Source organism: Limanda limanda, chromosome 17, assembly GCF_963576545.1.
Source record: "Limanda limanda chromosome 17, fLimLim1.1, whole genome shotgun sequence".
NCBI lineage: Eukaryota > Metazoa > Chordata > Actinopteri > Pleuronectiformes > Pleuronectidae > Limanda > Limanda limanda.
In genome coordinates, this window is record NC_083652.1 from 22,922,505 (window position 1) to 22,994,593 (window position 72,089).

A 72,089-nucleotide genomic window follows, 5' to 3' on the forward strand; every position below is an offset into this window, starting at 1 on the left:
AGAGAGAGAGAGAGAGAGAGAGCTGCGCCAACCTCCGCTGCTCAAGTAACGAGCCAGTTTGAGAATGTAAGAAGTAGAAAGTACAGATATTGGTGCTCAAATGTAACGAGTAAAAGTAAAAAGTCGTCAGGAAAAGAAGTACTCAATTAAAGAACAGATATGTGAAAAATCTACTTAAGTACAGTAACAAAGTATTTCTACTTCGTTACTTCCCACCACTGCTTGTTTCCGACATGCAGCTGAGGCTCCTGCTGCCTCTTGGTTATTTACTCCTGGGCCTAAACGTGGCTCATCAGTGGTAAACTATAGATCCGCAGCGCTGCTCCAATCCTTGATGGAACCGCCGAGGGCTGAGCTCAGGAGAACACACCTCACATGTTCAGATCTGTACCTGAAGCTTACAAGGTGACATAACATGCGATAACAACATAAGATTAGGCCAAAGTTACACATGTAGAGATGTTATCAGCCTACATGTGGTGTTATACTCTTGTTTTGTTTTGTAAAACCACTCCTTGCTTCTCTAATGCTGTGAACAACAGGTACAATGTTCATAAAACATGTTGAAAATAATTTAATAGTTACATTTATAAACACTGTAGATCATAAATAGTAAGTTTTGCCATTACAGTGTTAACAGTTAAATATGTCAGGTCAAGAAAGACTGTCTTTATTTTATTTTAGAAAAACAAGAATTTATGTTAAGTGAAGTCAAGAAAGACTGTCTTTATTTTATTTTCATAAAAACATGTATTTTTTCAGGAAATAGTTTTTAAGTTCAAATTAAAATGTCAGGAGATACATTGTACATTGTTGTTGTGTACATTACTGTTAAAAATGCACTTCTATTAAAGTGAGTGTTGGTAAAACCGGTTGTCCTTTTTATGTTGAGGCGACGCGTCGTTGTCGGCAGCTTCTGAATGTAACTAATAAAGTAACTTGTAATCTAACTTAGTTACTTTTAAAATCAAGTAACTTGTAATCTAACTAAGTTACTTTTAAAATCAAGTCATCTGTAAAGTAACTAAGTGGCAACACTGGTGACGGGTGATATTTGCAGTAGGTTCAGTGTGTCACCTTCTATATGGCAGAAAAAAACAACTTAACACATTGTTTTCAAAGACAGGGGAGTGCAGAGAGTTTGCAGTTTCCCCAGCATCAAATTCAAAAGTCCCAAGCATCTGTTGAAATAATAATTCATATTTAAATGCTGCTTTAAATCTGAAGTCAGTTTTAAGCAATCCTTGTCTGTGCTCTTAATTTTAACAAGGCCTCAACCTCTTCCATATAATTCATTGGTTTTTACAATCATCATAAAATCGTAATCATAAAATAATGACAAGGACTCTTGTCTAATCTTTTTGCAACGAGCACTTCATGAAGGCCAAGTTATTAAATGGCATGGGCAATATGATTCAAAGAGACAAGTGACATCCTTCATGTTGAGTACAGTCAAATAGAAAGGAAGGTAAAACAATATATCAAGTAATTTGGGTAAATTCAGTGTTATTGCGTTAGTAGCATGATTTACAGCTTTCCTCTCGTGAGACTTCCATTCTCTGGCATTTCCCAGAGCTGAGCTCCAGGATCAGCTGGATGAAGAGCTCTTCTCATCGCTTTGCTCGGGCTGGTTAATCTCTGCACTGTGGAGAGACTGTAGATCAGCACTTTCCAAATGATTGTCGTGTTTGACAACTCAATTCTGAGGCTTGTGGGCTGCGAAAGAGAGAAGTGCGGTGTAGTTTTTATGATCTGTGAGAAATTGATTCTCTTTGTGCTGCACTTGTTCCAGAGGAAGTGCGTCCGAGTCAATTCCCGTCTCACTCAAAATGAGATTTTATTTGCTGATCAGTACAGTGCTCGGCCAGTACAGAGCTCCTATAGCTCCAGTTAGTCACGGTCTGTGTGTGTTAGTGCAGCATTAAGGTTTTAAGCTCTGAACAGAGATAATAGTTGGACATACTACACACGCACACTACACAGATGCTGTCTAACAATGGTGCAGCTCTCAGCGGCAGAAAAACAAGACTTTAGAGACACAATGTCACAGCGATGCTACGCAATGGAGGATGGAATGCAAGCAAGGAAAAGGCCTCGTGGAAATACCATGTTGACAATCACACTACTCCTCTGCTCTATCATTATTCTGAGGTAGCGGCAACAGATGACCTTTCCTGGTCAGGAGCTTAGTGTGGTTAAAATTCAATTGAGTGGAAGGGAACAGAGGAGGGAAAAAATACCGTGGTAACCTTTATTCGTCCATTGACGCTAACCTTGAACAATGGGCCCCAAAGGGGATGAGTGGCTTGTACTTCAACGTGTTCCAGAGAATAGGCTTTAGTGTGTGTGCGTGTGTGTGTGTGTGTCTGTGTGTGCGTGTGTGTGTGTGTGTCTGTGTGTGCGTGTGCGTGTATGACTGCACGAATGGAGCAATTGTGCAACAGAAATAACTACAGACAGAGAGGAAGATAACGATGAAATTGTATAAACGCAAAGTCAGACACTGGTTAAAAATAGCTGTTTCTTTGTGTCTGTCTCATATTTAACATACAGTTAACCAGCACAGCTTTTTTTGCGACCGACACCAAACAGAACACATCTCCCCAGCGGCTTCTTCCTCTTTCCTCTTCTCCTCGTTGTCGCCGATCCATCCTGCCATCCTTCCTTTTCCTCTGTCTCCTCCCCACCTTCCCTCCCGAGGACTGGAACAGAGCTAATTGAAATAAATGAACTGCGGAGCAAATCAGAGTTGATAACATCGGCTGTGTGGGGATCCTGATTGCAGGCTTGTTGAGCGAACGTTGCAGAGCTATAGTTGGTAATGAAGAGCCTTGTTTGCCTATAACACTCTGGGCGCTGCACACACCCACAGGCCAGCGTGGATATTGTTCTAACCCACCGTGAAGGGTCTGGAGAGGGAGAAGAAAACGGGATGGTCCTTTTTTTCTTTTTTATTCGCACATCAATTTTTAACACATACATTTGTTTTCCATTCAGGCAGCATGTTATTGCTCATAAAGTCCTCAGAATAACTGTACAGTATATAAAATTAGAACAATAAACACTATACACAGGAGGGGCTGCGCAGGATGGGCCAGAAGGAGAGGAGTTAATTACTGGAAAGTTTTAAATGGTTATGAAGCTAATTCAGCAGCGGGAGTGGGTTGAGAAATTAAATTAGCTGGATACGCGGTCTACTGTTTGAGTCAGAGGAGTTACGCAGAGCATTAAGAGATTTGAATTGTGGAGGGGAAATCCACTTTAAAGTAGAATTCACATAGATGTATAATTTATGTAATATTTCACAGCTCTAATTTGAAAGAAGACGTCTAATTCGCTAATGTCGGATAAAACAAATCATGATGTGGTCAGATCTAGTTCGCTACTGGAATTCCTATCCAACGTCACTGGGACAGCGCCGTGCGAATTCAGTTTACCAGTGGATTCTCCCTTTTATTTCCTCTGAACTGTCCATGTAATATCCTCTTTCCACGGGCCCTGAGAGATTGGTACAATCAGCCAGAAGATGTGCAAAAAAAAACAACAACCCCACAGTAGACCAGTCTCCAGCTTCTCGTGTTGTTTTGTGCTGCTGAAAGAGCAATAACCCGTTTCCCCTTCTAGTCCTATAATCCTGCCGCAGAGACACACAAACACAGTGACACAAAAAAACATCTTCTTTAGCACCACTGAGGAACGAATCATGTCAAATGAACGTATGCCGCTCAAATGTCGACATGTGAACAACCAGAGACACAAAAAAAAAGAAACGCTGAGCAGGGCAGGAGAAGTGAAGAGGCGTGAGATGTCTCCTTGTGTAAAGGACGGCCGTGAAGACGTGAGAGCGGTTTCATCAGATTGCTTCTTGCCCTGAAATATCACCAACCTGGAGGTTTGTCATAGCAACATTACATTCCAGTGGAAAGGGCGTTGATGTGACATATACAGTACTGTAGTCTGTGGGAACATGGAGGGCTCAAAAAGCTTATTATCAAACCCATGGAGGGAAGCAGTCCAATAAAGGAAACAACCTTATCCATTCAAGTAAGTGTCGGGTTCAGTAACTAGCTACACATATTGAATACTAATCAAGGTAATTCACTGGGAAAACTGCAGTTGAAGGGTAAAAAGGACAATTTATCATTCCTGCACACAGGAAATTAATTACGGTGCTTGTGTCGAATTAATATGCCAGGCCAGTGCACAACTGCTCTGCGATTGTAATTATGGTGAATCTGCACATGCAAATGAATCTGACAACGTCTCTGATTTATTCAGTCTGCGTCTTTGTTAAACATTAGGTAGCAACTATAGTTCATCCATGATCTGAAAAGTCCCACTTAGCGGAGTCGTACCACAACGTGACAGGCCGTCCCTGCACATGAGCAGATCTGTCCTGTTTCATAAGTGGTCATTGTGAAGTGGAGCAATCCTCGTTCCTTGAGGATCAATTGGAGCACACTCAAACAGTGAAAAAAACTAAAACGCATAGAATTAAATATGTTTAACTGGAATATTTCCCTTTGGTAAATGTGCTTTGTGCCCACTGTTGCTTGTCCTATTCCTCGCCATTCTTCTGATTGTTGTACAGCCACAGAATCGGCTGTTGAAGAATCTTAAATAGTATACCACAATCCCACCAGAAACATGAACATAATGTAATAAATATTGCTCGGGCGGCGGTAAAAGTCCAGTTTCTTTCACTGAAAACTTGCTGTTCAGGTCTTTTTGTTTGTTTGTCAGTGGCGAGGTGTTAACCGTTGAAGCAGACTCGTCCAACTTGGAATCCGAACTTCTGGCTGCTGCGGCCAAAATCGACCGGAGCCACATCTATGATGGGGAGGAGCTCTGCCGAGGGGGAGTCGATCTCCAGAACCGTCCTCTCCTGACCTTTGCGGGACTGAAAGAGAAAAATGAAAGTTGGCTGAAAGCTTCTGAATTTGCCTGATTTAATTCCAGTAACTAGCAACGTGCTCTCTAGCATTGATTTCACTAACGAAAACCATATGAGCTTTATTCACATGACTAAGATGGGATGTAACTGACGTCATTGAAACACTAACTGTGACTGTATCAACATATTAACAAAATGAGGGAGGTTGACTAAATATCGTTGACTCTATAAATCAAGACTGAGAATTAGGGTTGCAAAGGGGCTGAAAGTTTACGGTAAATTTCCGGACACTTTCCGGAAACTTTCCATGGAAAGTTAAACTCGGGAATTTTGGGAATTTTGAAAAAAAAAAAAAAAAATCGCAAATTCAACGCTGAGCAATACAAACATCATTAAAAATTATATTTTAAAGATGTATGGAACGTTGAGTTTCAAGCCTCCACTGTGCATTCTTCCATCACATGCACAGATAACTCCCAGCATCCTTCACTCTACAGCAGGGCTATTGAGGCCTGCTGTAGAGTGAAGGACTAGTCAGGTAAGTTTCCATGATATTACTGGGGAAATATATTAGCATGCTGATTGAGGATTGTTCATCTGTTCATCTAGCCTATTTCCATTCATTTATCCATCAATTGTAAAATATTTTCACAGACGATTCCAATTGTTTGGCTAACTATTTATATCTCTGGCATTGCATTAGTGTTTTTTTACAAACTTTTTTCTCATCTTATTCTACAGAACAATGCCACGTGCACTCTCTCATGTGTGGAGACATTTCACCCCATCCAATGTAGAAGGAAAGGCTGTGTACATTTGCAAATACTGTGCAAAGACCTATGTTAAGAATGACACAACGATGCAGAAGCATATAGTCAAGTGCCCAAAGTTTCCTCAGGGCTCAAATCAGCCTATGACACAACAAAATGTTTATATTTATGTCTGTATATGACAAGGTAAATACAGTTAGTATAAATTATCCACAACATTTCCAGTTTATTCCCGTTAATTCCCGTATATTCCTGTATATTCCCGTTAATTCCCATGGAAAGTTTCCAACTTTGAATATTCCTGGAATTTTGCAACCCTACTGAGAATAAGACTACAACTGTTGTCGCTGATTTCTCATGAAGGTGTGTTCTTCAGAGGCAGGATTGGGTCTGTTTATTTCAGCATCTGCACCAGTATTTATGTCCCTCCATCTGAGGCTTGTTGCCGGTGCTGACGTGGGCGCGGGCATGTTCTCCCGGAAGTCTTTTCCCAGAGTGTATGTGAAGTGCGTCTCAATCCTCACATTGTGTGTGTGCCTGTTTGCTTCCTGAAGCTCAAATCTCTCCAGCATGTTCTCATGTGTTCTGGTATGTTGTTTTGGATGTGTAGCGATGCAAGTGGGAGTTAGTTGTCACCATACTGCAGCCAAGTTTGGTCAAAACAAGTTATGCAACATTGTTCATTCAGAGGTCGAGTTGACCCCAGCACAACTAAAATTGACACCACTCTACTCTCACTTTTGCCTAAATCCCCATTAAAGTTATTTAACATCTGCCACTTATTGAATCATGCACCAGTTAACAAGAGCAACACAGCGGATAAACTGATCCAACATGTCCTGATAGTCCCTGTCCCGGCCGTGTCCTGCTACTGACCTGGCATCCGTCATGCACAGCGGTGATGAAGGGGCTTTTGGCCTGTGTCAGCTCCTCATCGTTGCTGCCCCTGAAGCGGACGGCGTGCTGGTAGGAGCGGGACGTGCTGTCCAACCAGCCCGCCGAGTTCTGGCACGTGTAGGTGAAGCTCTGCTTGGCCGTGGCACTCAGTAGTTTCAGGAAGGTCAGCTGAACTACATGCACAGGGTTCCCATCCCTGTCGGTGTAGGAGAACTGGATGACACAGATACACAGATGTTAGAGTGCTGCACAGGCCGAAGGGATTCATATGATCTACAGGCACAGATCCATAACAGCAAAAGCCAAATCTGAATCGAATGATTACTATGAAGCAACAGAGCACATCTGATCCTGTCAGAAACATAAGGGCGTCTCATTGTATTGAAGTTGGTCCTGAAGTGCAAACAACAACAACTAATTGTATAGTCAAATACTTATATTCATACCTCTACTATATATCATATATTGTATCATACTCTCATGTACATGTTATAATTATTATCATTATATTACTATTACTATTATATTTACTGTTGCTGCCATTATTACTATATACTGCTATATATACTGTACTATTTTTATATACTGTCTAACAATAACATTACCATCATATCATCAGTACTATTACCATCATCTTGCCACTGCACCTTATCTACCTATTTATCTTGTGTTTCTGTTTTTTATTCTTTCTACCTCAATATTTTTTATTTTATTGTATTGTATTGTATTTTATTGTTTTCAAATATACCGGCTGCTATGACGACTTAATTTCCCTTTGGGGATGAATAAAGTAATCTATCTATCTATCTATCTATCTATCTATCTATCTATCTATCTATCTATCTATCTATCTATCTATCTATCTATCTATCTATCTATCTATCTATCTATCTATCTATCTATCTATCTATCTATCTATCTATCTATCTATCTATCTATCTATCTATCTATCTATCTATCTATCTATCTATCTATCTATCTATCTATCTATCTATCTATCTATCTATCTATCTATCTATCTATCTATCTATCTATCTATCTATCTATCTATCTATCTATCTATCTATCTATCTATCTATCTATCTATCTATCTATCTATCTATCTATCTATCTATCTATCTATCTATCTATCTATCTATCTATCTATCTATCTATCTATCTATCTAAGAAAACCCAATGGCAAATAAATAAGAAAACTCAACTGGAAATGTTTTCTAAAAAAAACGGCAAATAAATAAGAAAACACAATCGCAAAAAATTAAACACAACAGCAAAGAAATAGGAAAACACAATGGCAAATAAATAAGAAAACACAATCGCAAAAAATTAAACACAATGGCAAAGAAATAAGAAAACACAATTGCAAATAACAAAACACAACATAGCACAAAACATGTGAGTGCATTCATCCAATCAGCAACAACCCTTGTCCATAGATGATACCTACATTAGCCATTACAAATTAATGCTTTTGTGTTTTGTGATCGATATTTGTGTTTTCTGAGTTATTTTTCATTATTTATTTTGATTTTTATTGTGTGTTTGTTTTGTGAATTGCTGTGGTGTTTTGTTACTGGCCATTGTGTTGCTTTAATCATTAGTTATATTTTTAGTTTATTTAGTTATATTTTTGTGTTGTGCTGTTGTGATTTGTGCTTCAGGGCCACTGTCGTATTTCCATTACAATTAAAATCATAAATCTCCCCAGCTTGTCTTAATGAGGGAGTTCTTCTAAGCAGAGAAAGAAGAAAAGTTCAGCAACTTTTATAGAATCAGAGAGTGAGAATAATAATGGAAGGAAAACAAGACAGCATATCCCAGCACTCTGTGTGAGAAATCCAGTGTGTTCCAATTGTGCTGGCAGCTCTGTGATTATCTGAGAGGGTTGTGAGACCTCTGATCAGGTGCACATGAAAAGCCAGCGCTGGAAGCGTGCTGCCCTGAATACAGATCAATGCCTATGACTCTGTGCAAATCTGACTCCTGAAACCTACTAATGACAATATCAGATCAACATTGTAATTGCATACAGACTAATGATTGAATGCCAAATTATGTAGTGAGGTCGTTTACTATTTCAAGCAAGAATACACGTCTACACATTCTTGGCATATATGCATGAATATCACTCCGGCACAAATGGGACGAGTAGTTTAGCTAAAAAGAAGAGCCTGGCATTTGGAGCGAGGATAATTTAATAGCAGGAGGTACGGTCTGATGTTTTTGTGTGCGTTTGTTTTATACCTGCTTTCCTTTCCTGTACTGGCTGTACCAGCTTCCTGGCGTCTCTTTGTTCCACGCCGCTAATTTCACCTAGACACACAGAGGGGGGGGAGCGGGAGGATGTTAGCAAAAAAAGATTTAGGCTCAAGGGATATAGGCAGTTGTTTGCACGCTGATGTAATATGATGAGGTCGGCTTTGTGGAGGCTGAGAGTAACACATCGGAGGCTTACCATCTCTGTCCTCTTGTCAGGGTAGAGACACGTCTCTCCGTCCGCTGTGAAGTTGCAGAAGACCTTGATGGAGTCGCGGTGGCAGCCCTGGTTAGGATCTATCCAGTATTCACCTACCAAGTGCACAAAAAAAAGACATCAGTCAAGGTCTGGATATTATTTTTTAAAACACAATAACAAGATGATAATGTGAAAATAACAAGCAGCTCTTCGACTTAGATGGGGTGTTTTGTAATCTAGATTTTCTTGGATACAACTTTTTAAGATGGTGCAAATTTGTCGGTGAACTCAGGGATTAAAGCAAAAAAAAATCATCTGACTGCTTACCGCCTCGATATTTGAACTTCACGTGGTCCATTATCACTTACTAGTTTAAAGCTAGGGCATAAAACCAATATTTTTTTGCAAGACTTCACCAGTCGTGTTAATGGGCTATAAATGACAAAACGTCTGCACAAGTTGTCAGAGCAAGCATTTATTTCCACAATGCTTTCAAGAACAATTATATGCCAACGCATGGATTTTTTTTTAAAATGCCGCGTCAACTTATCCATTCAAACATGAGAAAGACGCAAGGCATGGTTCACAAACAAAAGGTTAAAAAAATCACAGCTGATTGGTGAAGTTATTGCAAATCATATCAGTGTTACACCCCTCCCCCTATTTTTTTTTCTCTTCGGATCTGCATCGATCTCATTTTTAAGGCCGATTTATAGTCGTTTTTTACGCACGCACGCAGCTTCTACGGACTCGTTTTGGTTTATAGTTCCCCTACAGTGGCGCGTGTTGCAACGCAATTCACCGCCAGACCACTAGGCGGAGTAATGTTTGTTGTTGAAGTCGGCTCTTCTTCATGTGTGGCACACGTTTATATACATCGCCACGGCGGCTCCTCAGAGCCTTTTTCTGGCGAACAAATCCGCCGGTCAGTGACGGGTTATACTAGTGTTCATAGTTTCGTATCTTTTCTGCCAAGTGCTCTTCTAGTTTGGTCTATATTCGTTCTTCTAAATCTTCCGTGGTTTCCGCAGTTTCCGGGATTGAAACCGGAAATGCGACTCCGGAAGGCCGATTTATACTCGGCTTTTTACGCCTTATGCGAGCGGAGTTGACGGAAATCCGTCATAGCGACGGAAAACTTTAATCCATGTGAACTAAGCCTCAAGCAATGCCTTCACTCACCATCTTTGTAGTGAGGCTGAACCATCAGGAGCTCCTTGCAGGTCCGAGCCGGGCTCTCAAAGGTTCCCAGAGGCCTCCGCATCAACTCCACATCGTTTTTCATAGACGACAGGGTAGCAAAGACTTCTTCCATTCCCTCTGCGTCCTCGAGAGGCTGATCCCCCTGAAGGAACTCCTCCATGTCCCGATCCACATCCTCCTCCCTGGACGGGGCGGCCCCCCCTGCACGATCGGAGTTCCTCCGTTTTTTCCGCCTGCCCTCCCTGATGGGCAGGGGCTGAATCATTGTCGCTGGGGGTCCCTGGAAGTAGCAAAGAGAGGTGAGTAAGAGGTGACAGAGAAATACAGAAAGGGAATAAAGTTGGCACTGTTGAGGCCATGATGTGGATCATTGGATGTACTCACCGGGGAACCTGGTGGGCCGGCCGGGCCTGTATCCCCCCTGGGACCAACGAGACCCTGGAGAATAAAAACAGGACAAAACTTTGTGTCAATCACGTCTCACCTGGAGCCTCTCTCACACCACTTTGCTAAACCCTGGCTTTATCCAGGCAGATATGTCTGCTGCTTTATAGGATTATCCAGCTTTGTGCATCAGCACTCTGTGGTCAAAGCCTTGGCTCACAAGACACACTATAGTGGTTTTCAAAACATCACACACCCCAGAACCAAATCCTATTAAAAGGGCCCATTGGAAAAGGCAGAAGTGTCTGTACAGCAGGCTTTTAGTTCCAAAGACATGCGGTAAACACAGTAGAGAATTAAGATTATGAAGCATGGCACATTTAAGCCAACACACGTTTTTCCCCTCTTCTCCAACATATGCTCCCAGTAACAGCAAACCAAATCTGAGGCCAGATTACAGGGATTATAATGTAGAATTAAGACGTATTAATTGACTCACTGTGTCTCCCTTTGATCCTTTCTCACCTAAAGCACCCTAAAAGTGAAAAGGAAAAATAAGCAAACATTGAAATATCAATACAATCAATTTGAACTTTAAAAATTTTCTGATTACTCAAGTAAGCACAGCCAAGTAAAGATGTGCTCAGAAGTTGAACTCTGCTAACGTGTACAACTAGTCACAGGACTGTTTGCTGTCTGGATGGAATAGATGCTTTGCTCCTTGTTGATGGAATCATCAGCCGAGATCCAAATGTCTTTTTAATGAGTTTGCTCATTTGCTTTAACGGAGAGACAATATCCACAACCATTTACTGCCATTGTTACGCTCTTCACTTCGCAAATGTGGCGACAGGTACACAATGTTACATGGTGCAACTATTCCAATTTCACATTTATTTTTGATTCTCGAATTTGTAGTTTAGACACGAGTTCAGCACAGCACAACAATAATCGTATGTATGTAAGCAGTATTTATCGAAACATTTTAAATATATTCATACAAAGTATCGGTATATTGTTCTGTGCATGTTTTTGAATTGAACACTCATCTAAGCATCTATGGTAGCTGGAAAAAGAATCAATCATACAAACGGATCATAGAAAAACATTTAGTTACATCTATCACTTACTGATAGTCCGGGTGGACCTGGTGGGCCGGTGGGACCAGGTTGGCCGGACACTCCCTTAATATGAAGACAAATCAATATTTTTACTGAACTGAGTTTCCTTTGTACATACAAATATCATATACATCATGTTGCTGCCCTAAAGTATGTACCCCATCTCCTTTATGTCCATGTGTACCCTCCATCCCTGGCAGGCCTCTGTCTCCCTTCTCACCAAACTCTCCTGGGGGGCCGATTAGACCGATCAGCCCACCATGACCCTGCAGACAGAGATATGGTTCGTCAGCATGGTTTCCCACGGTTTAGAATGGTACACTGTTTTTTTATATTATGGCTGGACTAAACACTTACTTTATCTCCCTTGGTTCCAGGGTCTCCTCTTAATCCTAGAAGTCCAGGTGGCCCCTGTTGACAACACCAGATGTATTAGTTGACCACATCAATGCTCTGAACTCTGGTCAATGATATTTGGTTTGTTTGTGTTAATTTATAAAAATCCTAACATTTAAAATCTTAATTTATTGTCATTATTATCATGTCCCAACCCTTCTCTTATTTGATGGGCTCCATTATCAGGCAAACATAAGGATCTTACTAATGGTCCTGTTGGTCCAGTTTGTCCCGCTGGTCCATTTAACCCTTGTTCACCCTGGAAACAAAACAAAGGAATTGATGATAACGGTATGTGCACAAATCAATTAAACCTAAACACAAAGACATCATGTTGAGTGTTGTCAGTGTGAACTAACCCCAGGACCTGGGATGCCTCGAAGACCTTCTGGACCAGACCTCCCTGGATGGCCTTGGGGTCCCACAGGGCCTGTCTTACCTACTGGACCTGTGGTTCCTGTTGTCCCCTGCAGAGAAATGGGAGATTGACGGACAAGGAGGCATTAGCGCAAATTAAATTAGAACAGATATTTTGAAAGGCAACATTTAAACCCACAGAGTACCAGTCCTCATCCTTACCATGGTTCCCTTCATGCCTTGCTTCCCTTCTTTTCCTGCAGCCCCTATATGACCCTGAAGTAAAGAAAGACAATGTTGCTAAGATGATTACAAATTATTAAATCAAAGAAAACTACAAGGAAACACACACATATAGCTACAGACATATACATGCATACAAATATATACAATACACTAAGCTCACCCTCCGACCAGGAGGTCCTGAGGGACCTGGCTCTCCAGAGGCTCCAGGGGGTCCCTATAGATAGACAAACATAATTACCTTTTCATCGAATCACAAAACACTGATAAGAAAGCCCAACTACAGTAATGAAGACATAGAGTTTCACAAAGACTTAAGCTAAGCACACAAGAGATGCTAGTGTTGACAACTTATGTGGTGAATACAAAATAAAAACTGCTTACTGCTTTGCCAGGATCTCCATTGTCTCCCTTAGGCCCTGGTACACCATCCACCCCCTGATGGAAGAAATGTCATGAGGGACAAGTTATCAAAAATGACTAAAAAATATTTTTCTATCAAATTAAATATAATGATAATTCTCACATTGACGCCAGGTTCTCCGGTTGATCCTGAATCTCCAGGAAATCCGATAGGGCCCTGTGGGAAAAAACAGTTGTGAACCATCGTACGTGACATTAACAAAATGACTGATCTAACAATCAGAGCAAGAAAATGTCAATGAACCAGAGAGACAGACTCACAAGGACGCCTTTGGATCCGTCCTCGCCTGGTACTCCTCTGGGTCCCGGAGGCCCAGATGCACCCGGAGGACCAAAGTCACCCTTCTCCCCCACATCGCCTCTAGCACCCTGGGACAACAGAAGGATGAGTTTACGATCAGTGAAAGGGCAGAGAGAGAAAGCAAAGAAAGGATGACGTGGAGCGACCCAGGAAGTAGGGAGGGAGTTTGTGACTCACAGCAGTGCCAGGGTGTCCTGCTGACCCCGGGTTTCCAGCCTCACCGTCCTCACCCTAGTAGAGAGAGGACAATTAGCAAAAAAAACACACCACACACACACAGAGGCTCGCAAACTCACATACACAAACCACTACCATTTCACTTAATGTGCACAGACACACGCACTGTAGGGGATAATATTGATGCTGACCTTCTCTCCAACAAGTCCAGGCTGACCAACTCCACCCGGCGTTCCGTGTGGACCCTGGGGCAGGAGGAGAGAGAACAGCTAGAATCAGAATCCTATAAAACAGGGACGAGTTTGAAATATTCATATTGATTCTTGAAAATCAGGTTCCTGGTGCAGTATTTATTTATTTATCCATTTGGGTTTGGTTTGTCAGCAGTTCTGCTGAGCCGATGCGGAAACTGGAACAAAATTATCACAACACAGGGAAAAATACTGAGTGTCAGATTTGCTGTGTGGATGGTATCTGAGTCACACAAGAGGGTGGATGCTGTTTCCCTTCTCTCTCCCTCAGCTGGTTTGGTTTTTTCTGTGCATGTTCGTGTGCACACGTGCATGTCAGTTGTTGTGCTTTGTGTTTTGAGACAAACCCGTAAAAGCAACTCTTAGAGCAGGAGAGCCGAGCACAGCCGAGCACTGCCGCTGAGCTCCTGCTGTCAGCTTCTTTCCTCACACGCCAACCCAACTCCGTTTTCACTCTTTTCCACTATTCCTTTATCAGTCCATTAATGGATCCCACCATCTCTGCACCGCTGTTTTACCACGCTGCCTATGATGAAGCACTACCGCGGCTCACACGGCTTTCTGCAACACTGCTGAATAATTGACCGGTATGAGAGGCTGTGGAGAGACGGCCATTACTTGAGGTAAATATAACTGCATCTCAGAGATGATAGTCTAATACATCTTAATGATTCATAGAGTAGTAAATATAACTCCCTCCCAGGGATTATATACTAATACTGTTTAATAATTCAAGTTTTCAAAGGTCTGTGGCAGGACGTATTCAAACAAAGAGACAGTATATGTAGATATGAAGGGGCTGGAAACAAGTTACTGTTCAGTTTGAACTTCAGATAATACTGAGTCTCCTTGATTCCAAAGATGATTCACTGTCATGTTTTCTTTATGACTCGCAGAATATCTCAAATACAATATTCAGACAGTGTTTGTCATTTCAAAATTCTCTTTTTTAACGTCAGATTCATAATAACTTTTTGAAACACAAACAGGAAACTAAAATAAATAATGACTTGGCCTTAATGGTACCTTTAAAAAGAAACAAAAAAACATCTTGAACGAAGAATAAGAAGCGGGACTTGTGCGCCTAATGGAAATTCTACCTGCCTGTGCAGAGGTTCTTCTCCTCCCTCAGACTGTTCCCATTCAATTTGTTACTGCAGTCATGTCCATATCTAAATCCAAATATGTGGTTATAAACAAATAACATAACAAATTAAATCAAAGTTTACCTCTCCACCATTGGGCCCCTGAGGGCCTCGTGGGCCATGCTGTCCTGGGGGTCCCTGTGGAAAGAGAAATGAAATGTTTTTTAAATGGATGTCAGTAGAGACAACAAAGCAGTTTTCAGATACGAACTCCAGAGAATGTTCTCACAACTCGGTTCAGAGGTTTCCTTTCATACATGAACAGCACAGAAGGGGATTCTCATCTCAGGCGCATTCACAATAACGCGTAAATCTCCGGGGCGTTAAAGGTGAGGGGGGGTGCAGCAGGTGGTGGAAATACATAGAGTCTAAATTCTGCTCACGTGTTGTTTACAGCACATCGACTCCGACATTGGCCGTTATCACTACAAACTCTTGAGTTCTTTATCAGTGTCTTCTACGTGTGTGGCAACATCTCCTGCTGTTTTCTCTCATCAGCTGATTTCGGACACATTCTCCTGAGCTTTTACTTGGACGATGGCTGGAGAAACTGCGGAGAAGGTTCTCAGGCTCTTATGTGGAAATATGTGTCTGGAGATTCTAGAGAGTTCAGTGCATGTCTGAAAGCAGATTAACAATATGCTTCATTATTAAAATACACACAGAGATACAAACTGAATTTAAATTAGAGGTTGGCCTGTGCGTCTGAAATTAAATGGGAGTAAGAAGTCAGCCTATGGTGGATTGCTTATGCAGTGGCCCCAGTCTCTATGATCATTATCATTGTGACATGATGAAGACGTCCAGACAGGTCATTACCCTCGATATGACACAGGCTCTGATTCTTTCACATTTCCACCACCTACTCCCTCTCCCTTACTCTCGCTTATTAATAAGAAACCTCCAGCCTGTGATGTGCGAGAGCATATTCTCTCAACCACAGTGACGGCATGTGATTTGACTCTTCTGTGCCGCTCAAGAGAGCGCCGAGCAATTAATCCTAACTGTGCTCGGCTTCAATTTCAGTTGAGTAGATGTTGAGCTGTGCTCCGAATCCCTCTGAAGTCTTGTGCTGTAAAAACACTGAGACAGAGAAGACAGACGATCTGCCCAGAGAGGGGAAATACTCGAGCATTAGAGGGGAGAATTCTGTGATCCGCAGCGCTCACACATGTACGAAACTTATCCACTGAGTCCTCGGCATCTTTCCTCTCTCTCTCTCTCTCTCTCTCCTTCTCTCTCTCTCCATCTCTCGCTCTGTCACTCCTTCCCTCCTTTGTTTTGGTTCCATTTTGATGCGTTCCCTCCCTAATCTGGCTGTGGAGAAGAGGGGCTGTAGAGAATCTTGTTGAGCGTGTGTTCATGGTTGACAGCGTGGTGAGATGACTGTCACAAAGGAGGATGCTCATTAGACAGCCGAGGCTGAGGCTAATCTGATTAGCAGCTGTCACAGCGTCGTCCTGCTCACAATCAGCGCCCCGCCTCCTCCTTCCACTCGGCTGCTCCACTGCCTCCTTTCTGTCGCTGTCTCTCTCTTTCTATCTCTTCGTTTTTAAATCTTGTTCCTCCTTTACATGCAGGACCTTCCGTTGTCTATTTTGTCATTGACGCACGAGTTGAGATTGTTGAAAGGCTGAACAGGCTTTCTTTCTTTTCACCATCATTATTGTGGGTGTCAAAATATTGCAAAAACCAATGAAAAGACATAACACATGGTAACGGAGAGAGCAACAGGAGACCATGTGTTGTTGTTTTTTTACTTAAGGTTGTATTTTTTCATCACTAGCACAGTGACACACTATTTATAATGAGCAAGAGTGATATGATTGATAAGTTGCATCAAGTGAACTGCTAAGGACAGCTAGTTATGAGGGCTAATGGGGATGTTCACTTCCTGTTTGCAACATTAAAGCCCCAAAAAGAGCAGGCATCGCTCAGCTGTTGAACAGTGTCTTCATGTCATATGTCTGTATATACTGTTATCAATACCATTTATTGCACAGGTCACATCTACAATCAATTTAGAGTCTCTGACAAATAACCCCAATCTGCATCCCTTGGACCTTGTGAGGAAGCTGTCGTACCCTGAGAAAAAAACCCACAGACACGGGGAGAACATGTAAAGTGCACGCAGCCCATTACTGCTGCGAGTCACCGCGCTAACCCTGTATATGAAATATAATATTATCAACTGCATACAATGGAACTGTGCCATTTCCAGGGCCTTGATGTTCTGCACGCCTGCTCAGTAGCGTGACTTACGAGGATATTTATCTGGGTCAGAACCATCATTAACCTTTTTTTTGTTGAATCTCAGCATTTTCCTGATGTGAAAAGAAAAATTGTCTGCTTTTAAAGAAAAATGTCTATTCTTAGCCAACCTTAAAGTTCCCTCGGCTCCTAAACAGCTGGGAGTGTGAGTGTTGTCAAGGCTGCTGCGATGGAAATATACTGCTCTTCACTCTGGAATTTCTTTATCTGAATGAATTGATTCTCGTGTGTATAAGATTCATTGTGTTCAAGATCAAAACGATGGAAGGTTTTACTCTGAAGATCGGTGCGACTTATCAAGCACCAGAGCAAACTGAGCGCCACTCCCGAGGGTGGTAAACGTTAACGATTATCGGCGAAGGAAAAGGTTTTGTTCATGAGACGGAAACAAAGCAGCAGAATCAGCACAGACGGCGCTAACAAACTTAAATGTGGCTAATTAAAGTTTAATGAGCTGTGGTGGCTTGTCTGTGTCCCAGCTATAGTTCATAGGCTGCTGCTACCTTGGACCTGTACAATACTGTAATTACAGTGGCGTCGATCTGGGAACTGTGGGGAAAACCGGGTCAGAGAGAATCTCAGGAACATAATATTTTCTCTTCTTTGCTTTTAATTACAGCCGTTTGCTTCTATAATGGTCTATTCGAGTAATTCAATTCCCTCGTCTTGAGAAATAACAATTAAGCATGAAATTATTCTATTACAGTATGTGTCTCTAATATGAAGGCACTATGAGATGTATTCTCTAATACAGTGGAATCCAGTAATTATGTCATTATGTAGAACATCATATGTAATTGCAGAATAATATGATTATGTGTAATGTACTCCCATTTATATTAACATATTCGCTAATTGTTTTATTGGGGTATTGCCATTGTATTGGTGCCAGGGCTATTTTGTACAGTGAGTTATCCTTTTGACCTTGCCTGCGTTATACTGCATCTATTGCCTATTTAATCTGTGCATCACCTCCTTTGTCAAAATCAACTTCCACCTAATGATAACATTTAACATACACTAACACCTGGAACACCACACCCAAACCAGACTGGCATCCAGTAGAGCACATACCTCTGCAGAGGCCACTCATACATACCAGTCCCTTCCATAATAATAGAAGAAGAATCAAATAATAATTAAATAATTCAAATCAAGATCCAATAATTACTTTCTGGGAAATCAGTGAAAACGTTTTTTTCATTTTTTGAAAAGAAAGTGAAAAGAAATCCCTGTATCTGCCCCCTGATCCAGATCTGCATCAAAAGGAGTTCTTCGTTGGGTCATGCCCCATCGGTTCACAAAATTAGCTAACTCACAAACAAACAAACAAATGCAGATGAAAACATAACCTCCTTGGCCGAGGTAATATAAGACTAGCGCTGAAAAAACATATGCCACTATTACAAAATGTCTTGTCTAATTATCTCTGCACATTTGGTGACCTCACACCACAAGCCTGTGTATTCACAAACATAGCACAATGCCTCGGGAGTTTCCTACCCATAAACAAAACAGCATTTGCAACATATTCCAAATCTTTCTACAGAATAATCTATTGTTTTTCTACTGACTAATTCATAGATGTTTGATCCTGATCAAGGTCTTTGAATTTGTGGTAGAAATGTAGAAAAAGTAGAGGAAGAAGAGAAACATATTCAGAGAAAAGCTGAGACAAGTGATAATAAAGGAAAGTGCAAGATGTTGGAAAAGTGTTGTTGAGAACAGACTTTGACTCTGACACTGCACATCAGCAGTGGATTCGAGTTGAGTGTTGAATGTGCTGAGATAGCTGAGCGGTTCTCACCATCGAGCCAACGTGTCCGCTCTCCCCCTTCTCCCCTGGTAGTCCTGGCATTCCCTACAATTGCAGATATGTTGAGCAAGCAGTCTCAGGCATGGCATGGAAATAAATTGAGACTTAAGAATAAAGATACAGCCATTCTTGGAGTTGATAGTAATGTTCACCTGTAGTCCAGAAGGACCAGATGCCCCCTTAAAGCCTCTTTGTCCTTCATCTCCTTTCGCTCCGTTCATTCCCTGCTGCCCACGAGGACCTGGCTCACCATCTGCGCCCTGAGACATTCACAGACGGGTTAACACTCCACATACCAAGCTAACCTTTCATATGAAGAAATATCTTGATGCATTCTGAGTAATCACAACATACGGCTGGTCCTGACTGGCCGACAGGTCCTTGAATTCCAACAGGACCTGGGGGTCCCTGGAAAAGCACAGGAACAGTTAAATACACATAGACATGATTAAAACCATCTGCTAATTCCACCAGAGACTGCACTGGCCCAACAAAATTAATTACAAGTTATCTCAAACGGATTATCAGCCTCCTGGCGATGCAAAGTAACGATGTGATGTTGGAACAAAACGTTCATACTCACAGATTCTCCTTTGTCTCCTTTGCTGCCCTTCTGGCCTGGTCCTCCTGTTTCTCCCTATGGAGGAAAAAGCATGCACACATAAAGAAAGAGTCCAAAACAAGCATTTTACAGGAGTACTCCAGTTTATGCGGGTTGTCCAATGTAAACACCTTGTCTCCGTCTTCTCCTGGAGGTCCAGCAGGTCCTGCAGCTCCTGGCAGTCCTAGAGGTCCAACTTCCCCATCATGCCCAGCCGGGCCCACAGGCCCCTTTTCTCCCTGGGGAACAGATGGGAAAACAGAACACATTAAGCAAATGCTAAAATATTTATTATTCACATGTAACAGCATGACACATTGATTAATTGACATACCAGAGAGGAAAATCACATCCAAGCAAGCTGGCTTGATCACATTCATATTTTCTCTCTCTGTTTCTTTTACCTGCTGCTCCTTGTCTCATAATGAAATGTTCCCGAAGCCAGAGCACATGTTGTTTATATCCAATGGTGGCAGGTGCAGGTAGAGTACGTGTTAGTGGACATTGTTGTGGATAATTTGCAATGTTTCAAATCTTACCGGCTCGCCTTTCTCTCCCATCGGCCCAGCGGGACCCAGGCCACCGGACCGCCCCGGCTGCCCGATGGCGCCAGCCGACCCAGCGGGACCCCTCTCTCCAGTAGCACCCTGGAAATAAGAGGAGGCAGAGAGGTTAGGTGGCGATGTGACATGATTCACTTTTTGATTTAACGCCGTGGTCACGATCGCTGTTCACCATGGAAACAGCCTCCTGCTTCTTACGCCCTAGAATTCTACATCACATAAGCTGTGAGAGACCGAGGGATGTGATGTGAAGCAATTTCATAAAATCAGGCTTACAGTCGATCCAGCAATGCCAGGTAGACCCTCTCCTCCCTTCAGACCTGCAGGTCCCTGCAGAGACAGAGGCACAAACAGCCTTAACAATCAAGTGACAACCACATTCATTGTCACATTCAAGATAAACGATCAGTGACTTAATGTAGATCACAAATGCTGTAGGAAGCACAGCATCATCGCTGAGCCCATCATTTAAATACAATAGATACAATCAAGTAAAAACACTATAATATAGGGAATGAATGTGAGGATATGAGATGTATGGACTCTTGTGTTACCATGGCACCAGGTGTCCCTCTGCTCCCTCGGAAGCCTTGGAGCCCAGCAGGGCCACTTTTCCCGGCGGCTCCTGACGGTCCTGGGTCTCCCTGGAAACCACACATACACACTCATTTGATTAGATATAAGGCAAGTAGCCAGCAGACAGCAGGCTCCTTATGCAGTCATTAATCACATAAACCAGCAAGTCACACCAAAAAAGGAACATTTATCTTTTATGAGCCATAATACACTCAACACTGCAAGGTTCCCCCTGTTATTTATTAGCAAATTAGAGGATAGGATGAGACCCAGGAGATAAGATATTCAGACAGTGCTGAGAGTCCTTGGGCTTTATCTAGTATAACAGTAATAAGGTGATGCTGATAAGTGATTAGGATCCTGACATGACGTAAACCGCTCACCTTGGTACCCTCCTTTCCGGCAGCTCCCGGCAAACCATGCTCACCGGGCGGTCCTGGGGAACCTGGGTGGCCCCTGTCTCCAGTTGGCCCCGTCTCACCAGATTTGCCCTGACGACAAAAGAGTGCAACAGCCCTCACATCGCGGTTCATCAAAAACACGCTCTCTGAAATAAACAACTTCACAATCGACCCGTTTATCGTCGGCTGATCCTCCTACCTGTGGTCCGACGACACCGGGGGGGCCAGGGGGGCCGTTCTTGCCTTGGAAACCCTAAAGAACGAGAAAAAGTGACTCAGTCAAGTGTTGAATCAGAGGCAGGATGCAGTATCTCAGCACAGGGAGGGTGGTTTACTTGATTTAGTATCGACCGCTCTGACTTGAACTGAGGCGATTCAATGCTGGAGTCATAACTTTTGACTTGTTTACTGTGTCAACACATTCAGTAGATCATGTTTACTGTAGGTTAAAGCGCTGGTGTCCGACCTGAATGAGGAAAATGCCATAGACTAAAGATGTGTCTTTATTGGGAGTAAAGGTGACTCACTGGTTCGCCTCTCTGCCCTGGATGACCTGGTAATCCATCCTTTCCTGGTGGACCCTGTGAAGAAGGCAGTTTAATAGATCATTGTAATAATGTGAGCATGAATATAGGTGAGCATAAAATGTGGAATGAGGTCAAAATTAGCCACATTAAATCACAGGGTAAACACAACACGATGCATTAACTCACATTAGGGCCTTTAGTTCCTGTTTCGCCGTTTCTTCCCTGTGGTCCTTGGGGTCCCTGGAAGATAATAACACAGAAAACTCTGACCCAAACCCCAGATTGTGTTTTCTGGTGCTTGCCCTAAACTGATTTATGAGACTGTGACGCCAAGATTGCTTCTCAGGCTTGACATCTATAAGGTCTTACGTAGACACTGTGTGCACGCCATAATCGGAGAGTCCTAATGTTACCTGTTCTCCGGGGGATCCTGGAGTACCATCTTGCCCAGAAGAACCCTACCAGGTGGACAAGACAAATACAAACAGTTACTGTACGAACAACAGGAGCCACTCAAACAATTTTTAGCTTTCTGCCCGGACAGCAAATCTTCAGCTTCCCCAGGCTGGTCTTTCAGGGTGAGCGTGTGAACCGAAGCGTCCCCTGCCAAACAGAAGCTTCTCTCGACACCAGATGGCCTGTCATCTAGAAGGGAACAACAACCGGCTCTGGTACGCGGGCGGCGCATTCATTAATACTTTATGAGAAAGCCAGGTGTGTGTCTGTGTTTGTGCAACCGTATGTGAATATGTCTTTGTTTATGTTTGGATATATGTGTGTGTGTGTGTGTGTGTGCATGTGCATGTCAGCCTCAGCTCACCTTTTCTCCAGGCTTTCCAGTGGGTCCCTTTGCTCCTCTTCCCCCTCGGGCTCCCTGTTGGAAAACAAACAAGACTCTGATTAGCACATGCGTAACTCGTATGTCGGTGGAGGATAAATGATGTGAGAACAGTGATGCAACAGCGTGCCTCAGTCCCATGAGTGGTGGTGCAGCGATGGCAACTGATCAGAGCAAATACAGTTTTGTGGTGACTGCACTTTTTGTGTACTTACATTTGCACCCCTTTGGCCGCCAGAACCTGGCTCACCAGCTGGACCCTGCGTTATAGAGGTTAACGGTTATTTAGTCAACATACACTGCAGAAGTGAGAATATGATGTGCGTTCAAATGTCAGTATAGTCCTCACCCTTCGTCCTTTCTCTCCCAGGACCCCCGCCATACCAAGGAAGCCAAGTGATCCCTGAAGACACACGTAGAGGTTAATCGGCCTCAGCCTTCCATTCATCACGCATCACCCCCAACGTCTCATTAACGTATAATTAACCACTGTATCAAATTAAAGCAAATCTAATCCGCGAGCCCAACACAGCCTTAAACACACCATTCATCAACATGTAATGAATTGGTGTCACTAATGAACTATTAATAAAATAGCCTTTTTTTTTTTTAATAAGCCATTTATCATCCCTTATTTTTAATCAGACGGGAAACAGTCCAGTCAAAGCTCTGATAAAAGGAACCAGAGGACACATTAACTGATCATAACAGCCCATCAATGTTAAATCACCTTAGGACCTTGTCTCCCCGGGTATCCTGGCAATCCAGGCACGCCAAGTTTACCCTGCAAGGAGCAGCAGGAAAAGAGGGGGAGGAAGAAATAATCCAGAGAAATATTAAATGTTTATGACACACTGCTGACTATGCATGAACCAATACAGCAGGATATCACCAAATGAATGCTTATAGTAATGACAGAAAGATTAAATGCTTCAACATGCGCTCTGGTTCAGCGGAAGTTTTGCTTTTAAGAGTCGGCGGCAACCAGATGTAATGAATGTTGAGTGATTTTCAGTTAATAATAAGTGAATTAACCTGTACTACCTAATATTATAATGTCTGTAGCAGGATGATGCAGGTATATATAAGATATTCTATAACATGCAGCCTATTTGATCCCATAGGCTTCCTCATTTGTGTCCTCATTTGGTCTTGCAGTGTAATTAAAAATCACCTTTTCGCCAGCGATCCCCAGAGCCCCTGCTTCTCCCAAGAGCCCGGCTTGGCCCTTCAGCCCCTCCAGTCCGTCCTCTCCACGAGCACCCAGGGCGCCATTATCGCCCTAAAGTGAAGAATGAGCATAGCAGAGAAATTAATGTTTTATTTCCACTCTGATGGAGAATAACGGAGATGATTTGAGTCTGCTCTCACCCTGTCTCCCTTGAGCCCCATGTCACCCTTGAACCCAGGGAAGCCATCTTCACCCTGTGACACATCGAGGAGAGATGGTGTTTTATTAACGATCTTTAGGGATACGTAGCACCACTACTTTGTATTTCATCAAGTCTTAAGTAACAAACCACAGTTTGATGAGCAGTCGAGCCAAGCATTTTACTCACCTTCTCTCCTTTGCCTCCTTTAAGACCCCTAATTCCATCTGCTCCCTGTGAAACGTGGGGGAAAATAAGTCATTTAGCAACAATCCAATATCCCTGACAAGCCCACCAAGAAAAGACTCCGGACTCCGAAAAATCACTGGTTGCTTGTATTTCTAGGAGTAACCCATCTAGAATCACCAAAATGATTCATAAGTGTGTATTGATTTTCTCTTGACCTAACATTGCTCTGTTATTGAGCAGTTATTGAACTTACATCCTTGTCACACTAATGACTGCCGTCAAGGTCGGGGTTTCTCTGAAGGATGTCGAGCCCAAAAAAAACCCCGCTAAGCAGAATGCCATTTAAAAACTCCACTTTTATTCCTCAATGCCAAAAAGACCACTTAAGTCTGAATGCTTCACTCGTGTCTGACCATCTAATGTTCCTCAGCAGTCCCCTTGAGAAGCGGTGCTTTCCCTCCACCTGTCGCCCGTCAGTCATACACTCGAGCACGTGTCAGTCACAGGAAAGAAGGAACTATCTCAATGGGCTTTACTCCCGGGATCACGATGTGTTTATGTCTCACCTTGACTCCGCGGGTCCCCGGGTACCCGATAGGTCCGTGAGCGCCTATTAAACCCTGCATGAAAGAATGGCAGAACAGCAGGATTTTACAGCTTTAGCAACCAGCAGTGAACAAAAATGCATTTCTCTGTGCGCATATGAATGAGCGATGCACTCAGTGACTTGGCCCTATCATTTTTCTGTCAGAAAGAGATAAAAGAAATGTGATTATAATAAACAGGGTGAGCCTTGTTGTGGCCTAATGTGAGCGAGTGCACAGTTCCAGTCTCTTATAAGAATAACAGCATGATACTGTAGTTTTCATATATATTGTTATGACACTAATGTAGACCAGCCTCAGATAGTTAGTTACCCACTTGGATTCCTTTCTCTCCCGCGGGGCCTTCTCTTCCTGGGTGACCCTGAAGCAGGAAAACATGAATCAAATTTGACTTTGCTGCTGCAAATAAATCATTGTAGTATCACTCCTTGACTGAGATTTGTGAATGCACCGGAACGATGAAAGGAAACCCCAGTGGCAGTGAGAGCGAATAAAGATAAAATAAGAAATAAAGATATCATCGGGCATCAGTGCTCCCCTAGTGGCAAACAGCAGAAAGCTTCAGGTGGAACATTTTATCCTCTTGCTCCAGGGTTGTATATGTGTGTTTATAAACATGTGTGTACATACATGTGTGTAGTTATCGTGTGGTGTATTCAGTCTTTTACTTGTATAGTTATATATGTACATAAGTTTGAACCGTTTTCTCAAGAAACCTTCAATGAATGAGGAAGTACCCGTATCAAAATGCAGACAATTACATTCTCTATTTATAAGTACATAGATACTACATGCACTTTAATGTTTTTCCCTACTATTGTATGCATTCATGTAGTGTTTGTGTGTCTGTGTTTACTTACAGGAGGTCCATCAATGCCTGCCAGTCCCAGCATGCCTTGTTTCCCCTGGGGACCCTGCACAGGACAGAAGGATGCATGAATACCGTGATGAAGCCGAACAACTAGGTTCCTCCCTATGAGACCAAATTCCCCTCCTTGCTGCACCCCCACCAAGCATTGTATTTATGAGTAAGTCCATTTTGTTTATTTATTTCTGTGATCAGTGCAGCCGTGTGAAGTGCACCGGTCATCCCCGTCCCCGGTGTCTGTTATGCCTGAGTGTGTTTCTTGCGTATTGATTTCCTGTCTAGCCTTGTCTCGTCTGAATCGGAGCCAGAAGTGGCTGGTTTGTACTGTCCTGCTCACACAGCCCCCCCCCCCCCCGGGTATGTGATGACAGAGGTCACGGGGTCACAGCTCTAATTCTGAAATTAAGTGAGAGACACAGCTACCTACCTTCTCTCCTGGCAATCCGATGGGACCCTGAGGACCAGTCAAGCCCTGGACCAAAACAAAGCATCAATCAGGTTAAGTGTCACAAGACTCGGAGAAGGTCTGAGAGCTAAGGAGAGATGACATGTGTGGACGGAGGAGTCACGAGCGATGTGTGTGGACATGTGTCAGCTGGTGTTTGGCATTAGATGGTTGACATGCTGGGAAAGTGAAAATATGATTCAGTCTTTTTTGGATGACTGTAATGTAATGTCAACATTTTAAAAATTATATTTAGTTGCTACGGGATAAAAAACCTTGTTTCTTCGAAAACAAATAACAACAATTTTTGAAACCTTTGCTAGTCCTCTTTATAAAAGCCTTGTATGAGAGAGACCGGATGTGTTTATGCAACTGAATGTTTGCAAGTGGTTGTGCATTATATATAATAATATATATATTAGGGCTGGGCAAGTAAAACTCGTTTTCATCGAGTTAACTCAAGTGATGAGTTAACTCGATTGTTTATCCGCCAATTATTTTCTTTTTTCCTGTTCTGCAGCAGTCAGCAACAGACTTTCACAAAATAAAAGCCTGACTTTCACAATAAAACAATAAATAATCAAACCTGAGTTAATGCGAGATAAAATAATTAATCGAGTTAACTCATCACTTGACTTAACTCGATTAAAACGAGTTAACTTGCCCAGCCCTAATATATATACAATAAGAAGCGTAAATACTGTCATGGTGTTTTTCACTCAGCACTACCTGTACTCCTGGATTTCCCTGTTGACCTGGGGACCCTAAATCTCCAGGCGGACCCTGAGAAGAAGAAACACTTAATCACAGTCATGATTTTGGCCTCAGGTTGATCATCACATGACTGTTTGACAAGGTAATTACAAAGCCCGACTGATGAAGGTAACAGGACTCACCAGGTTGCCCTTAGAGCCTTGTACTCCATCAGTTCCACCAATACCCTAAAAAAAAAAAAAAGGAACACATACAAGATGTCAGAAAATACTGGAGCAAAAAACAAAAAGTTTGATGAAGAAAAGAGGCAGATCAGCCTTGTTTATCTTCAGTGGTGTATTGATGGTTGCATGCACCAGAGCACCCTTCATAGAGTTGAAGAGACTGAAGAGCTCTGATCCTGTTATCAAGGCGATGTTGACTTACTGGTTGGCCAGGTGGGCCAGGTGCCCCCCTCGGCCCAACAAGACCCCGAGGACCCTGGAGACAAAACACAGCAAATAGTCAGCAGCCAACCTGCATTCATGATGAGACGAGGTGAGTGTGGAATACTAAATCATAAATCATATAAAAGAGACGCAGAGAGAGAGAGAAAAACGGTGAGAGACAGAATGTGTGTGTGTGTCTTTGTGTGTTTGTGTGTGTACTCATCTGGTTTTGTATGTGCTAGCTACAGAGAGTGTGCTAGTTTGTGCTTGTGCGAGCGTGTATGTGTGCTCTGTTTTTGTCAGCCTCCCTCTTTGTAGGCTGGCCAAGCCACCTGTTCCAAAGCCACATCTGTGATCTCCTGGGATGTGATTGATATGGAAATATAATCATTCAGGCCAGGATTTTATCTCTTCCCTCTCCGAATCCATCTCTTCCCTCTTCCCTCTCTTATCTCGTTCGCCACCGACCAAATTTCTGTCTTGAGTCGGTCTTGCGCTTTCTCGCTTTTCCCATCGCTCCCTTTCTCGCATCGAAGCAGCCAACTCGTCTCCTTTCCCGTGTCTTTGTTGTTTAACGCAGCTTCCCTAACATGTCTGATGGAGTCCTGCTGAGCCAGAACCTCACCCACCAATAGAAAGAGAGTGATAACTACATAATTAACCAGTATCCTCCATAAAGACACATAGAAAAACCAGCTTTTTCTGAAATGTGCTGTTGAGATCTAGGTTTTCTCTAAATAATCCAAACTGCAAGTCTGCAAGTAAAATCTCTGTGACCGATTGTACATATACCTGGATGCTGTGCCATTTGTATAGAGGGAGCAGTGGAAGTATTGCATTAATGAGGTTGCGTCAAAGTTTTTCACTGCGGCTAAATGTGGATTTTGTATTTTGGGAAGTTTGTCTGTAAGATGCCGGATAAAACGCCTGCTTGAGCTTCAATCCAGTGATCTCCTACAATCCCCTGCTGCAGAAATCACTTGTTCCAGTGATTCTGCACTGTGGAAATAAGGCAAAGTTCTGACAAAGCGAACTTGATAAATGCATCTTTTAACATTAAATATTCTTAGTGTTGAGAAACGGTAGACGTGATATATTTCAATGTAGAGGTGCGTCAATATGTGTGTGTTTATTCTTCTGCATGTGGTTACTTACAGATTCGCCCGGTTGCCCTCCTGGCCCCACAGGTCCATTGGATCCCTAAAGCAACGAAGAAGGAAACGGATTCAACACATACATCTCATGCATGTCTCTGAGTAAACCCCAGGGAGGATACATTCATATCCCCACAGACGTAATCCGCGAAAATAGCTCATTAAAGAAATTCACTGCCTGACAGATAAGGCTCAACTATCTTCGAGCAAAGACTAATAGACTCGCTCTTTTAAACTTCACCCGCCCGCATGTGTAGAAAGATAACATCTTGACAGAGCTGCTATCTTTCATATTTTCAATTTGATGTCATGGATGCACCGCCTGGCTTTCATGTCTTTGCAAATGCAAACCTTGATACTGAATGAACTCGGGCCAGCATAGCAGAAATTAAAAATTCAGGAGTTTGTGACTCGATTTCAGCAAAAAACTGCTTTGATCTGTGCCGCTAAATTGTTTGCAGAATTGATTTGTTGATGTGGAAAGGATTTCCCTCTTAACCTTGTGATGAGGACAAAGCAGTGTTACGTCGTTGTTTGTTGCGAGTAAATATGAGAAGCGTCTGTGCACTCACCTTTTCTCCAGACTCCCCGGCAGGCCCGTGCAGACCCTGCTTTCCTCTGTCGCCCTACAAGAGAAAAGCATTAGCCACAGGCCTCAAGATATTTAGGTCTTTTCTGTTTATTGCAGCGCAACATCAAGCAGATGCTTTGTCGTGTGCACTGTCATCACAGAAATCACAACGATCATCACGATCATAATATGCAAATAAACATCTGCTATATGATGTGTAAGGTTTTCGTGCATGCCGCATTAGCGTGTTAGTGTCTGAATGACTATATAAATACGGTGACATGTCAAATTACCAAATCCAACTTACTCTGTGTCCCTTGTTTCCTGGGATACCTGGCAGGCCGTCAAAGCCCCTGTCACCCTGAGAAGTAATAGAGAAGCATTAAACCTTGAAACCCACACACGCATACGGTAATGTGTAAACATTAGCAGAATTGTACTGAAAGTCTTCCCTGGCAGAGCCTCCCATCTGCTGTGAGTGTGGGTCTGGGAGAGGGAGCTCTCAGATTAGCTGTAGGTCTGCTAAAATGCTGCTTTGACTGATAAAGACTCCGCTGTTCTGTCAGCGCGGCATCAGGGGAGTCTGATTTATTTACTAAGCTCTTCCTGCAGCTGTTAGGCATTGAGTTGCTTCATTGTCAATACTTATAATAAGCTGTGGGCTGCTGGATACCTCAAGGCTTACACATGCAAGTGCAGATAGTTTATCGGACAAGACCTTGCTGCCTACATACGTGTGATATTCAAAACTAACATCGGTTAAATAGTTTGACAACTGACACAAATATAAAGCAACTCTAGGGTCAAAATGTGAAATAAGGATGTCAATACTTTACTGGAGCAAAATTCTGTGAGTTCTTATTGCAGCTCATTTAGATGAGGCAAGATTTGGAAACCTGAATCTGGCTCAATGAACGTGGTCGGCTTGTCGGAGTGGCCAGCAAAGTTATAATTATTCTAACCTCTATGTCTCCGTCACAACTTGGGGAAGCTCCAAGCGAGTCCTTCATCCTTCATTTCCTACACTGGACTAAAAAATTCAAAATCTCCCATGTCTGTACAGCAGCTAATATGATTAATTTGCACAAATTGTGCTACTAGCGTTCTTTTTCTTGCACTTGACTTTGGCTGATCTCCCTCAGTGTACGTGTGTTTCTTGTCCCTGTCATCTGTCATGCATTTGTTTTTAATATTGGATTCATGACGGCTTGTATGAGTTTCTTAACGCCCTGCTGCAAACCAATTTCCCTCAGATGGGATGGTAAATTTGATTATATTCATTTCTACAAGGCAGTGCAGTGAGAAGTCACAAAGCTCACCTTAGAGCCGGTTTCACCTGGAGCACCGCGACCTCCATCCACTCCTGCACGGCCCTAAGAGATGCAAAATCCAGGTAAAAATAGTTTCTGCTTCTCAGTACATCGGGACACAGCCTTGTTTTACACAACATGCAGATACAGAGGTTTTTACAGCATGGACACCTGCAGTGCTCAAGAAATCTCTCACCCTTTTTCCAGGCTTTCCATTAATTCCAGTAGGGCCCGGTAACCCACGTGTTCCCTGTGTAAGGAGGCGAGAGAGCCGGACAAATCGAGAAAAAAAGGGTGTAAAAAGGAAAGCCAGAGGACAGAAGGAAATCAATAGTGTAAAAAACAGAGTGGTATGACTGAAGGTTGCAGTGAGGTGGAAATAACGTGTGGTCTTACAGAAGGGCCACTGTCTCCGAAGTCTCCTTTCAGCCCAGACGACCCTGGAAGACCCTACAAAAACAACAAGCCATTAAAGCACAACATGATGACTCTTCACTCACCAAAAAAGGAAAAATACAGATGAGCTAAGAAAATCCTAAAAATCGGTTCATTTTTTCAACCCTCCAGTGATTTTTCTTTTTTCTTTTCCATGAATGAGGGCAGATTCTATGAGACACTGAGCATGCATAATGATGAGGTTGGGCTGGGGAGAGAGTAGAGCATGTGCCTGGTCAGCCAGAATGGGAAGCTGAGGTTAAAGGTCGCAGGAGCCCTTGAGGTTTGATGCAAATTTGGTCGAGGACGGAGGAAAGCCTTACCTGTGGGCCCGACCGCCCTGCGAGACCCATTGCACCTGGAGGTCCCTTCAGTGACAGCTGGAGAAAATAAAAAGCACAACGGAATGTTCTCTACACTGCACAAGGGGCTTTTAATATGAATGAAATGGCAAAGTCACTCATGATATAACACAGCAAGATGACAACAAGGTTCAGATTTGTGTAGCATGTACCTGGGCCTGTTGCATGATGGCTTGTGCCTGAGCCTCCTGGGGAGACACCACTGGTCCCTTCTGAGAATCACCTCCATACTGGAACTGGAGGCATTGAAAAAGGACGAGTCAGTTCCCATTGCAGGATCTCCCAGTTGTAATGAAGTTCAATCACACAGCCCCCCCTTGTGGCCATGCCACTACACCACACCCGGGAAAAGGTGTGGTATGTGTGTGTTTGTACAGTGCATGAGCATGAGCATGCATGAGTGGGCTTTAAGGTCTCACTGGTAGCATCAGCAGGGTCCCTGGAGGACCTGGAATCCCATCAACCCCAGCAAGACCAGGACGTCCAGGGGGACCCTGAAGAGAGAGGACAGGGATAAGCATTGACAAACAGCTCTACTCACCTCTCCTGCAGCAGTGGGGAATACATGAAGGATTGAACGTGAATACAAACAATTCCTACAGATCTGTGTAAAGCCAGTGTTGGAGCAGACTGTGCAACGACACCCTCTGATACATTAGAGGATTGCCCTGTGCTACAAGAAGTAATCATAGATATATTACTAATAGAGTGAAGAGGAAACAGGGATTTACAAAGGAGAACAGACTGGTTGGTGAGGGGTTCATCTTACAGCAAGAGAATGACCCCAAATAGAAAAGAATAAGGTGGAAGCTTCAAACAATAGAAGATCAACACAGTCTCCAGATCCTCTACATGAGCTGGACATTTCCACTGAGGGAGATAAACTTCATTTCAATTATAATTTATATTACAGTTTACATTCAGTTCTCCTTTATTAATTTCTGCTATATTCACCATCGCTGCATCTTATTTAAAACATGTTATCTCTGGGAATAACTTGTGTTTGTTATGTGAACTGAATGCGTGTAAAGCATGAATATGATGAACTAGCACGGGGATCTGCAATCATAACCTCTGTAGTGTCCTCATTGGAGTGTGTTCCATTGTGATGACTCACACAAGCATCCCACACACACACACACACACACACACACACAAAATAAGAAAATGAGGTCAAACATGTGTGAGTCACTATGCGTCCCTGATGTCCAGCAGGTTCAGGTCAGTGAACCAGGGCAAAATGTCCGCAGTGATTCAGCTCTGTCCCTCGTACGGCTCTGTCCCTCGTACGGCTCTGTCCCTCGTACGGCTCTGTCCCTCGTACGGCTCTGTCCCTCGTACAGCTCGGTCCCTCGTACGGCTCTCTCCCTCGTACGGCTCTGTCCCTCGTACGGCTCTGTCCCTCGTACGGCTCTGTCCCTCGTACGGCTCTGTCCCTCGTACGGCTCTGTCCCTCGTACGGCTCTGTCCCTCGTACGGCTCTGTCCCTCGTACGGCTCGGTCCCTCGTACGGCTCTGTCCCTCGTACGGCTCTGTCCCTCGTACGGCTCTGTCCCTCGTGCAGCTCGGTCCCTCGTGCAGCTCGGTCCCTCGTACAGCTCGGTCCCTCATACAGCTCGATCCCTCATACAGGTTTGTCCCTCAGATCCAACAGCCCCACTGGATGGTCACGTTCAATGAGACCATATCTTAAGCCAAACTCACCAATTCGCCAGGATCTCCTCTTGGTCCTGGAGGTCCTGTTGGTCCAGCTGGGCCGGCCAGCCCCTGTGAAGGACACATTCAAACAAACATTAGCTTAGTTTCAAATTAAAATGATTACCTTCTTCTTATTCTAACCCTGCAAATGCTTGAAAATAATCCTCTTTAATTTGCTTAACTGTATCGGATCCACTACACTTAGTTGCCACTCCACGAAGGGTTAACAGTATTGATATAAAGTACAAAACACAAATATCATGAAGCGATTTCAAGTGTAATATTGCATTGTAGTATATTATTTATTTTTATATTATTTTCAGTCACATTCTGCCACATCCATAGCAACTACAGAGAAAATAGTCCCAGTTTCTCTTCCCTACTGTTCTCAGGTAGTGAATAAACGTACCTCTGGCCCTGGTAGACCTGGTGGTCCCTCCACGAGCATACCCTGGAAACAAGCACAAGAGAATGAAATGTACATTAGGAGAATGTTGACCTGTTCTCGTGCTCATAACTAATGCGTCGAGACTATTCATTAAGAGCTTCCAGCAGCTCACCGGTTCAATGATAGCTGGCTCTCCCTTCTGGCCTTTCTCCGCTCTGCGGCCAGCCTGAGGTGGAGAAACAGATAAATAGATGTGGAGCGTTAAAAAATCAATTGACACGGGCAATTGAAGATGTGACCACGTACTTCATACATGAGATTGCTAGAAGATTTACCTCTCCATCCCACGTCTCTGCCCTTCCCCGCTCTGCAAAGTCAAAGCCATCCTCGTATATTTCATACTCCTCATACTCCGGCTCTGTGGCGTTCTTGTCATTTTCATATTCGAGAATCTGTGAGGGAATGAAAACTCCTTCAGTCACAGGTGTAGCCAACACGAAAAAAGTAATAAGCGTTGTTGTGCTGAGGTGAAGACATGTCTTGTATTTGCATTTAACCTACCTCATAATCTGTAATGTTTGGGCCCTCTGTTACCGTGGAAACTGAGAGATCATCATACAGAGGATCCTCCTCATACTCTTCCACCACTGGCCTCTTCACTGGTTTGCTGTCCTGTGAACCAGCACACAGGCTTAAATTAGTTAGGCAACGGCATAAGGAAAAGGCACATTTTGCGATGTTCGATACAAACGTGAGAAAAATTGGTTGATTTTAAAAGCAATGGGCTGATTATCCAGAACACAGGTTGGCTGGTGTGCGGTTAATCGCATTGCTGGAGCGTGATTAGTTGATGGACGTCGCTGGATTAATGTGGAAACATGGCATAGGCAGCAAGAGCCACAGATACAGCAAATAATAAACACGAGGGAGACGTACAGGAACATTCTTGGCTTTTGATTCTGCAAAGTCCAAAATGTATCTTTTTAAAAATATGTGTATATATTCATAACAACAATTCCGAAAGGTCTCTGTGCTCAATTATCAGCCTGATGGAACTGTAAACCAAAAACCCTGTCGCCACGTTCACATACACACAGTATGTACCATGCATACCATGTTTTTCTGAAAACCAGTATGCATGAATTAGTTCACTTTCTACAGACACACACACTCATCATTTCTCATTCAGGATGCATTCTCCGTGTTTTCTGGTGCAGAGGTAAAGGAGGTGGTGATTAGCTTGGTGCTGGTTAGTGTTGGTGCTGGAAAGTGACTGAAGTGGGAGGAAGTGCTCACTACTGTTAGGAGGTATTAGGGGAGCGATGATTAGAACTGCAAATGGCGGGAGGGGTGAGGCAGGAGAGGGGGTGGGGGGGGCGTCTACAGGCAAACATGTCTACCTCCTCAGTAACCACTGATTCAGGCAATGCACTGGGCACCACGGTGGGGGCCTCGTGTGCGAAGTCCGGTTCGTGTGTTGGCATCTCCACGAGGTTCTGGTCGAAGACGTCGGTGGGAGTGGAAGTTTCTTGGGTGCTTTTACTTTCTGGCTCCTCATTGGGCTGAATGGGTTCCTGAGAGAGAGACTCCGGCAGGGCGGTGGACACCTGGAGGAAGCCGTCCTCGAGACCCTCCTCCTGGTGTTTCTTCTTCCTGGATCCCTTCTTGCCCTTACCCTTGCCTTTGCGTTTGCCTTTCGAGCCCTTGTCTCTCTTCTTTTTGTTCTTTTTGCCTTTCCTGTCCTTTTTGGAGACCTCCTTCGGTTCATCCGGCGTCAGGGCATCAGACCCAAGAGGGGACTTCTTTTATCAACGCAACATGAGGGCACAGGTGGAGGGTGGAGGAAACAAATAAACACTGTTGTGAATGAAAATACAAATAAGGAAACAGCCCTGACACAGGGAATGTAAAGTGTGGCATACAAATCCTCTGACCCCTACTGGGAATCCAGCCAGTAAAACCCTAAAGCAAACATGAAATGAGAAGGAACAAACAAAGGTTGGGGGTCAAGCAGGAGACTTGTTGGTTTGTGGGGTCAGGGGTCACACCGACTATGATACTATACTGAGGTGCTAATTCTTGCAAATACTTGTTCTGGCAAGTGAGCAAATATGGTTGTGTCAGCCTCCAGAGGGATGAAGCCCATTGCATGTCAGTGCTATGAATATTATGAATGGGCCCCTGACACTAAAGGCCCAATCTGTGAGGGCCACCAGTGATGTGATTTAGATCCACTTGTAAACAGGGTCAGCGTGTGAGGGAGGATGATGGGAAGTAGGTCAGTGGGCTGACTGATGTTGACATGTTCTGGATTCGGAGCTCATAGCTCAGCTGTGGTTCTGTAACCGCCAGCTGGATGACGGTGGAAATGGCCTCACACTCCCATTAATGGACCCCGCCTGGAGCATTATCAATGTTACACACACACACAAACACACGCTCACATAACACATTCCGTACGAGTGTGTGCATGTGGAATACACGGGAAAAATACATGCAATCAGTATTCTCTGTGTATTTTTCACACAGCCCATGGCCACACACACACACACACACACACACACACACACACACACACACACACACACACACACACACCGGCTCACTTCCTTTACATCTCTATCTTTCACACACCATGAAATGTTTGCACAGTAATTCATATCAGTGATTGATTTCAATTTACCTGCACACACCTTGAGGAGGGAAAGAATCCGTACATCATGTTAGAGTTATAGTCTCTTGGCTGTGTGTGTGTGTGTGTGTGTGTGTGTGTGTGTGTGTGTGTGTGTGTGTGTGTGTGTGTGTGTGTGTGTGTGTGTGTGTGTGCGTGTTTGTGTTCCACTGCTGGCATCGTTTGAAAGAATACATTCGTACTCTTACTCCTACTCTTCTTGGGTGGGCCTGATTGGTGCTCGTAAATGCTGTGATGGACAGTCTCTAGGATACACAGCTCTATTGATATGTCTGCTTGTGCTTCTTGCACTGGATGGCTGTTAGGGATCTGCTTCTGTTATCCCAGTTTTGACCAGAGTGTAAGAAGTGGATGTTCATCTCAAGGCTTCAAACATATTGTAAGAGAGAGTAGAGGCATTTCTGCACAAGTAATTCTTGGCAGTTAATAGAGATGATGTACAGCTATGCTTCACCTGTCAAAAGAACAGCACAACATATTTTCTGGGTGGGTTTATCCAGCAGGCATTGCCTCCTGCTGGTGGAACTCTACTAACCTCCTGCAGGTCGAGGGCTTGGATGTTGTAAGGCAAAGCAGAGTCACAGTCTGGTATGTAGTTGACACAGTAGTCGGCAGCGGCCTGGGCGTCCTCGTCAATCAGCAGTTGTTGAATAACTCCCTGAAATGAAGCAGAGAGCAGACGGAGAGGCAGACGAGTGTCATGTCATTAAGTCAGCTGGCAGCAGAAGCAGAACGATCCCATTGGAGCAGTGACAGAGACATTCAGTAGCTGCTACTGCACAAGGAAGCCAGAGGAGGCAAGAAGATGAACGTGCATCAATACATAACAAGACCTCAGACACTATGACAACCACAGAACTGGCTGCACACCTCCACAAAAGGCAAGATGATCCCCTACAGTGGCATCCTCAAACTGCCACTGCTGCTACCACCGCTATTGTGTCTGTGTTCCATAACTCAAAGAGGGGCCTGACTGTGTACACTAAACAGTCAAATAGCTCTTTCCCACCTCCTTGTCAGGACCTTTCACTTCCCATCCTGCCCTGCAGGCGTAGCCAGTGTGTATACACAAACACACACAGAGACGGCGCTGCTGGACCCGGCAGCTCTTGGCCCACAGCCTCTGTTGGTTTTAGTGGCCTCAACGTCCCTCTTGTCTTGTGTTCACATTATATTATTACATGATGCTCATTAGAGCTGAAAGGCATAGCTGATAAATTGATGTATTCCAAAGCTAATATGCTACAAAGCTTTACAAATGTTTTCTTGTTGTTATATCTCTATGACAATACAAATTAGAGCTAGTTTACCACAATAATCGTGGCCAAAAACAACTTTTTATGAGCATTTTCATATTTGTATTGAAATGCTATCGGTTGAATGTTGAATACAAAATGTGAAATATGTCCAAGACATTAATTGATGGTGAGAACAACTGTGAGCTGCGGCGCTAATTCTCTCCGAGACACGAGTCAGGAGGTAATTCAATATCAACAAAATGCCCTCAGCCCCATGGCTCCGTGTTTGACAAGGTTTAGATTCCATTAGCGATACAAATCTATGTAACTGACGGGCCACAGCAAACATATTGCCGGGTGAAATGTTGTCCAGGGACAGCTGGGCAGCGGTTTGTGATAAATTAAGCCAGATTAATTGCTTAATGTTGTGGTAATTATAGTCCCATTGTAATCTCTTTAATTAGAATTTAGCAGCCAGAGGTGAAATAACTCATAACATATCGCTTCTCCATTAACCCGCCGCCAGATTTATATCCTCTGATTCAGCTCAATCATGTCAACCCAAAGTCCGGATCACAGTGCGCACAACTGTAAACCTATAGAAACAGAATACTCCTTTATTCTACATCAAACAGAAAACAGTCATTATCCACTTATCTTTTTTCTTCCTGTTGTGGCACAAAGCCAGAGTCGAGCAAAGGAAACGATTGCACTCTGAGGTGAAGGAGAACAGGGAGTTAATCCAATCTAATCCAATCTCAATTCTAGATCAAAAGCAACACTCGCAGGGAGAAGTTTTCCTGTTTTTCTTGCCTGGCAGGGGCTCTCTGTTGAGTAAAGTGTTGCCCAAAAACCAATGTGTGCTTTGCCACTCTCCATTTAGGACGGAGCACAGACATCTGAAGAGGACGTGAGGATCCTGCGTGAGCTCAAATACAGCGACCTCTGTATTTTCGTACTGAAGCGTATTGAGTAAAAAAAACATCTTCTCTGTTTTTCTGAATCAATGACATCGCTCTAAACCTTTGTCCTCTCTATCAGAACAATCTCTAAATCCTGAGGCGCCTGTACGAAGCAGACAAACTAATAATAGTGTCATCTATCTAATAATTCCAGAAATCTGTCTGACTGAACATGTCTTTTACGTCCCCAGACAACAGGAACCAGTGTTTTCCCAGTTTACAGTAAGTATATAACAACACCAGTTCCACTCAAATGCTAGACTCTGTATCGGCAGTTGTTATATCAAACTCCATCGACTTATCTGGACTTTGGATGCCCTACACAAACATGGATGTGTACTTTCCTCTGAACCACAATGTGTTTCACAAATGTTTCTGACCGCGAGAGGCCAGGACTTTAGCGATACCACAAGACAAAGAAGTTGACCCGATCCAAACAGGCAAGTTTCGAACAGGCAACAACAAGTATCTCCAAATGTATATATTATACTGCATTACATTGCATATTGCAATCTGACACTGTTCACTGTTTTGCATTTAGCATTTCACTTTTTACTTCACTTTTTATATCTTTTATCTTTTATATATTTTTATTCAGAAATGTTTATGTCAAAATAAATGTTACTTTGTATTAGGGCTGGGCAAGTTAACTCGTTTTAATCGAGTTAACTCAAGTGATGAGTTAACTCGATTGTTTATCCGCCAATTATTTTCTTTTTTCCTGTTCTGTAGCAGTCAGCAACAGACTTTCACAAAATAAAAGCCTGACTTTCACAATAAAACAATAAATAATCAAACCTGAGTTAATGCGAGATAAAATAATTAATCGAGTTAAATCATCACTTGAGTTAACTCGATTAAACGAGTTAACTTGCCCAGCCCTACTTTGTATACATATTGGTAAAAAGTGACTATACTACTACTAGACTATACTGGTTTCCTATTCTTTATTGCACTCCTATGTATGTTGTATTTATTGCGTTATTATGTTTCTATGTTCATTGTTTGCACCAATAACCAGAGCAAATTCCTTGTATGTGTAAACGTACTTGGCAATAAAATACTTCTGATTCTGATTCTGATTCTGATGTCTCAGACCCAAGACAAACTAAAACTGGATCTAGCTTCGCTGGCAGGACACGTTTGATGTGATGCTCTCCCATGTTAGCCAAATGAGGTTCTGAGGTCATCTGTCATGTCTTGTGTGAGTCACACATTCATGTGGCGGAAGGAGCAGACGGAAATTTCCAGCAAACAAACTTTACTGTACTTGAATGACCCATTGACACTCCCCAAAGTGCGACTCCCACAACCGAAAACACATGACTGCCACCAGATATAGATCATTACCAGGACTAAACATGACTTAAACAGACCAGGACTGATGTGATGTGTTTCTCTGCTTTGTGTGATAAAGCCATGGGGGTTTGCTGAGCGTTACAATAAAGCAGCTCTTTAATGATATGCTTGACAAGTCATGGTTTCAACATGCCCCCGAAAGTGAGCCAAAAATCATTTCTCATTTCCAACACTAATCGAGACAGAGTTTCCTAACAAATAAACGCTGGGCTGGATCTTATCGAAGCCGTCTGTGTGTCGGAGGCACATGCACGGGTGGGGGGGTGGGGGGGGGGGGCACTGGCAGCCAAGAAGGAGCGCGACCAGACTTGTGGACAGTTTAATGTTTGCTTTACTGCGAATGCAAGCAGATTGTTGTGTTTGAACACCAAAACTCCTGTAGCCATCCGTAGGCAAATCTGGAAGCAATAAAGACATTAGTGGCTTGACCACAGTCCCGAGCTCCCACGCCGAGCTCCCACGCTGGGAGAACTGGGCCGGAACACTGGCCTCCTCCCCGAGAACCAGGGCCTGGGAACAGGGGCCCGGAGGTCAGCCTGCTGTCTCACTCGTCCCCTGGTACCAACCTCACCCCATGCATACCAGACTGATGCTGATGCATACTCGCTGCTATGAATAGATATATGAACACATTGAAATTCATCGCATGTATCAAAGAGAAATCTAAAACAGAAGATTTCATTTGAGTCATTTGAAATGATATGTTAAGTCTCTATTCTAGTTTCATTTGAAGGCAAACTTTTCCACATTAAGTGCACGGACTAAAGGATGGATCTGATCAACAGGGAGTCTCAAGGGTCTTAGTCATCACACTAAACACTGTATCATCATCATCATCATCATCATCATCATCATCATAACTCTCCACATACAATGATGTATAAGGGCATGGGAGTGTGTCTGGAGTTTGGCCAAAGAATGAATGTTCTCCGTTGCTTCTGAAGAGGGGAATTCATAGATCCCACAAGGAGACACATTTCTATAAAAATAAATTAATCCGAAAACTGAAAAGCCTGTCAGTGTCCGACACACAACATGGGAGTGGCAACTGGGGGTTAAGTTAGGCCACAGGGAGGGTAAAATTAATATGTGGGCTGGGTTTGGGGTTACTTATTCACAAAATAGGTAGTAGGTGTTCACCTGTCAGGGCCAAGGACATCTGGTTCTCTACAGGGGAAAGTGAACCGGGCTGTGGGCGTGATAACAACCCTCCCTCTGCTCTTTGTTCAACCTTAACTAAAGCATGTTCCCTTCTTTCAGGCGGTGGAATATTCTTGGGACATTGAGGGGAAAGGGTGCAGGGAAGGTTTTATTTCTCTCAACTTGCCTTTACACCTTTTATACCTGGATCTATATTCCATTCTCTCTCTTGCCTCAGTGCCTGAGGAAGGGGCTCGAGCGGATTCAGAGTGGAGCCTCATTGGGAATGACAATGGAGCAGGGGTTGCATATTGTCATGGGAAGCCCAGCGAATGACTTTTGACTATAAAGGTTATGCACTGAAAAAAAAAAAAAAAACGAGGCACTGGCATCACTCCCAGAGTTTGGATGAAATCTTGGTCTCCTGTGTTTTCGCTGCATATTGATATGTGTGTCTACACAGACACCCGGGCTTTAAAGGAATCCAATGATCAAAGTGTTTCAGGTAGAATGCAATTTGGAATGAGCAAAACTAGAATTGTATCTGTCCCTTGCAACTGCTATTGATTTGAAAAAGCTCAATGTTTGCCGCAACAAGAAGCAAGTATTCCTCCTGCAGGAGCGTTGACCATCACAAGACGAGACAGAACCAAACGGGTGTTTAACCCCAAATGCACAGATGGACGTTCTGACTTGTATCAACACATCCGCAGCCAACAGATTAAAAAATGTCAAAGAGAAAGTGTCATTTCTCAGCTTTGCCTTGTCAATGAAAGGTGACAAGGCCGAGCGTGTCTGGTCATGAACAACAAGCCCCCTCCCCCCCCCCCACTGCCTGTCCAACACCTTATTTCCTCTCCTCCGCTTTATTCCTGATTGACAGAAGACCCCCGGTCACCTCATGGCCTCCTGAACTGTGCTTTAAATATTTCGCTAAGTGGCTTTAAAGATAGAGGAGGGAAATTCCACAGCGTCAAATCCAATGCACAAAATACATCCCACCATTTGATTGACACAACTACTCTAGATTATAATCAATTTAACGCAAACAGGGAAGTTGAATTTCCTGTGTGTTTTTAAGCACATTTCTCCAAAATGAGGCCTTATAATCTGTGTCTGGTGCATTTTAGATTTGATAGGAATTTGAATCAAAGTGGATATGAACAAGCCTTAACAAGCGGTGCTGCATGAAGAGGTTTTCCAATCTGTCTGATCAAAATACTCATCTCTTTACTCAACTGGCTGTAGAAATGTTTAAGTCAGCAGCAGCACAGATAAGATCCACTTACTTTGGTTATGGCGAAGTCTGTATAGAGACTGAAAAATAATAATAAGAGGAGGAGGAAAAGTCACACAAATAAAACAAGGTCAGTAAGACGTCCCCGATAAAGATCCCGGTCAGGGCTTTGGTCCACTGTTTGCATCTGATGTGGTCAGTTTTGGTTTCATATTGTAATATACGGAGACTTTTGTAAGACATACGTACGTCCTGTCGTCCTCACCTACATGAGCTGAATCTACCTACACTCGAGATCTGAGACGGACGAGCAGTTTGGTTCATGTAATCACTTCAAAATCACATTTTTGAATAAGGTGCCTCGAGAAAAAGTAGTAGTTTTTCGGTTTGAATGGAGAAATTGAATCAACTGATAAGTACCAGCAGGACGAATGTCCCCATCATTCAAACATTACATAATCGGAAGCGAAGACTACAGGCAATCCAGCAAGCTCCTCCCTCTTCTTTTTGTTCCAATGTTTAATTCTGCTTTGAACTTCTGCATCAGTCCAAATGTCCCAACGTCCAGAAAAGGGTTTTCACAAAGAAAACCACGGCTCATTTGATCCGCGTGTAAAAGAACCCTCAAATGATTCTGCCTTACCCAAGGGAAAGTCTGCCATGGTCTAAAATTCATACGAGATCCACACTTTTACATAATACTCTCCTTCAGATTCATTTGTTTTACTCAACACAGACATGCACAAAAAACAAATGTTGATGAGCTCCAGCCACATATGACCACAGGACATGACTCATTCATTGTTATTCTTATCAACAGTCCGAGTGGACCTGCTGAAACTCAAATGAAACACAGTGAAGAACCTCCGATAGCAGACACCTGATTCTGTGTTCTCAGGAGCTCCTGCACTTTGACGATGTCGTACCTCGAATACGCCTTCGTCCAGCAGCCGTGTTCCGAACACCGTGACGCCCTCTGTGCTGACGACAGCATCGTCCCCTCGCAGCAGATCCAGGGTCTCCACCTCCTGGCAGTCCAGGTAGAGGGTCACAGACCTGCCCTGCACGCTGTAGGCGATCCTGTGCCATCTGAGCGGGAAACACAGAGCAAGGACGTGAAGTTAAGAAAACATAGTTGTGTCTGAATATAGGGTTGCAAAGGGGTGGAAAGTTTCCGGTGAATTTCCGGAAACTTTCTGGAAATTTTCCATGGGAAGTTAAGCTCGGGAATTTTGGGAATTTTGAAAAAAAAAAAAAATACGCAAATTAAACGCTGAGCAATAAAAACATCACTCAAAACTCTATTTTAAAGATGTATGGAACGTTGAGTTTCAACCCTCCACTGTGCATTCTTCCATCACATGCACAGATAACTCCCTGCATGCTTCACTCTACAGCAGGGCTACTGAGGCCTGCTGTAGTGTGCAGGACTAGTCAGGTAAGTTTCCATGATATTACTGGGGAAATATATTAGCATGCTGATTGAGGATTGTTCATCTGTTCATCTAGACTATTTCCATTCATTTATCCATCAATTGTAAAATATGTTTACAGACGATTCCAATTGTTTGGCTAACTATTTATATCTCTGGCATTGTATTAGTGTTTTTTTACAAACTTTTTTCTCATCTTATTCTACAGAACAATGCCACGTGCACTCTCTCATGTGTGGAGACATTTCACCTCATCCAATGTAGAAGGAAAGGCTGTGTACATTAGCAAATACTGTGCAAAGACCTATGTTAAGAATGACACAACGATGCAGAAGCATATAGTCAAGTGCCCAAAGTTTCCTCAGGGCTCAAATCAGCCTATGACAAAACAAAATGTTTATATTTATGTCTGTATATGACAAGGTAAATACAGTTAGTATAAATTACCAACAACATTTCCAGTTTATTCCCGTTAATCCCCGTTAATTCCCGTGAATTCCCGTTAATTCCCATGGAAAGTTTCCAACTTTGAATATTCCCGGAATTTTGCAACCCTATCTGAATATAGGTCTGCATCAGGGAGTCGTTTTGATCTCTGGTATCCTCCTGTCAACATACTGAAATGTCCTTGGGCAAAATACTGACCCCCAAATACCCCCCGAAGGTTTGTATCATCTGTGTGTGTGTGTGTGTGTGTGTGCGTGTGTGTGTGTGTGTTTGTGTTAATGGGATGTAGTTCTAAAGCCCGATAAGACTTGACACATGTTATATCAGTTACCATTTACCAGCAGAATCAGTAATGCAAAGAAAGAGCTGTTTCATGCTCCTTGCAAGTGCAGCAAATCAGGAGAGGCTTTGAGTCCGAGACTGTGAAGCACTGATTTCCATAACTCCCCCGATCAGGTCAAATCTCTGCAGCTAGCACTTCACAACCATCTTACTCCCTTGAAGGTCACTAAAGTTCAAGCACACGCTGTGAGCCGTATGAATCCCACTGCAGACGGGAGGCCTGCCTTAATATTTCAAGACACGGGAAAGTTATAAATGCACAGAGCAGCAGAATCTGATCCAGTGTGTTGTCGAAATCAGCCGAAGGGTCAGATGCTGGATTAATAACGGGTTTAATGTAGATAGAGGCCCTCAGACTATACCCACTTTCCATCGGCGAGGTTGATCTTCTTGAAGATGGGGTACATCTCCGGCCGGGGCTGCCCACGTTGATCCTCGTAAAGGAAGACGGGCGAACGGCCCACCTCCAGCCCCAGCTGCTGCACCCCCTGGTCATCATACACCGAGAGCAGGAAGAACTGGGAGCCCTTTGTAGCTCGCACCGTGGCCATCAGGGAGAAGGCCTCGGGGAACTGGGAATCTGGAAGGAAAGTAGAGGAGGAAAGGGGAAGGTGTTGTTAAGTCAGACGGGAGAGAGAGCCCAGCAGGGGGGCGGCCATTTTTGTGTTGTAATTGGTCTAGCAGGGGAAGAAAATGTCTACTACCAGGGAAGAGCTGTTTGGTGGGAGCGCTGAGCTGGATCTTTTTCTCGATCTTGTAGGCCAGGTCCGTCTCCTCCGTGCCCCTCCTGCTGGTGCACAGACCGGCCTCCAGCGACACCCCCTCCATGTTCTCTGACAGCTCCAGCACTCGCAGAACATCAATGGGATCAGCTGGGAATGGAAACAAAAAGCAAAGAGGAAAAGAATTAACCATCTGCACGTGGATAGAGAGCAGATCAGAGAACTGTGGCGTTTCTACTTTGGTGCTCACAGGATAGATAAATAGATAGATAGATAAATAGATAGATAGATAGATAGATAGATAGATAGATAGATAGATAGATAGATAGATAGATAGATAGATAGATAGATAGATAGATAGATAGATAGATAGATAGATAGATAGATAGATTGATAGATAGATAGATAGATAGATAGATAGATAGATAGATAGATAGATAGATAGATAGATAGATAGATAGATAGATAGATAGATAGATAGATAGATAGATAGATAGATAGATAGATAGATAGATAGATAGATAGATAGATAGATAGATAGATAGATAGATAGATAGATAGATAGATAGATAGATAGATAGATAGATAGATAGATAGATAGATAGATAGATAGATAGATAGATAGATAGATAGATAGATAGATAGATAGATAGATAGATAGATAGATAGATAGATAGATAGATAGATAGATAGATAGATAGATAGATAGATAGATAGATAGATAGATAGATAGATAGATTACTTTATTCATCCCCGAAGGGAAATTAAGTCATCATAGCAGCCGGTATATTTGAATACAATAAAATACAATACAATAGAATAAAATAAAAAATATTGAGGTAGAAAGAATAAAAACAGAAACACAAGATAAATAGGTAGATAAGGTGCAGTGGCAAGATGATGGTAATAGTACTGATGATATGATGGTAATGTTATTGTTAGACAGTATATTAAAATAGTACAGTATATATAGTATATAATATAACATAATATATATTTATATATGATAGTAATTATACCAATATAATAGCAGTATATAGTAATAATGGCAGCAACAGCATATATAATAATAATAGTAAATATAATAATAATAATAATAACATGTACACATGTATAAATATGTGTATATAGACTTATATATATAAAGAATATACAGAGAGTATGATATAATATATGATATATAGTAGAGGTATAAACATAAGTATTTGACTATACAATAGGTAATATAATAAACTATGAGTGTAAGAATATGTAGACAGAGTGTGCAAAAGACAATATTATTGTATAAAATGATATATAATATCAATATGGTTTATATGAACACATATCACATATGCTGTGAAGTAAGTGTATATGGAGCGGAGTGTTGTACAGGTACACAGTGCAAGGAGACAGGTTTATTTAGTGCAGTTCTGTGATGGTGGCTCTGACAGAGGGGGAGGAGTTGTAAAGTCTTAAACCTTTAACCTTTATGGAATAAGATGATATCCTGTTTTCTGTTTGTTCATTTTTCTCGCGTTGTGTGAAAAACTGTGACAGCATGGAGATTGTGGCAGATGGCCGCGGCACACTTTTAGTCATCTCAGACTCGCAGTTAAATTCTGCCAGAGTGACAGCCCTTGTTTGTCTGGCTCAGTTAAGTGCTGGTTGTTACCGAGCTGAAGAGCAGGGTTTAGCGCGGCTCAAAGCGTGCTCTTAAAGCGAGGGAGGCTTCCTGCTTCCTCGGGGTCGGAAGAGACCAGCTCCTCTGAGATGTGGCGGCAGGTGGCCAGACTTCTGTGGGTGTTATTAGAGGACAGTGGTGTAGGGGCCCAACCCATAATCCTGCAGCAGCACACCTGACAGCTGACACCTGCACACTGCTCAGCCTGCGCCAGGGATCGGCAGCATGTCTGCATCGCATTTATCACAGTTTAATTACTTCACGGGCAAAAATATGCACATTCGCGCTGCAAAAACAAGTCCAACTAATTTGTAGTGAACTTTCAAAACTGAGGGTCTGGTCGTTGTATTTGTTGCCCATGCAGCTCACTTTGTTTCAGCTTTACAAATATCTGCAAACAAGACAAAAACAATTGCTGCAGCGCTGTCAGGATATTTGTATTTTTTATGCAAACAGGGAAACCAAAATCAAGTTTTTGTTGTAGAGATACATTGTCATTGTCGATTTATCTTCATTTGCAATGAGCCCAGCAATTGTTATTGTTAGATGTGATGTTTCTTCCAGTGGCGGGTCTCTCTCATTACCCTGGGTTTTATTAGCAGTCTGCCAGTCATGTTATTAGATGTTCTGGTGATAAAGCGCTGCCAGGAGCATTGGGCAAGATGGGAGCTTTGTGTGCAGCCGGTCTCCCAGCAGCTGCTACAGAGATTCTGTTTGGAGCAACTCAGCACTTAGCATTCCAGGCATCTGAAATGAGGATCCGAAACCCAAATTACTGGAGCTCTCGCCGCTCATATAGAGCTTCGCCTTTTATTCTCCTCGTTAATTAAACATGTGGAGGCAGTTTACCGTCGCCCGCATGTTGACGGCAAACACCATGTTACATTTTATGCCGTTATTCACTTGCATGGCAGAGGCCGTTTGTTCCGAGCAGCTTTGGAGAGCTTGGCCTCTCAGTAACCGAGCATGGCAATGGGGCTGTAAATAGGTTAATCTGTGAATTACAGTCAGGCTCCAACAATGGAAAACATTAGGTGCAGATCTAAAGGTATTTAAGAACTCAGGGTTTGAGTTTTGAATTTATACAGAACCATAAACAAACAGCGTCAGTTGAATAATTGCAGAGGCTGCGGGCTTCCAACAACTAAAACCTCCGACTGTGCACAAATGGCACCAATAAAAGTTCACCCACACACGTTCATTTAAGAAAACTATAATAATAACTTTCAAATCTGCCATCATGACAGTGAATTGAAAACTAAATAGGAAAGGATAAGAAATCTCGATTGACTTTAACAGTCCACTGACCCACACTGAGAATAAGAATAAAGCCTCTAACATTGTTTTAGATTATAGTAGGGCTGTACCAGATCAAAAAAATGGCTCTTGCTGTGTACTTTGTTCTGCTATTTATTTCATTGGGCTGCAAATTAATCTTTTTTATCATCTGGTTGGCTCTTTTCCACACGGAACAGCTGCAGGAGGGTAATGTGCAAGAAGGTAGAAACAAACAGGGAGGAGAGGGAACGTGACACAGGAGAAGGGCTCTGACCAGCCTAGACAAAACAAGAAGTTCATACCTAGAGGAGGGGCTGCTTCTGTCTCATGGACGTGGTTTAAGTCTGACAAACACAGAACTGTACTTCATTATATTCAATGTTATAATATTGCCCTGTTTGTACCTCGTGTCTGTACGAAAGATCAGGAATGGTTCTTTCTCGTTGTAACATGGCTAATGAGCCTGTTTCACAAGTAAATTATTTTCAAGAGTCTCTTTTCATCCCTTTGTCTGATGGGGCTGATGAATGAAAATAATTTGACAGTGCTGGTGCACTTGGTCAATAATCGGGAGTGGGTCGCAACAAACACACCTTCATGACCATAGACATATATAAAGACTAGATGTCTCGTCTGCGTTGCCGGCCAACGGAGCCGGACGTCACCACATGGCGGCCATCTTGCTAGGGGACAGCTCGCTCACCCATAACAATGTGTTGGTAGTGGTAAATAACCATAACTTGCTCAATTTCCCACCGATTTTGAAACGGTCTGGTTTGTTATAAACGTCAGAGATGTAGTTACGACACTGCATAAATTATTAAAAAAATTACAAAATAACATAATTATTCATAAGTATGCAGTGTCATATCTACATCTCTGACGTTTATAACAAACCAGACCGTTTCAAAATCGGTTGAAAGTTGAGCAAGTTATGGTTATTTACCACCACCAACACAATGTTATGGGTGAGCGAGCTGCCCCCTAGCAAGATGGCCGCCATGTGGTGACGTCCGGCTCCGTCGAACGAGACATCTAGTCTTTATAAATGTCTATGTTCATGACTTGCTGAAGTCATGAAGTTGAGAGCTGCATCCTTGAACGCCCCCATCAGGCTCCCGCTTCAAAAGCAGAATAAACAAAGACACGTCGGGCCTGTCTTCTGAGAGTTCACTTTGCTTTTCACATCATGTCTGGGTCCTAATCCTTAAATTTTGTACTTAATTTAATTGAAGTGTCTCGGTTTTTATCTGATCCCATGTGAGCTCTTTGTGGCTTTGTTGTGGCCTCGTTTCGATTCCCAACTGATATCACTCAAACTCAATTTCCTTTGGGATAAAAAAGTTTCTCTCTCTCTCTCTCTCTCCCTCCCTCTCTCCATCGATCTACTGTATCTACCTTGTTCTTGCTCTATCCCTCACTCACTGAGGAAGGCAGGTCACAGAGCAGTTATGTCTGGAACCGTCTGAATATTTTTTTCTAAATTAAAGCAACATCGGTCTAATAACACAGGATTCTGTCAACCCATCCAGAGCAGCACCTGCCAAAAATTGCCCTTGAAAAAAAAAGAACTCAATTAACTGTTCAACTTCATTGTTTAATTTCAACTAATCCAGAGATCCACATAAAATCAATGTCTGCCTGAGCCACCACTTGTTTCAAAGATAATTGTGTACATAGTGCAGCTTTGTCCTCGCAGGAGACTTTCGACCTCTGACACTTTCAAGACAACAGAAATCAGAGTCAAAATGTGCATCAATGACCTCCGGGGAGAAACCCGAGACAAGCAGCAGAAGATTCTCCCAAAAAAAGAAACAGCTTTCACAATAATCTGTCAGTTAAACGTGCAGGGAAAGAAGAGGAATCCCACACCCATGTGTGTAAAATAAACTGTTGAGGGACATGTTTGGCAAGTGGATTCACAGAAATGTGGGAAAACCCTGTAATGGACCTAAAGAAGGTTTTCAACCCTCATAGCTGCTGCAGCATAACAAACTACTGGGAAACAAGAATGACCCAAATAAAATGCAAACAACTTTCTATGGAATATCCCCTTTAGGACAAAACCCCCCCGTTTCTAGCGTCAAGAGGACAACCCCGGGCTAGTGGCAGGCTGCCTTGTGCAGGCCGGATCAATGCAGCATTCAATAAAAGAAAGTTATCTATTCCCTGCTTTGGATTCATTTCTCTCACCTTGAGCTGTGCCAGTTCTCGCAGTTTCTTTACCTGCAGCACTGACTGTTGGAGCAGGCTTCGCTTGCATTTCATTAGGCTCCGCGGTGTCCTCACCTCACCTCGAAATTATGTTACAGCTGAGGAAACTTTGGAAAAACAAGATGGGTTCGGGTAGCGATAGAACAAATGTTCAAAGTAGCATCGTACAATCTCCAAGAACTGATTTTCCCGATCGTCGTCAAAATGTCAGAGTGGAGCAATTTTACAGACATCCGGCAATTTTTGGAGGAGAGTTGTAGATAATTCACACTATACAGCATTTGATCACAGTGCAGATACATAATAACACACAAAACACATGCACATTCTCAATAGATGACATTTCGAACTTGTTCTCTTGTCCCTGTGCTCTTCCCTGTGAGACGGCCACATCTGCCCGGCAACAATGTTGTAGTGTCCACAGTTTCCCTGACAATGGAGAGCAGAGCTCCCCGCCGCACAGATCTCGCTCTGTGCCCTGGAAACGCCAGCACACAGTCTGCGTCTGTGGATGTTCCCCGGCTGCGTGACACTTGACACAGTCTCTCCGTGCCCTGCGGTTACACAACTCAGCACCACTTCAGTCATACATGCCCAAAAATGTGTTCTTTCCAAACCAAATGGCCGTGAAGACATTGTGTATGACTCACACCACCTACACTCCCAGCTCAGCCTGAAAGTACCCCTCGCACGCACACACACACACACACACACACACACACACACACACACACACACACACACACACACAATACTACACTGTCTAAAACTATTGCGCCTGGGAACTGGGGAATTCTAACAAATAAGGAGCCAAAATGAATCTGGGCAATGAGAATTTCCCATGATATCTGAGACAACGCCTGAGATAAGTGGAAGAAAATAACTGATGTTTAAAATGTCTGTACGGACATGTGCATTCATCTCATATTCCAGAAATGTATGGATGTTTCATTTTGCTCTTAAGACTTTTGTTTCAATTCCCACTCTCCATTAACAACTGCTATGAACGCATTTCTTCAGGCAAGATTTAAATTGTGACGAGCCGGAGAACAGATGGTGATTAATTATTAAAGATGGAAATGAAAATCGGCGACAGATCCCAGCGGAAGTGATCGAATGAATCCCGACACTTTTTCTCCCGGGCTCCTCGAAGAATAGCCTTAATCTAATTAGCAGTGGGTGTGACCTTTAGTCTGGGTCACCGCTGTGTGTGTGGGATGGAAACACTCTGAGGAGAGATAATACATCCTCTGAAGAGATGAGGATTTGCCAACACCGTTTATATGTAGCCTCATTATATAACCTGCATCTCTATTATAACTTGTGAACAAAGGTTATTAAACCAAACAAGTACACAAATAATCAAAAACAAAAAACCCCAGATCCATTGCATCATTGAGACTGAGGTATTTGTGGGTCTGGGTGAATGCGAAGTGGGAGGCAGCGATGTTTATCTCTGTGACTGTAGCTTGTGGTGAAGTCTGCTTCCACTCAGAGCTGAGGAGCAAGTCAAGTCAGCGGTGGTGCAGATGATTGCTGGGAATGTTTCATAACCTATTCTGAGTGGTTATCTGAGTGGTTATGATTCATAAAGTCATCAATATTGTTCAGACACAGTGAGGATGAAAGCAACTAGTCCTCCCACAGATAAGTATTGTAACCGTTAAGCAAGTAGCCTGCAAAACCGAATGATTCACGTGATTAATATTTATACGGTCGTGCTCTCAGGCCTGTTTGGCACGAGAAGATACAAGACAACAAACGACGATATAGAGAAAATGATTTGGGAAGAAAAGGGTTTCAATACTGAACTGTACAGAGAGGGCGGAGGAGGGGGTGGGGCCTGACCCGACCCCCGACAGGAAATATTCAAGATGCAAACAACACAGCGGAATCCATCCCGTACGAGCATTCACAGCACTGTCATTGGATCTGAACAAGTACCGTGGTGGAACAAAGCACAACACGTGTTGGCCATGTTTTCCCTCTTCTTATTAGTACAACATGCATGCTCTATAAATACGATGAATGAGAATATCATGCAGACACAGCGAGCAGTTGACACAATGTGCAAAACACTTGGCGACAGTGGAGAGCGGGAAAAAATAAATCCCAGATTCGGCTGGAATGCGTTTCCTTCACGTTTTCCTTCCAATTCACACCAGCAACACATTCTTCAATTCTTCTGTGCTCATGTTTGTTCACAGCAGGCGTGACGGACAGGCCAAGAAGCTGCTCGGCCCGTGGAGAAAACACCTGGCCCTCAAGGCCTCTCGACTGGGCAGGCGCTACACACACAAACACACACATTTTCTACTTCCATACTTACGAGGACGTGCAGAAATCCTGCTTCCCAACTAGGGATGGGGGGAAAAATCGATTCAGTTACAAATCGCGATTCTTGTGAATGACGATTTCAAATCGCCATGCTGCCTCCCAAATCGATTTAAAAAAAAAAAAAAACCCTAACCCTTTTGCATAAGAATCTAAACATACCCAAGCACTAGCTTTGCATCGCCTACATGCAAACAACAATAGCCTACTTTTTGTTTATTTCAAAGTTTATATTTTAAGTAAACTTTTATTTATTCTATTTAATTTACCTTTTATTTATTGTTTAAAAGTAGCCTAAGTGGCTTACATATCTTAATCTGTCAGTCTGTGTGCAGTTGACAGGGGCTATACAATAATAGGGAACATTTTTATTTATTTTCTCTATTGGCTGCCCGGCAGTCATTAAGTTAATGTTAATATTTGAAATAAAACTGGTAAAGCTCTAAGTGAATTTGACTGTGTTGTATTTGTAGGTATGATTCAACATTTTTCCATGGTCAAGTATTTAAAAAAAAAAATAACCAAAAGAAATCCCAGGAAATCGTAATATCGAATCGCAATACTTACAGAATCGCAATACATATCGTATCGCCACCTAAGTATCGTGATAGTATCGTATCGGGAGGTACCTGCCGATTCCCGTCCCTATTACTAACAGTAATCTCCACACGCATGCCTAACACTGGCCATTGACCTTGCCTGACCCAATTTGTTCTAATCACTAAACTCCCCTTGAAGAGGTGGAGGAGGTTGCACAATGTCCCCGACGCTGGGGGATACAGTCTCATCTCTTCGTCCTTCTGAGGACACCAGCTCCACGCACACATGTACCACCACAGTGTACACAAACACAGGTGCACGGATGCAGTTTTCCTTAAGTACATGCGCGTTTCCCCCCCCCTCAGGCATGCAGGGTTACACAAATAGAACAATGCCAGCGTCCACATGACCGATTCCCATTCACGTTTCAACCCAAAGCCACCACTTACTCTCTGAGATATCATGTAGGGCTGGGCAAGTTAACTCGTTTTAATCGAGTTAACTCAAGTGATGAGTTAACTCGATTAATTATTTTATCTCCCATTAACTCAGGTTTGATTATTTATTGTTTTATTGTGAAAGTCAGGCTTTTATTTTGTGAAAGTCTGTTGCTGACTGCTGCAGAACAGGAAAAAAGAAAATAATTGGCGGATAAACAATCGAGTTAACTCATCACTTGAGTTAACTCGATTAAAACGAGTTAACTTGCCCAGCCCTAATATCATTAGATTAGATTCAACTTTATTGTCATTAGCACAGTACAAGTACATATGCAACGAAATGCAGTTTAGCGTCTAACCAGAAGTGCAAAAAAAAAGGCAGTAAAGTGCAGAGTATCGTGCATATTAAAGTGAAAATGTAATAAATAAGATCTGTACAGTAGAAATATATATGGAATATAACAGTATTAACAGGAATTGTAAGATATAAGGACTATGAATACACTATGAGCAGGCTAAAAAATATAAATATATATAAATATGAATACACTATAGGCAGGATAATACAGTATAAAAAAACAAAGTAACAGTCAGTGCAATGTACGAATGTTCAGATGTTCAGTGGTTGGAGGAGGGGGGTGTGGCAGTCCAAGCCAGGGTAATAACCTATCATAACACTAAAGCAGCTGTTACGGAATATTAACACAAGAGCTGCCAAAAAATCAAACACTACATATCACACACAAGCGCCATGGGAAGCAAAGTTACACACGCAAGGAGATATTTTTTGTGGGCTTCGTTCCTCTCTCACACCGGATCAGTGAAGTAGAAATATGAGCGGGGTCACCAAGGGTCAGCCAAAATTGCTTTGCTATAGGAACGCAAGCTAACGTGACCTCCACCGAGGTGTGAATGAGTGATAAAACTTAAGTGAGGCTCATAAACTGGGATAAAGAGGCATATGACATATAGGAGGACACTGCAAAGAAGCCAAGCCCCCTCTGATGTCGGCTCATTGCCATTCTACAGGAAGCTTCTCCAGCTCGTCCCACAGAAGGCTGCTCGGAGCATCCAGCGATCAGAAGCACCGAGCCGTAGACGCCCGAGGGCAAGGGAGTGAGCCAGTTTCTGGTTGCCAGATGTGGGCTGAATACTATAGATTGCTGTTCAGGCCCCGTGAAGTGTTTAAGCATTATTTTTACATATTAAAGACTTTGGGGAATTCCAAACAGTTTGCCTCATCACGACGTCTGACAAGCGGTTTGATGTGACACTCGCAGCCTCAGCAGCCGGGGACAGACTCCAGGCTCGTATGATGTTTTTAACGTTTTCCATCAGGAGAAAACACAAACTCACACAACAGAGGAAGCCGCTGGAGCTGTAACGGGCATTCAACTCCGTTCTATTTCCCCTGCTCAATCCAGCTGCCTTTCTTCATTTGCCACTAATTTGTTGCAGGATCAAAAGCAAGCAAGGCGTGTCGTCCTCCTTGGGGAGGCGGGTGCAGGATTGGCAAGGAAGCCGGATCAAACGGGACGCAGTCAGGGGGCTGTGTGCACGATTTCTCCTCTGTCATAGAACCAGTGAAGGATTCAGGCACCAGCAGGAGGAGGGAGATGATCTCAATGAAGAGATAAGGCATTTAATGTAAAAACAAACACTCCTTATTCCCCCGACTTTGAATTGAACAGGAAAAAAAAGCAAAGAAAGACAAAGAAAAGCGAACACAAATGTGTTGAGGCAAAAGAACAGAGGATTGGAAATGAATCTAACTGTGGACGAGTATGTCTCACTTCCTGTCAGCAAACATGACTACAAAGTGTTCTCACATCTCTCTCAAACACACACAGAAAGCATATGGGAAAACATTCTTTCACTGTAATACACACACACACACACACACACACATGCACACAAATAGTCAGACTCAGAGGCCCAAACACATTATCAGCCCCATGCACATGTCTGCCATATCACCACCACCACATGTCCCATGCAATTTTAAATCATCCCAGCCCCTCACTTCACAGGCCGTCATTAGAGATCACTGGACACCAGCGCCGCCGTCTGCTCCACTTGAATATACGTGTGTGTCAGGTCGGCTCACTTCCTCCTGACTCACGGATTTCAATAATTCCTGCCAGTCGGGAAGTGGGTGCACGTGGGTGTAGTTGCAAAATGAAAAAGGGACATCTTAACCACTTCTAAAGAGAATCTAAACTGCAGCACCTGCAGGGAAACAGTCTGCGTCCAGTGGGAGACACTCAGGACACGCCCACAGGGCCTGGAGGCCTGAGTGGGCGACTGATAGCATGTGAAGCCTAATGACAGATACGTTATATTCACAAGCTGAGTATCAAGGGAACGGCTGAACTTTCAGAATGAGCCTGGAAGTGCAGCCAATGTGGACACATGTATATACTATTATTATTATTATCATATATACTGTTGCTGCCATTATTACTATATACTGCTATTATATTGGTATAATTACTATCATATATTATGTTATATTATATACTATATATACTGTACTATTTTTATATACTGTCTAACAATAACATTACCATCATATCATCAGTACTATTACCATCATCTTGCCACTGCACCTTATCTACCTGTTTATCTTGTGTTTCTGTTTTTATTCTTTCTACCTGGATATTTTTTATTTTATTCTATTGTATTTTATTGTATTCAAATATACCGGCTGCTATGACGACTTAATTTCCCTTCGGGGATGAATAAAGTAATCTATCTATCTATCTATCTATCTATCTATCTATCTATCTATCTATCTATCTATCTATCTATCTATCTATCTATCTATCTATCTATCTATCTATCTATCTATCTATCTATCTATCTATCTATCTATCTATCTATCTATCTATCTATCCATCCATCCATCCATCCATCCATCCATCCATCCATCCATCCATCTATCTATCTATCTATCTATCTATCTATCTATCTATCTATCTATCTATCTATCTATCTATCTATGCAGGATATTGTGACTGATAGTTGACGACAGATAATTGAAAAATGTGTCACGTCTGTCCCACTAACGCACACTAACACCGGGTCAAGTAAGTTACAACATCCTAAAGTCTGACCCCGGACCCTGCAACAAAGCATGTGAAATATTTCAGTGTGCCAGAGTAATCATAACTAAGCACCTTCGCTCGAGGCCCTATGTGTGCAGAGGGCACATTAAACAGATCCATGACAGGAATTTTAATCTACTCAGTTCCCTCAGTGTTTGGCCGCTCGCCTCTTTCTCAAGCCAACGCTAAACCTCTTCACAGCAAACCGACGCCGGTCACAAGCAAACTCCAAACATGACATCATGCATCTCCTGAGGTGGCTGAGATTCCCCCTGCACACCTGACCCCTGCACAGAGACATCCAGCCACTGCACAGGTTTTATTCCAATTAAAATCCATCCCATAATCGATATGCATGCATGTTTGAGGGAATGTGCTGATACATGAAGTGCAAATCGTCTGCAAACCTTTGACACTTTTTGGAAAACTTGTGAAAGACAGTTAGAGCCCGAGGTGGAGCGACTCTGTGGAGCCAGGTCAGGCTCCAGCAGCATCACCTCCACATCCACATAATGAGCCATCCACACACACACACACACACACACACACACACACACACACACACACACACACACACACACACACACACACACACACACACACACTCACCCTAACCTAAACCATACTAAACCTTATTCCTCAATCCATAAGGTCTGTGCTCAGAGTGGTTCTCACAAAGATAAAAGTTCACACACGCACACACACACACACACACACACACACACACACACACACACACACACACACACACACACACACACACACACCACGATCCACAGTGAAGCATGAAAGACAGAGTATAGATTTTTTTTTTTTGTTCTAATAACTTCATCTGCTCGGGGGCCAAAGTGATTCTGAGCGTCTGAACCAAACTTTATAAACCTCAGGGAAAGATTGATTCACACAGAATTCACTGCAGGGACTTAATGAAACATAATTAAAGTTATTTCACTGCAGTTTTTCATCGAGATACTTTACCGGCTTGTGTCGCTGTGACATGGAGCAGGAGGAAAACAAATAGCGATATCCTCCTGCGCGACCTGGTCCTTATTAAATGTTCCATCCTTGCAGCTCTATCTGCGGGGAACTACGCGTCCATAAGCGCAGAGGGCAGAACAGGAGTGAAGCCAGGCTGTAGTTCCACTCGCTGGGTTGTTGGAGAAGTTTTGTGTGTTGTTGTGGTGGCTCCTCTCAGTATCGCTCTGTCCCCTCTCATTCAATTTCTGCCTCTCCCCATCACTCCCTCCCTCTCTCTCCACCTCCTCCGCCTCTCCCCTCCCATTTGTCCCGGGACGCATGGATGAGCGCGCAGGAGTCTCCGTCATAAATCAAACTTTTTATTACGCGCGTTTATTTGTTAGGTGTCCTTTTAAACTCTGAAACTCTCCTCGTCATGCTTTGCCAGCCAGGGGCTGTTACATATATAATTGTAAATAAATATTAAAAAAATATTGCAATACTTTGTGCTGCAGTATCGATATAATCGCGGGCGCAAAATATCGCGATACTGAACAGAATCGATTTTTCTCCCCCACCACTAACTGTTTCCTGTTGGACTCTCCTGGTTTTGGCAGGTGGAGCCAGTGGAGGAGACTTTAATATCTACAGAGTAACACAGTTGTTCAGTTCAATTCAATTGAATTAGTTTACTGCACAATCATAACATTACTTTTCTCGTGGCACTTTACATAGTAAGTTCAAGACCTTAAAAATTTAAGAGAAATCCATCAGTTCCCACAACGAGCAAGTTCATTGGCGAATGTGCAGAGAAAGAACTCTTCAACTGGATATTTACCTCATAGGCTGAACCAGACTCGGACGTCTGCCTTGACCGGTTGGCCTACGCTGATGATGATGATGATGAAGATGCAAAACACGCCACATATTTCTGCAATCAATACAGAGCATTTGACCCTTGACTCCATGTTCATTTTTAACCTGACAGTGAAAAAAAAGGTTTGAATCAATCACGCGGAGCCAGATGAAGGTACCCGAGCTTTGAACTTCACAGCAGCAGCGTAGCCAACATACTTCAGCATCACCTCTGACCGGTTAGAGGCGTGAGGTTGTTTTCTTTTTGCAGACCAGGGCAGGTTTGGAGTCTAATGTCAAACTGGCAATTGCAGCAGCAGCAGCAGCGTTTCTGTAATTCTTGTTCAGGCTGGACCAGCCGCTGGAGGCTGAGTCATCCCAGGTTAGAGGTCGCTGACTGCTGACTGTGCAGGGCTGCCCTGCCTAAAGTTCAGAGGCGGATACACCTGGCTAAAAACCATCATTTAAAACAGCAACATTTAAATAATGATAAATCAACTTCAATTGGAGTGTGCACATTGTTTAGCACAAGGGCTTAGGTTTGGTTTTGTCCTTGATTCTCTATGTGTGCACCAAATGTGCTCATAAAGAGTCTGACTCTGCAGAAAGTTCACTTGAATTGAAATTGCTTTCACTGATGTGGACATGGAATAAGACGTATAGATCCCAACTTTCTGTAAGTTGTGCCAAAAAATACGTTGTTCTGGGGTTAATTTTGCCTTCAGCTCCTGAACTTAAAGAAAGACCTTCCACCATCAAAGCTCAGTCTGATGCTGACGATGCCTAACATCAATTTTCTTGGACAATCTGGAGTTAATTTTCTTTTATAATACTGTTCACGTCTTATTGACCCACTAAGAACCCTGCTCTTGATCCACTCATGAAAAGGAAGGGAGGCATTAAATAACAATATAGTCTAATTTCTTAATCTAATTTAAGATAGCATACATGTTTGGATTGATCACATAATGATGTTACTACAATCACAAATAGAAACACTGAAATTTACACAAAATATCAACTGATCATTTTGTTCTCGGAACATTCATTGACGCTTTAAATTCTGTGACATCTGAAACCTTTAAACTATGAATATTGAGCGTTTACGAGCATTTGATCACTTGTGAAGGCTGACTATAGTCCTGCCAGTAGCCGTAAACAGATTCGGAGAAGACTTTGGTATTCAGTTCAAACATGCTCTAAGACGGGACTTGTAAAGACTTTGTCTAATTGGAAAATTACCAATGATTAGGTTTGTAGAGTCCAAGTTACAACAGGCCTTTGGAAGAGAGAGTTGGAACCAAATGTCTCAGGTGAGAAGTGTCTCAAACAGCAGGAGGAAGGAGAAAAACATTAATTTAAAGGTCACAGTTCTCTCTCTCTGGATCCAGAGATGCTGCTCCATGTTCTTTTTGGCCAAACCCGACTCCGCACCACAAAATATTAGACACTAACCACCACTGACCCACAGAGAGTTGCAATGGGAATCCCAAACATCTGCTGATGCTTCTTCACATTATAAAAAACAGTGTTAAAAGTTTGGGGTCGACAACATAAAAAAAAAAATCTCCTTTCAAATTCATCAAAAATAAAAAGCTCTCGAATGACAAAAGATACATTATCTGAGCCTCAAAAACAGTGATCGCTGGGAGACTGATAGAGAGTCCCAGAGAAAGGGAGATAAACAGGGGTTCAACAGAAACGTCCGGATAAGTGGACAGATTGAGGTTGATCTGGAAGGTAAACAATGGACCCCCTGACCTCCCACCATCTCCCTCCTCAGTACCAGCTTAGCCTGCCTGAGTCAGGGCCACATTCCTAGCAGCTTTTAGCAGATAGTTGCTAAGAGTCCAGTGGGTAGTCTGAGCTCTGGGTGAGAAATATTTCCAGAGCGTGTGCTGTGTACCTTTGTCCAACTGCAGGACCTGTACAATGTACTATAGTTCTTTAAAACACACAATGAACTAGAATGGCACTGAGTAGAGCGCAAACCTCCACCAAGGCCCAAAGAAAACCACATTTAGATTCAATTGATCTATTCTGTTTTTCACACACTCCCCTAAACATGCCAGGTTTCATTATTCTTTGTGAAATAAAGGTAAATGTTCATCTCGCAATTTTAAAGAAAGTGATAAAACATATCCTGGATCCGTTCCTTGATCTGGATCAGCACCACAATGGAATGGGGTTCTCCCTGAGCCACACTGCATCCCTCCTGTAGTGTTTGTGTAATCCTGCTGACTAACAAACACACAAACCCCAATGAAAACTTTAGAGAAATCACGTTTCCAATGAACTATGAGGTCTTTTTTTTAATGAAGAAATAGACTCCTTTGGTTTTCCACATGACTGACACCAGACAGCCATTGATTGAGCCCGAGACCCAGTGCATACATTTCCATTACTGCACATGACGTGAGTGTGATGTGCAGGCAAATTCCAATTAAAATCCAAGTCGATCCATTTGTCTCACGCCAGTAATTTGTCTGCTTCCATTAACCAGGAGGGTTTCATAAATTAGGCTGATAATGATAAATGTAAGGAAAATAGATGACCCCCTGTTTTTCAGGTCGGTGTAAACACATCGTTGCTGCCAAAAAAGTGCAACACATACGTATGGATATGTGGTTAGAGACAAACCACAGGTGGAGTTTGGCAGGAGATGAATTATTACAAACTTTGTAGAAGGAAACCTATTTGAAATTTTTTTCCGATTCCTCTATTTTAGTTTTAGTCTCTTGTATCTTTTAGTTATTCTCAAATTCCTCAAAATCTCAATGACAGAATTGGAGTTTGCTCTTACAAATAGGAAGTATCTTTCTCCCTCTGCAGGTCATTCTGTGCTGATAGATGCTGGCGGGACTTTTCTTGTCTCTGCGTCCCTGACAGTGATCGAATGTGAAGTGAACATGTCATCACCTTATTTACGGCCTGGCGAGTCGCTGGGAAACCCGTATTAATCCTCAGGAGGAGCTGATAAGCGTTGAGGATTAGAGACCCTGAGATGGGCTTTCCATTGAATCTGCCTCCGGTCTGCTCCTTGTGACTGAAACATGCCAGGACAGGAGAACAGGCTGACTGCGAGGGAGAAATATGCATTTAGAGTTTCAGGAGGAAGAGGAAAGGGACTCTTCCAGCTTGCCAAAAATTTGATTGATGAACATTTAAAAGGAAAAATGCCTTTCGTCTCTGCTGCCTTTATGAAATAACCACCACACAAATCGTCCACCGCTGCTTCCTGATGGGCTTGTGATGTCATCGGTTGGATATTATATCATAAACTTTGTTATTACTTTCTGTCATTGACATATAATGATAAAATGGGGTTTGTGTGTCTGAGTTTGGGGTTTGTGTGTGGTGGAGTCTGACAGCCAATCTGTTATCACTTCATTTTCATTTTATAGCAGAATTATCACTGAACCTCAGATTTCAAATAAACAAGTACAGATTATTTTTTCTCCAATGTTTGTGTTGCAGTCGTGTCACAGTGGTCTCAGCGCTAATGAGGGGGGAAATAAAATGCACGATGGTGTAGAAATGCGGCAAGAAAACAAGAACAATTGCCCATTTTTTGCATATTCCAGTAAAACCCCTGATCTGTGACAGCTCCTGGGGAGAAATGGAACTGTGCCACCCGCTGACTGCTGGTGATGGTATCCCAATAAATCCTGCAGCATGTGTTCTTACATAAGAGCTCTCCCCAAACCACAGCATCAGATGAAAAACCAGCCTACTACTGGGATTCTGGGCATACCTGTTCCATGAGTGCGGAGTGTGCACATTACATGGAGTACAGTTGCTTGGTATTTCATCATTGCACTGCATGAATCTTATCCCAGTAGTTTTAAAACTTTCTGTTCAAAGCCCAAAATGGTTCATACACCCCCCACCTCCCCATTTTTTATCAGAAGGCTACTGAGGGATCCCAGCAGAACTTTAGAGAAATACCGTTCAGCACAATTGCAACAATATACTCCTCTTTGTCTATCGTCCTGACATAAATCAAATTCATTCACTCAATATATTTCCCCAGCTCGTCAGTTTCGTAACCACTGCTTCAACCAGTCTCGGTGTTCTGTGGGGGAGACGAGCTTTATACTTCAGTTTTGCTGAAAGGAGCAGGATCCCTATCGGAGCTGAACGATGCCGAGCTGCACTATCGGACTTATTCCTCCACACAGCCAGTTGTAATTAAGTTGCTAAACCTGAAATGGGAGCCACCACAGGAAGGCATACAGAAATGTTCCCTTTTCCACTGGGCCGGTGAGGGATGGGGGGGGGGAACTGCCAGTCTGGTGATAATTATAATCATTAGAGATGACGGGAGACTAAGCTAATTAACATCTAAGGACCATGTCTGTTAAATGAAGTGCTCAAACAAAGAGACTAAATAAACCCAACCGACGGCCACACTCCAGCGCTACCTGCCGTGCCGCCTCCTTCACTGTTGGTTTACAGCACCAAGCAGCGGGACTGGGTTTTGTTCTCCAAATGGCAAGGCAATGCAGTTTGATAAGTGGTATTTGCAGGGGGGGGGGGCACTTAACGGTAAAGCAGGTGAACTAAAAGGCTGACTCCAAATAGGTCTCTATAAACTTCAAAAAAACGTGTGGAAGCCATTTTTTTATATGCAAATGTGATAGAGAATAGTTAAAGTGTGTTTCACGCATACTGTTATAGAGTTCATGACAACTTTGAGAGTATAAGCGAAGGATTTGGTCAGAGGAGTTCTGCAGCAGGGTGCCACAGTTAGGGTTGCAAAGGGGCGGAAACTTTCCGGTAAATTTCCAGAAACTTTCCATGGGAAGTTTAGCCCTGGAATTTTGGGAATTTTGAAAAAATAAATAAATACGCAAATTAAACGCTGAGCAATAAAAACATCAATCAAAATTATATTTCCCTCCACTGTGCATTCTTCCATCACATGCACAGATAACTCCCAGCATGCTTCACTCTACAGCAGGGCTATTGAGGCCTGCTGTAGAGTGAAGGACTAGTCAGGTAAGTTTCCATGATATTACTGGGAAAATATGTTAGCATGCTGATTGAGGATTGTTCATCTGTTCATCTAGACTATTTCCATTCATTTATCCATCAATTGTAAAATATGTTTACAGACGCTTCAAATTGTTTGGCTAACTATTTATATCTCTGGCATTGCATTAGTGTTTTTTTACAAACTTTTTTCTCATCTTATTCTACAGAACAATGCCACGTGCACTCTCTCATGTGTGGAGACATTTCACCCCATCCAATGTAGAAGGAAAGGCTGTGTACATTTGCAAATACTGTGCAAAGACCTATGTTAAGAATGACACAACGATGCAGAAGCATATAGTCAAGTGCCCAAAGTTTCCTCAGGACTCAAATCAGCCTATGACACAACAAAATGTTCATATTTATGTCTGTATATGACAAGGTAAATACAGTTAGTATAAATTACCCACAACATTTCCAGTTTATTCCTGTTAATTCCTGTTAATTTCCTGTTATTCCCATTTATTCCCGTTAATTCCTGTTAATCCCCATGGAAAGTTTCCAACTTTGAATATTCCCGGAATTTTTCAAACCTAGCCACAGTGCCAGAGTCTGTTTGCCTGAGATGGGATGAAGCTGGCACCACTTCACTGCCCTTTGAATAACCTGCAACTTCTTTAAGTTTCATGAAGAAATCTAGCGCCACAAAATGTTTTTCCCTACAAACTACAATCTGAATGTGTGTGTCTGACTGACTGATGCTCTTCAACAGACATGCGCCTGAGAATGTACGAATGACAAGCTGTCACTTTATGCATGTTTCTAATAATGCTGTTCACTGGTTGTCCACTGGCCTCACAGCTCTCTCTGAGGAGTGTTTCATTATGTGTGGTCTGCAGCTACAGCCATCATTCATCACTCCTCTCTTTTGGTGCAGCTCTTGGGCCGATCTCGTAGCACTTTCTCTCAATTAACAGTATTCTCCTTCTCCCTCTCTTTCTTTCTCTCTGTGTGCAGAACCACTAAAACCCTCTCTCCCAGCTCACTGCTTTCTGAGTCTTTGCGCCCATTCTCTCTCCCAGCCGCCCAGCGACCCCCGGCTCCCCTATCCCTCGGTCCCTTTCTTCGCCTCTATTCTCATGAAGTTTACATTCCACACCTCCTCTGCAGACTACACACAAAAGAGCAGAAAGCGCCACTCCTGACCTGCAGCAAACATTCCAGTCTCTCTCCGCCAGAGTCCCTCGTCCCTCCAGGAGCATCAGCCACTCTGGACTGCTACTGCATGAAGAGGACACTAACAGGAGCATTCAAACAAGTGGGGGATATATGCAGGGGAATCATTGTGAAATTGTACAAATTAGTATGTGTACATTTTTTATATTTTGAATTAATAAAAACTACAAATACTAATATATATATTAGTATTTGTAGTTACTCCAAAAACAGTGCAGTCACTACCGAAACACTGGATGTTTTGTAAAAAATTAAGAATATTGAGTTATCAACTAAAATGTTATGATACTGATTGGTTTAATGTATGTTCAATTTCGTCAATCATCAACTCTGGAATAAATATGATCAGTTTGATGCATTTTACAAAGAAATATTGCATTTAGATTTTGATGATTTGTATAAATTGAGCTTTGAAATTTGGTAAAAATTTCATTTTTATTGATTCAATTGTGAAAACCTTCAAAAAATATTTTTAAAAATACTCTTCAGAGAAAGGAAGGAAACATATTTTAACAGGTTAATAATAATATTTTTTTACTATAGTTTATTACTATGTTTCGGTAGTGACAATTTCTGGGAGAGGAAAAGCATTCCAACACAGTCTGAAAATACAACATAAAAATTGACGGCTCTTTTACTAGATATGTGTACTTTAGATATGGTACAATATATATACGGAAAAAGTTTTGGGAATAAAACATACAAAATTTCAAAATATTTCCAACCTGACTTTGCACCAATTCGGTAGAATGGCCCATATACACTATAATACATGACTAATACTTAATTGATTCCCTATCTAATCACACCATCCATCTGATGACTCAGAACAGACACTGACTTCAGCTGAACAAGCAGACCAGGACCATCTGCTCATGCATCTTTAAAGTCAGGAGACAGGAAATTGTCTATTAAGCTATAAAAGTGGGTTTAGAGGGGTTGGGGGTGTCACTTTCTATTACTTGGACTTTTATAAAGAGCTTAGAGATGAATTGGGCCCAGGGCACATCAGCTGGAGAATTCTCAGAGATGTCAAAGAGAACAGGCAAAATGTTTTAGGCGGATGCTGAAAATGGTTTTCTACTGGGAGCATTGGGTGAGGGAAAGAAGAGGAGATAGATTGAGGTGAAAAAGAGGGGGGGGGGGGTTTACAACAGGGGTTTTAAAAGCGGAGAAAGCACGTGGCATGAAAATAAACATGCATGGGCTTGTATTTTCCTTTTCTCTTTGTCTCTTTCCTCCCTCTTTCTTGTGTCTCAGTTTTCCCAAAAACCTCTGAAATTCCACAGCAATAGCTCGGAGGCGGGTAGACGTCTCTGGTGATACCCAGCACACCTCCACGCCTCCGTCCACACCTGCATGTCCACTTTCTCTGGAGGCACGGGGGCGGGAAGCACACAGGGAACGCCCCCTCATCACTTACGCCTCCAATTTACACCAGACCAGTTAGCACCGTATCCAGCGGTGGACTGACCATCTGGACTTTCAGCAGTTTTCCTGCTGGGTCATAATTGGGTTGATGTAAGTTTATGCTCTCTTGATTTGTGTCACAATTAGGGTTGCTAAGGAAACTTTCCATGGGAAGTTAAGCTCGGGAATTTTGGGAATTTTGAAAAAAAAAAATTCGCAAATTAAACGCTGAGCAATAAAAACATCATACAAAACTCTATTTTAAAGATGTATGGAACGTTGAGTTTCAACCCTCCACTGTGCATTCTTCCATCACATGCACAGATAACTCCCAGCATCCTTCACTCTACAGCAGGGCTATTGAGGCCATTCATTTATCCATCAATTGTAAAATATGTTTACAGACGATTCCAATTGTTTGGCTAACTATTTATATCTCTGGCATTGCATTAGTGTTTTTTTACAAACTTTTTTCTCATCTTATTCTACAGAACAATGCCACGTGCACTCTCTCATGTGTGGAGACATTTCACCTCATCCAATGTAGAAGGAAAGGCTGTGTACATTTGCAAATACTGTGCAAAGACCTATGTGAAGAATGACACAACGATGCAGAAGCATATAGTCAAGTGCCCAAAGTTTCCTCAGGGCTCAAATAAGCCTATGACAAAACAAAATGTTTATATTTATGTCTGTATATGACAAGGTAAATACAGTTAGTATAAATTACCCACAACATTTCTAGTTTATTCCCGTTAATTCCGGTTAATTCCCGTTAATTCCCATGGAAAGTTTCCAACTTTTAATATTCCCGGAATTTTGCAACCCTAGTCACAATATATAATTAGGGGCCAAATAAGTTAAATTAATACTGGCTTCAAACACAGGATTTGGTTGCAAAATAGCCAAAGGGTTTTTCCTCCCTCTCTGGCTGCTGGCTCCGGGTTGGTGGGCTGCTCTGGGTCAAAGGCTCACAGCCTTTTCTTTTCATTCCCTGTCCCTGACCATGACATTTGCTCAGCCAGCCTCAGACCCTCTGACCTCCAACAGAAATGCACATTAGTGGAAATCTATAAATGCGACAAATTCACTGCACAGTCTCACGAATTTGGAACAGACTCAAAGGCGCAGCTTTTCCTTTTGGGTGCTTTTGATAGTGGTTATCTATTCCGCCTAACAGTGTCAGTGAAACATAAATATACCGACTCAGATGTCAACGCAGTGCAAGTTTTGCACGCTGTCGGTTATAATGCAAATCATCCTTTTGTTATCTCATTGTTAACTTCTGCTCTCCAGTGAGAGAAATGGGTCATGGTTTAGAGATGTTCTAAATAAGCAGACTTCGGCTTCGCGAGTCAGCAAGAGAAAATTGGGTCTGAACTCAATGTTTCCTCTGTTGTCAGCGTAATGCATAGTTTATCACAGGCAGAGGTAATTGGAAGTCTATTAAATACATATTTTTTTCATTGTGTTTCCTCATATGCTGAGATACAAATGGATCATATGCTTGAGGGTGATTTTTTTGGCCTGGCTTGGTGACTGGCTGCTAAGATAAGTCTTCCCTTTGTGAAAGAATCTCTCCTTTCAAAGTTGTGTTGGGAATGACAAACTGCTCCGTCCTTAAATCCCCTCAGTTTACCTTTAACTGGTTAGAAACCTACAGACTGTTTTCTCCAGCTCTTCTTCTGCTGATCTGTGAGTGAGAGCCAGTGTCCTCTGCTCTCACCTTTCCTCCTGTCCTTTCCATGCCTTGCATTTGATGCTCTACACTGAGTTACACTGGGAACAGAGGATTAAAACATGTCATCATTGTGTGCTTGTGTTCGCAGCTTTGTTTAAAAGTGCAGAAACGGTTTTGTGTCATTAAATAATCAAACCTTGGCCATGTGTAGAATTATTATCTTAACAACAATTATCAAATGTCATAACAAACTATACTGTCTTATCCACCTGAGCTATTTCAAAACAGGAAACAACAGCAGGCCCCTGCTAGTTATTCCACCATGTAATGATCACATTAAATTCATTATACACTGTGTTTTAAAACATTAAGAATTTATAAATTGTCCTCAGGGCCGGTCCTGGCAATGTTGGCACCCTAGGTGAGATTTGAAATTGCCGCCCCCCCAACATACACACGCAAACTGTCATGCATCCACAATAACTTTTGGACTGTATACAGATGCACACACAGGCAGACAAAATTGTAAGCTATAAAAAACAATAAAAATATATATCAAAAAATATAAAGAGTCTGAAATCAGCTGTACTGATAGCATATCATATCATGTCGACAAGAATAAACATTAATGATGTCCACAATCGGGGTGATTCTTACCTCTATATTGTTCTTTCTTCTCCTCCTCTACTTTGCGGTGCTTTCTGAATTATGCACCTGATAAGTTAATCTTTTTTTGATTCATCTTTGACGCAAAATGACAGGCCTTCAGCCTGAGAGAGAGGGGAGGAGAAACATTGAAGGAAGGCGAATAAGGAGATTGAGACCATTTCATAGTTTAATACAAACATTCTTTAGGGGTCCAAGCTAATTCAATATTGCACTTAAAAACTGTAACTGGCTATACAGCTGACAATGATGCATCTATATACAATACACTGTTACACAAGTACAGTTCTGTTTTTTAAATCTATTCTCACATTTCGTTATTCATACTTGGCCTTCAGAAAGTTGGTACATGTGCACAAGTGATAGATTCCGAAGCTGTTTTTCAAGACCTAGCACACCTACACTTTGACAAGTGCATGTTTTATTAAAACTATTTCAGATAATTGAATGTCTACTGATGCATGTTGAAATCATTTAATTCTTTGCTTTGGGTTTTTAAGCTATAATATGATTAAGGTGTAAATAGAGACGTTTGAGAAGGAAATTTTCTTCTTCTAATATTAATGGTTTATCTAAATTCTTCTAATAGACCTGTAGTTTATCTACTTGACGGTTACTTATGTTCGAGGTAGGTCTTTTAACATCTCATTTGTTTTGAATACACAAGTATCCACCGTCGCTACAACTGGGTACCCATCATCCATATGACTTTGATGTAAGTTTTCTCCTGTTAGTACAAAGTTATAATAACACAAAATGAATTACTCTGCATGTGACTATGCAGTATTCTTTCATTAGCAAAGCTCATTCAGGACAACAGCTGGAGTGCAGCTGTTTGGTCACAGCCATGGAAACCTAAGTAATGATACTGATGTGTTATGAATTCTCGTTTCTCAGGTTCCTGCTGCAGAAAGATGGCAATATAGTATGTTGGGTATGGACTGCCTGATATACCCCTGTAGTGTCCATGTTTAATTCATTTTCATGCCAGTGTTTTTTTTTTAAATGCTAAAAGTGTTTTTGGAAATACAGAAGGGACACATACTTGAATTTCAGGGACGAAGGTTGAGTAAAACTTAGTGTTACGTGGGGAGGACTCATTTGTGTTGGTTTTGAATTCTCTTGCATTTTCATTAACCCCAGTTCTTATATCCCTTTGTGTGTCTAACTGAACAGAGCTTTATTAATAACTGAAGAGATAGAGTAACCTTCATGGTATGAGAGGGAAAATCCAGTAGTATGTCCTGCTGCTAACGGTGAAATGAAACTCCCTTCTTTTTTTTCTGTTTATGCTGACATAAAGTGGATTCACTTGGTCTGAGGTTTTCGATCACATCTTTATAAAACACCTCATTAGCTTCACACTACAAACCCTGTGGGGGGGGTAATGTTTTTTTTGAGAGGAGTCCAGATTCATTCACTAGACTGGCACTCAGTAGAGCTCAACAGAGCCGTACAGGTTCATCTCTGATCCATGCAGCTTACTTCTACCAAGTTTCGTGGTTATTGGTCCAGTAGTTTATTACATGTTGACTGACAAATCAGAGGTGAAAACATAACCTCCTTAGCAGAGGTAACAAAACCTCCACACATTTATCAAGGAAATGTCACCAACAATATTAATAATTAGAAACACAACAGGAAATTCAAAGTAGAATGAAATGTTTCTAGAATATCTAAATAGTTGACGGGTCATTTTCTGTTGGTCGACTTATCAATTAATTTATGTAAAGGTCATTTCCCCCTGCTACTCTATAGGGTTTTTATAATGTGTTTTATTTACAGTGTATATATTGGTTTATTTTTGTGGTGCACTGGTTGCTGGTTGTACATAAAATTGCTCTCTGCATTTTTCACCCTAGGCAACCGCCTATGTCGCCTGTACCAGGAGCCGCCCCTTATTGTCCTTAATACATAGGATCAAAAATGAAGGGGATCAAAAATCTAATCACAAAATGTTCTTAATCGGGTGAACCAGCATTTGTGTTTGAAATGTCCCTTTTGTAAAGGTGACAGGGCATTTGACGTGTAGCTACGTCCTCGGTAAAAGTGAGGTAAACGAGGAAGATATCAATGTCTTATTTCTTTCAACACATCATTCAGTTAATAATCACTCCAGACTGCTCTTTGGGCCGTGCACTCGTCCCTGGTTTTAGAGCCAGTGATAAACTTTAACTTACTGTTGCTCTTCTGAACCTTTTAGTTCACACTGGGTTGCATCACATTTACCAACAAGTCCCGACACGGCACTCTTGCACAACGGCCTTTATGAAAGAAAAAGAAACAGGTCGGGTTCCAGATCTTATCTCCATGCACTTTGACCTCTTACAACATCCGTCAAGCACAGGGTCCACTACTCATCATAACAGCTGACGGACTCCAACACAGCTGATAAGCTCAGACCACTGTTCTTAATCCCTTTACGAGTGTTACACTGATGTAATTAGTGTTATTTAGTTGATGAAATATTATCCTATGGAGAATCCTGAGTGGTTTATAAGTGTGTGGCACTTTTCTTTACCACCAGATGGCAGTACAATGCAGCGTATTAAGTAACTATAAACATCACCTCCCAAAATAAAGGTAATAGGAGACTTATAAATAAATCTAGAGAGAGGGAAGGTTTACAGTATAGACAACATGGAGCAATAGAGAGCATATTAGAATGATGGTGAATAATAATAACCGTTTAGATCTCGTGTAAAATGCTTGTGTTAAAAAGTAGTCAGAGAATTAAAGGTGATTTAGCTATGAATTGTTCACTAACAGCAAAATAAATAAAAGGAACGCCACCATTAATAACATATCATGAAACTATAAGTCATGTTATTATTGCTATTATTAACAATCTTATAAAAGTATTTAATAATAACCATCATCATCATCTCATTCTCATTTAAAATCTTGTGTTAATCAATCAGAGAATTAAATGAGATTCAACTCTAAGATGTACACAACCATCAGAATCAGAATCAGAAAGTATTTATTGCCAAGTAGGTTTACACCTACCTGGAATTTGCTTTGGTTATTGGTGCATACAATGAACATAGAAACATAAAAACACAATAAATACACCACACATAAGAAAAACAATAATAATATTAAAATCTTATTTACTCACTTTTTCTAATATTTATACAAGGTAGCATTTATTTACCTGGAATTTTCTTTGGTAAAAAGGTGCATACATTTAACATAAAGCATTTAAACACAATAAGTACTTCCCATAAGAAAGAAATAACTGTATATAAACCAAATATATATACAAGACATAAAAGTTAAATAAAGAGTAAAATGCAAAAACAGATATATATACAAGATATAAAAACTTAAATAAAAAGTAAAATGCAAAGCAGGAGTTTAAGGAGGAGGAGGTTTGTAAAAAATTTAAGTCATTTTATCATTAATAAAATATTAATTAACTGAAGTATTCTAGTAAGCCGGAAATGACAACTGACAAATGAGTGATTGCTGTCTCTACTACTCTTGATATTTGTTGTTGTTGTGTGGGGGGGAGGGAGGGAAGGGAGGGGAGGGAAGGGGGGGGTCACCAGCTCAGAGATCAAATAAGCACTGCCCCCCCACAACAACACGCACACACACGCACGGCCACACACACACACTATGAAGGGAACTAACGTGGTTTTGTAAGCAGGCAGGCGGCTCCAATCAAGTCTAGAATCTGAGTGCTGGTGCCACGTCGGTTCCTCGGGCCCTGGTGCTGCTATCGAACATGTGACTCTGACTTACAGGCTCACATGGCCGCCGCGGCTGCATGATCCGCTTTGATCGACTTTCCTCTAAACCAGGTCCCGGTGATCGGTAGCGAGCACACGGAGCTCCAGAGGAACCGGACACACACCATGGCGAGCAGCGGGCAGAAGGTGGTGCTGATCACCGGCTGCTCCTCCGGCATCGGGCTGCGGATCGCCGTCACGCTGGCCCGGGACGAGAAGAAGCGCTACCACGGTAAATGAGCTCTTTATTCTACTTTATTCACTTCATGGAACCG

General features: G+C 42.5%; 2 protein-coding genes across 2 annotated transcripts in view; one reads left to right on the plus strand and one right to left on the minus strand.

Annotated features, from left to right (window-relative positions):
* Positions 1 to 2,944: 2,944 nt before the first annotated feature.
* On the minus strand, positions 2,945 to 57,308 carry col5a3a (collagen, type V, alpha 3a). The gene is made up of 67 exons (XM_061089923.1): positions 57,274 to 57,308; positions 44,699 to 44,869; positions 44,364 to 44,577; positions 42,702 to 42,864; positions 36,366 to 36,497; positions 34,548 to 34,946; positions 33,709 to 33,819; positions 33,483 to 33,599; positions 33,320 to 33,373; positions 33,169 to 33,210; positions 32,766 to 32,828; positions 31,481 to 31,555; positions 31,214 to 31,297; positions 31,023 to 31,079; positions 30,661 to 30,714; positions 30,461 to 30,514; positions 30,274 to 30,327; positions 29,262 to 29,315; positions 28,956 to 29,009; positions 28,385 to 28,429; positions 27,228 to 27,281; positions 26,984 to 27,028; positions 26,817 to 26,870; positions 26,070 to 26,114; positions 25,635 to 25,688; positions 25,091 to 25,135; positions 24,736 to 24,789; positions 24,170 to 24,214; positions 23,982 to 24,035; positions 23,785 to 23,892; positions 23,341 to 23,394; positions 22,960 to 23,013; positions 22,826 to 22,870; positions 22,593 to 22,646; positions 22,186 to 22,230; positions 21,959 to 22,012; positions 21,773 to 21,826; positions 21,445 to 21,498; positions 21,228 to 21,335; positions 20,823 to 20,912; positions 20,545 to 20,598; positions 20,245 to 20,352; positions 19,837 to 19,944; positions 19,688 to 19,741; positions 19,459 to 19,512; positions 19,257 to 19,364; positions 19,096 to 19,149; positions 15,102 to 15,155; positions 13,813 to 13,866; positions 13,622 to 13,675; positions 13,405 to 13,512; positions 13,247 to 13,300; positions 13,105 to 13,158; positions 12,884 to 12,937; positions 12,700 to 12,753; positions 12,480 to 12,587; positions 12,326 to 12,379; positions 12,082 to 12,135; positions 11,883 to 11,990; positions 11,734 to 11,787; positions 11,103 to 11,138; positions 10,604 to 10,657; positions 10,199 to 10,499; positions 9,017 to 9,129; positions 8,806 to 8,874; positions 6,541 to 6,774; positions 2,945 to 4,900 (listed from the first exon to the last, which is right to left on the minus strand). Exons 2-67 carry the CDS (start codon positions 44,823 to 44,825, stop codon positions 4,754 to 4,756), a joined length of 5,481 nt encoding a protein of 1,826 aa, XP_060945906.1. The 5' UTR covers positions 44,826 to 44,869; positions 57,274 to 57,308; the 3' UTR covers positions 2,945 to 4,753.
* Positions 57,309 to 71,681: 14,373 nt separating this feature from the next.
* rdh8a (retinol dehydrogenase 8a) overlaps positions 71,682 to 72,089 on the plus strand; it is an 8,223-nt gene continuing 7,815 nt past the window's right edge. Inside the window, exon 1 of the mRNA XM_061089991.1 lies at positions 71,682 to 72,046. Within this exon, the coding sequence (XP_060945974.1) occupies positions 71,941 to 72,046 (106 nt within the window). The 5' untranslated portion in view covers positions 71,682 to 71,940. The remainder of the gene's footprint in view (positions 72,047 to 72,089) is intronic.

Excerpts from the sequence above, each read along its gene's own strand:
- col5a3a (XM_061089923.1), bottom strand. The coding sequence starts at position 44,825 with ATGGAGGGGGTGTCGCTGGAGGCCGGTCTGTGCACCAGCAGGAGGGGC. Across the intron at positions 13,676-13,812 it reads CTGGACTTGTTGGAGAGAAG|GGTGAGGACGGTGAGGCTGG; the intron begins GTCAGCATCAAT and ends TCTCTCTACTAG. Across the intron at positions 11,991-12,081 it reads CTGGAACCAAGGGAGATAAA|GGTCATGGTGGGCTGATCGG; the intron begins GTAAGTGTTTAG and ends CTCTGTCTGCAG.